Raw genomic sequence first — 63,421 nt, forward strand, 5'->3', positions numbered from 1 at the left:
TAGGGGCTTTTCACAGTAACTTCATTGAAGCCTACTCGTGACAATAAGCGATTTTCATTTCATTTCAATTTCATTTCATTTCATTTCATTTCAAGCCTGTTCCTTACAGACAAACTAGGAGTCGGCCCCTCGAGCCTGCTCCTTACATACAGATTAGGAGTCGGCCCCTCGAGCCTGCTCCTTACAGACAAACTAGAAGTCAGCCCCTCAAGCCTGCTCCTTACAGACAAACTAGGAGTCGGCCCCTCGAGCCTGCTCCTTACATACAGATTAGGAGTCGGCCCCTCGAGCCTGCTCCTTACACACAAACTAGGAGTTGGCCCATCAAGCCTGTTCCTTACAGACAAACTAGGAGTCGGCCCCTCGAGCCTGCTCCTTACATACAAACTAGGAGTCGGCCCTAACCCTAATTAGGGCACCCTGCTCAGCCCACACTCCTACCCTGTCCCATAACCCCACCTAACCTGCACATCCCTGGACACTATGGGACAATTTATCAAGGCCAATTCACCTAACATTTCCTTCTTTAGACTGTGGGAGGAAACATCAGCACCGGGTGGAAACCCACGTAGACACGGGGAGAAAGTGCAAACTCCACATAGACAGTCACCAAGGCCGGAATTGAACCCGAGTCCCTGGTGCTGTGAGGCAGCAGTGCTAACTACCGTTCCACCAGAAGCATAGTTTTGGTATCAATATTACTGTTTATGAAGCTCAAGGTCGAATTTGCTTTGCCATCTATTCTCTTTAATATAACTCGTAGATATACAAAATCTCTCTTCACATCTTTCTGTCTCCTCCCAAAGAGCCCAGGTGGGTTTTTCTGCCAATTCATCAGTTTTCATGGTCACTTTTTCCCAGTGTCGACCCCACAAATGACCAGATTCATTCAGCTCAATTTCACAACCTGCTTTTTGAGTTTTTCTGGGTTCTGTCTCACTCCCTATTTTCTGTTTTAAATCAGTTTCACAGGGGGTTCGAAGAGGAGGCTTCAAAGTCCAGAAACTCAAACCAAACATCACATCAGGATCTGACAAAAGTCCTCAATTCATCATATCCTGAATATCAGCGGATTTTGAACATGGAAGGAAAAAGCATCATTCACAGTGGGGAGAAACCGTACACATGTTGTGTTTGTGGACGAGGATTCAGTCAATCATTAGGCCTCACAAGCCACAAATGCAGTCACACTGAGGAGAAACCGTGGAAATGTGCGGACTGTGGGAAAGGATTCACTTCCCCATCAAAGCTGGAAACTCATCGACGCAGTCACACTGGGGAGAGACCATTCACCTGCTCCAAGTGTGGGAAGGGATTCACTCAGTTATCGGCCCTGCGGAATCACCAGCGAGTTCACACTGGGGAGAGACCATTTACCTGCTCCAAGTGTGGGAAGGGATTCACGCAGTCATCTGCTCTGTCTGCACACCAGCGAGTTCACACTGGGGAGAGACCATTCACCTGCTCAGAATGTGGGAAGGGATTCACTAAGTCATCCCACCTGCTGAGTCACCAGCGAATTCACACTGGGGAGAGGCCATTTGTCTGTGCCAAGTGTGGGAAGGGATTCACTCAGTCATCCAACTTACAGAAGCACCAGCGGGTTCACACTGATGAGAGACCGTTTCAATGTCCAGACTGCGGGAATTGCTATAAAAGTTCTGGGGAACTGATGTGCCATCAACGTTTTCACACTGACGAGAAACCGTTTAGGTGCTCTCACTGCGGGACTGGGTTCAGACACTCATCTCAGCTCACTGTACATCAGCGAATTCACACTGGGGAGAGACCATTCGTCTGCACCCAATGTGGGAAGGGATTCACTCAGTCATCTGTTCTGCAGAATCACCAGCGAGTTCACACTGGGGAGAGACCATTCGTCTGCGCCAATTGTGGGAAGGGATACACCACTTCATCCCACCTGCTGACACACCAACGAGGACATAAGTAACCACGGTGTTTGGATTTTGCTGTTCTTCACGTTCAGGACTGAACCATCTTCATTTGGGTCTCTTTCTGCTGATAACAAACTCCAGCCCATTTACAGGGGCTAATATTCTGGCGAAAAGTCAAATTAATTAGATTTGTGTTAAATACGTAGTGTGCTGAAACCTTTAAATATCTCTGACACAAGTTTGTTCCTTTTGAAGTACTCTCGCTCTCCCGTCTCTTCCATCCTCACCTCCAACAAGAAGTGTGAAGAGCTTGTGAAGCTTCTTTGTGACATGAGATTGAGTAAATCCGATCAGCTGCCTCTACTGCTTCCCTCCCTTCCACGAGCCCACTGGACCATACTGTCTCTAAATTTCACCCTTGCCCGAGCCCAGAACCCACATCTTTCTCTAGTTTCTATCCCATCTCCCCTCATACCCTCTCAGAGCTCATCTTGTCCATGAGACCCAGCTCCTGCTCCATCGACCCTATTCCCACTGAGCTACTGATCAGCCAACTACCCTGTGTCCATGGATATTGTCAACATTTCTCTCTCTTCAGGTACTGTCCCTCTGTCCTTCAAATCTGCCATCATCACCCCCTCCTCAATAAAACAAACCCTTGACCCTACCATCCTTACAAATTACTGCCACATCTTCAACCTCCCTCTCCTCTCCAAACTATTTGAACATATTGCCACCTCCCAAATCCTTGCCCATCTTTCCCAGAACTCCCATGTTTGAGTCCCTTGAATCAGGTCTCTGCCCTGTCACAGTTGTGAAATACAAGAGACAAACAGTGGTTAGCACAGTGAAGCAACATTGCTGATGTCAGGGAAATACCACCAGACAGACCCATCGGAGGAGACTGTGAGAGAGAAAATCCTACAGCATCATAGAATTTACAGTGCAGACGGAGGCCATTCGGCATTCGAGCCTGCACCGGCCGTTGGAAAGAGTTCCCTACTTAGGCTCATGCCTCCACCCGATCCCCGTAACCCAGTAACTCCACCTAAACATTTTTGGTAGCACAGTGGTTAGCACAATTGTTTCACAGCTCCAGGGTCCCAGATTCGATTCTCAGCTTGGGTCATTGTTTGTGTTGGATCTGCACATTCTCCGTGTCTGCGTGGGTTTCCGCCGGGTGCTCCGGTTTCCTCCCAGAAGTCCCAAATGACATGCTGTTAGGTAATTTGGAAATTCTGAATTCTCCCTCTGTGTATCCGAACAGGTGCCGGTATGTGGCAACTCGGGGCTTTTCACAGTAACTTCATTGCAGTGTTCATGTAAGCCGACTTGTGACAATAAAGATTATATTATAAAGGACCAATTTAGCATGGTCAATCCACCTAACTTGCACATCTCTGGACGGTGGGAGAAAACTGGAGCACTCGATGGGAACTCACACAGAGACGCGGAGAATGTGCAAACTCAAATAGCTGCAGTGATATCAGAGTGTGGGTGGAGCTGGGCTGTCTGTCTTCACTGCAGCTATTTGATAAACACCCAGTTCTTAAAGGTACTCTCACATGACAATTCTGAATTCTCCCTCTGTGTACCTGAACAGGCTCCGGGATGTGCTGACTGGGGGCTTTTCACAGTAAATTAATTGCAGTGTTAATGTAAGACTACTTGTGACAATAAAGATTAGTATTATTAATAAAAATGTTCTGGCAAATTTGCATTTAGCCCACAATGATTCGCACAGCCGGAAATATGACCCCAACAAATGGGATGAAGCCAAATCTTTAAAATTCAAAGTCTTTATTTCAAATCATTGCCGTGCTGTCAGGGGAAAGGGTTAATTTCTTTGCTTGTTTACAAAAGGGAAGAGGAAACATTCACAAAGATTCCCACAGCTTGTGATCTCTGAAACATAACTGCAAGGCTGAAGTTTATCTTCAGAGATTGAAACGTTTTGGTACCTTTTCCAATTGTCCCAGTAAATTGTGACTCACACTGAAAGGTTTACTTTCACTCAGTAATTAGAACATTTCACTTCCTCAGCACTGACACTTTAGATCAAATATCAATTGTTCTCTTCCCTTGTAGCTGGTGTGTGGAGAAGATCATGTTCACGTAGATCTGTCAGCACAGAAACCACACTGTGCTTATGGATAAACTTAGTCTGCAAGTAGATAAATCTTTTAAACATCACCCAAGTGAAGGTCTTACCCTGACTCTAAGGAGTGAGATGTCCCTGTAGTTGATGCTGTCTCCTCTGTCACTGCTGTTTTTATTGCATCACACATGTTCCGTGGACCAGTCTCACAGCTCAAAAGGGGAGGGCAGGAAGGTGTGACAGTCGATGGGACTTTCTGTGTGTGAGCAGTTCAGCTGGAATTCCATCCTTGCCGGGCACCTTTCTGCTTGCTCAGCAATCAATGGCCTTTCCCAGCTCAAATGATGAGAGTTTCTTGTCCAAATCAACCATGACAGGAATCTGCAGGAGAGTCAAACCGAGACTGGGAGATGCCCTTCTCACAGGGGTACACATTGTTGTGTTCAACCCAGCTCCTCCTCACTCTCTCACCATGACTGACACTGAGCATGCTCAGAGCACACACCCACACTGCACCTGCGCACTGGCCTCGTACACTCACTGAGAGGGAACTTTCTGCAGCGTGGGGGATTCTGGGTAACACAGCCGCCATAGAGAGCAATTAGTAAACAGGAAGATTTGTTTTCCCAGTCAGCAAAACAGATGATCCACAGTTAGGCAAGATGCTGGGCATGAAGCACAATGAGAGGTTTGGATACTTTATTTAATACAGAAGCACATTATTCTGATATCACTTAGCCATGGACAGCAAGCAGACTGATCTACAGTATGTACAGTATTTACAACATCTGGGACACGGTAAATCATCTCATCAAACCAGTGATAGGTTTGTTTACTGTTCATAATTGTGACTGGGTCACACTCACGATTCATGAAAAATGCAACTCTCCAGGTTCACTGACCCACTCCCTCCAGACCTGTTTTCGCTCTAAGGGTCTTGACATCTGCCTTAGTCTTTATCCAGCCATGTATGTTCAGCTCACACTGCCCAACAACCAGCCTCTCCTGCGCTGGGCCACAGGGTTTCCATCACCAAAAATCTGTCCTGGTCCACGCACATCGACGCAACCATAAGAAAGCACAACAGCGCCTATATTTCTTCAGGAAACTAAGGAAATTTGACATGCCCACACTGACTCTTACCAACTTTTACAGATGCACCACAGAAAGCATCCTATCTGGCTGCATCACAGCCTGGTATGGCAACTGCTCAGCCCAAGACCACAAGAAACTTCAGAGAGTAGTGAACACAGCCTAGTCCATCACACAAAGCTACCTCTCATCCATTGACTCTATCCACACCTCCCGCTGCTTTGGGAAAGCGGGCAGCATAATCAAAGACCCCTCCCACCCAGCTTACTCTTCCAACTGTTTCCATCAGGCAGGAGATACTACTCTGAGAACACGCACGATCTGATGCAAACAGCTTCTTCCCCGCTATTACCAGACTCCTAAACAACCCTCTTATGGACTGACTTGATTAATACCACACTCCTGTATGCTTCACCCGATGCCATTGTCTATATATTTACATTGTGTACCTTGTGTTGCACTATTATGTATTTTCTTTTTAGTTTACTTTATTTTCATGTAGGAAATGATCTGTTTGAGCTGCTCGCAGAATAATACTTTTCACTGTACCTCGGTGCACGCGACAATAAACAAATCCAATCCAAATCGAGGGAGCAATCTGCCTCTCTTGCATTGGTGCACTGCATTTCCCTCATAACACAGAGGCATAGAAAGGTGACAGCACAAACCAAAGGCACTCAACAAATTGTATCTGTGCCAACTTTCTGCAACAATCACAATCCCCTGTCATTGGCCCTGAACTCTGCAGATATTTTTCTCCTCAAAGGATACGAACAGATGAGCAAGGAGCTGGAGTTGGCTATTCAGCCCAGTCTGCTCCACCATTTAATAAGGTCATGGCTGATCTGATAGTAACAGATAGTTGTCCAATTCTCTTTTCAAGGCATCAATTAAATCTGCCTCCACCACATTTTTGAGCAGTGCATTCATGATCCCACATGCAGCACAGAATGTTTTTCTTCACATCATAAGACATAGGAGCAGAATTAGGCCACTCGGCCCATCGAATCTGCTCCGCCATTCAATCATGGCTGATCATTTTCTCATCTCCATTCTCCTGCATTCATCCCCACAACCCCTGATCCCCTTATTAATCAAGAACCTATCTATCTCTATCTTAAAGACACTCAGTGATTTGCCCTCCTCGGCATTCTGTGGCAAAGACTTCCACAGATTCATTACCCTCTGGCTCAAGAAATTCCGCCTCATCTGTTTTAATTCCTCCTCATCACCTGAGGAAGGAACTGTGCCCCTAAAGCTAGTGAGTCGAAACAAACCTGTTGGACTTTAACTTGTTGTAAGACTTCTTACTCTGTTTTGAAGGATCCCCCTTTAGTCTGAGATTGTGTTCACTGCTTCTAGTTTTTCCTACAAGTGGAAACATCTTCTCCATGACCACTCTACCCAGGCCTCGCAGTATCCTGTAAGTTTTAATAACATCCCCCCATATCCTTCTAAACTCCAACAAGTACAGACCCAGAGTCCTCGACCGTTCCTCATACGACAAGCTCTTCATTCCAGGGATCATTCTTGTAAACCTCCTCTGGACCCTTTCCAAGGCCAACACATCCTTCCTTTGATACGGGGCCCAAAACTGCTCAAAATACTCCAAATGGGGACTGATCAGGGCCTTATGTAGCCTCAGAAGTACATTCCTGGTCTTGTATTCTAGCCCTCTCGACATGAATACATTGCATTTGCCTTCCTAACTGCCGACTGAACCTGCACATTAACCTTTTGTTTTTACGGTTTAAAAAAAAATTTTGAGTACCCAATTCATTTTTTCCAAGGGGCAATTTAGCGTGGCCAATCCACCTACCCTGCACATCTATGGGTTGTGGGGGCGAAACCCACGCAAACACGGGGAGAATGTGTAAACTCCACACGGACCTGGGAGCCAGGATCGAACCTGGGACCTCAGCGCCGTGAGGCTGCAGTGCACCTGCATGTTAACTTGAAGAGAATCTTGAACAAGGACTCCCAAGTCCCTTTGTGCTTGTGATTTCGTCAGCATTTTCCCATTTAAAGAATAGTCTATGCCTCCATTTCTCCTTCCAAAGTGCATAACCTCACACTTTTCCACATTGTATTTCATCTGCCACTTCTTTGCCCACTCTCCTAGCCTTGCTCAGCATTGCTTCTTTTTCTAATCACTTTAAATGAATGCCCTCTGTTTATAATCTTGCCCTAAATATGACTTGTTAGATCAAACGTCTATTGCAGATCCTTAGTTTTAATGTGGTCAAGTGCCTTTCCATTTGAGAACTGTTCAATAAAGTCATTAGAATTATTTGTAGCTAGGGCAGCACGTGGAGCAATGGTTGAAAATGAAAATCGATGTCCGTGTGGAGTTTGCACATTCTCCACGTGTCTGTGTGGGTTTCGCCCCCACAACCCAAAAATGTGTGCAGAGTAGGTGGATTGGCCACGCTAAATTGCCCCTTAATTGAAAAAAATAATGGGGTAATCTAAATTTTAAAAAAAGAAAGAAAAAGAAAATGAAAATCGCTTATTCTCACGTGTAGTCTTCAGTGAAGTTACTGTGAAAAGCCCCTAGTCGCCACATTGAACCGTGTGTTGGCCTGCCTTGGTCTGCTTTAAAAGCCAGCATTTTAGCCCAGTGTGCTAAACCAGCCCCTGGTTAGCAGTGGGACTATGGCGCCGAGGACCCGGGTTTGAATCCCGGTCCTGGGTCACTGTCCGTGTGGAGATTGCACATTTTCCACGTGTCTGCATGGGTTTCACCCCCACAACCCAAAGATGTGCAGGTTAGGTGGATTGGCCACAATAAATGGCCCCTTAATTGGAAAAATAAATAATAATTGGGTACTCAATTTATTTTTAAAAGAAAGGATTATTTGTAGCTTCCCCACCAATCAGTTTTTTCCATTATCCTGAAATGACCTTATTTTTATCGGGAGTTAACTGAAATGTGTTCCTAACCTCTCATTATCTAAATTTCCATTCACCACTTTTATGTTCACCTGACCCAGTCCATGGCTTTCTCCCTCATTGTCTAAAACACATCAGCAACTTTTATATAATCCTGGTGCATACATTTCAGTCTAAATCACTGATATATACCGGAAACTGTGGAGCCCCACTGGAAACAGACGTCCAGGCATCATTCAGTCCTGGATGTGACTAACAGCAGCAACAACAACTGAATCCAAACCCTGCTGTTCTCTGTGAACTTGCTGATGTCTGTGCAGGTTGTTTGACTGAGTGAATCTCCTCCTACACACGGAGCAGCTAAACAGCCTCTCCCCAGTACCGCTCCGACATGTAGGCCACATGGTAGCACAGTGGTTAGCACTGTTGCTTCAAGCTCCAGGGTCCCAGAATTCCTGGCTTGGCTCACTGTCTGTGCAGAGTTTGCTTGTTCGCCCCATGTCTGCGTGGGTTTCCTCCGGGTGCTCCAGTTTCCTCCCACAAGTCCAAAAATGTGCAGATCACGTGGATTGGCCATGATAAATTGTCCTGAGTGTCCAAAAAGGTTAGGTGGGGCTATGGGTTAGGTTGGAGGCATGGGCTTAAGTCAAGCGCTCTTTCCAAGGGCCGGGGCACTCGATGGGCCGAATGCCCTCCTTCTGCACTGTAAATTCTATGATTCTGTTTCAGTGTGAACTCGCTGGTGTTTCACCAGATTCGGTTTACTTTTAAAGCTCTTCTCGCAGTCAGCACATTTAAAAGGTCTCTGATCAATGTGAACAAGTCGGTGTGTCATCAGGTGGGATGACTGAGTAAACTTCTTGTCACACACGGGGCAACAGTACGGCCTCTGCCCAGTGTGAACTCGCTGGTGTTGCAGAAGCTGGGATGAACATGTGAATCTCTTCCCAAACACGGAGCAGGCGAATGGTCTTTCCCAGTGTGAGTGCGTTGATGTGTCAGTAACTCCTTTCTGCGTTTAAAGCTCTTCTCACAGTCAGCACATTTAAAAGGTCTCTCATCATTATGAACAAGTTGGTGTTCCAGGAGGTGGTTTGACTGAGTGAATCCCTTCCCACACACGGAGCAGGTGAATGGCCTCTCCCCAGTGTGATTGCGTTGGTGTCTCAGTAAATTCATTTTACATTTAAAACTCTTCTCACAGTCAGCACATTTAAAATGTCTCTGATCCGTATGAACAAGTTGGTGTCTCAGGAGGATTGATGACTGAGTGAATCCCTTCCCACACACGGAGCAGGTGAATGGCCTCTCCCCAGTATGAGTGCGTTGATGTCTCAGTAAATCCTGTATACTTTTAAAACTCTTCTCACAGTCAGAACATTTAAAAGGTCTCTGATCAGTATGAACAAGTTGGTGGCTCAGGAGGGAGGATGAATGAGTGAATCCCTTCCCACACACGGAGCAGGTGAATGGCCTCTCCCCGGTGTGAGTTCGTTGATGTGACAGTAAATCCTTTCTGCTTTTAAAGCTCTTCTCACAGTCAGCACATTTAAAATGTCTCTGGTCAGTATGAACAAGTTGGTGTGTCAGGAGGAATGATGACCGAGTGAATCCCTTCCCACACACGGAGCAGGTGAATGGCCTCTCCCCAGTGTGAGTACGTTGATGTATCAGTAAATTCATTTTACTTTTAAAACTCTTCTCACAGTCAGCACATTTAAAAGGTCTCTGATCAGTATGAACAAGTTGGTGTTCCAGGAGGTGGGATGACTGAGTGAAACCCTTCTCACACACGGAGCAGGTGAATGGTTTCTCCCCAGTGTGAGTGCGTTGGTGTCTCAGTAAATCCTGTTTACTTTTAAAGCTCTTTTCACAGTCAGCACATTTAAACGGTCTCGGATCAGTATGAACAAGTTGGTGTGTCAGGAGGTATGATGACCGAGTGAATCCCTTCCCACACACCGAGCAGGTGAACGGTGTTACCCCAGTGTGAATACGTTGATGAGTTTCCAATTCAGATGGGTAATTGAATCCCATCCCACAGTCCCCACATTTCCATGGTTTCTCCATGGTTAACGACATGTTATCAGGTGTAGGTGGGATGTAGATTTGAGGTCACTATCAGATCAGCCGTGATGTTATTAAACGGTGGAACAGGCACACGGGGCTGAATGTCCTCTTGCTGCTTCTTGATTCCTTTGGTGCGAATGTCCTTATGTCTCTCCAACTTGGATCATCAGTTGAAGCCTGAGTACGGTGTCTCCCTGATGTAAATGCTGCAATTTAATTTCATGCTGTGTGATTGGTTAAAGCTCAGTTCCAGCTAACTGTGGAAAATTACTTAGATGTCTGTGTCTCGGTGCTTTTCCAATCAGTGATTTTTGAAATTTTTTCCAAAAGGCAAAACAAACAAACATTTCTCCTTCCACGTTGAAAGGCCGGTCCTGATGAATCAAGTGACTCTGTCAGATCTCGACATGATGTTTGCATCTGCAAATATTCTGTAAAAGGAGATTACATTGAAATATTGTGAATATATAAGACACAAACAGGCCATTCTGTCACAGATTCTGCTGCTGTCAATACTCGGAACACATGTCCTACTGTCACACCTATCAAATCTCAGCATTTCAGCTGATTTTCGATTCCATTTTCTCTCATGTGCTTGTCCCGTTTCCTTTTGAAAACATCTCAGCACTTTCCTCAACTCCTTTCCATGGTAATGAGTTGCACATTCTGAACCTGTGATAAATAATTTTGCCTGTATTGTCCCCTTGGATTTATTCGTAACTATCCTATATTTATGACTTGTTTATTGAAATGAAATGAAATGAAAATCTCTTATTGTCACAGGTAGGCTTCAAATGAAGTTACTGTGAAAAGCCCCTAGTGGCCACATTCCAGCGCCTGTTCGGGGAGGCTGGTACAGGAATTGAACCGTGCTTCTGGTCTGCCTTGATCTGCTATCAAAGCCAGCAGTTTAGCCCAGTGTGCTAAACCATGGTCACTCTCACATCGCCCCCCCCCCCCCCTCCATATAATCTTTCCTGAGAGCTGTAATCTCTCATGTTACATGTCATGTCAATGCAGGATAGAATTCGCAAAGAGACAAACCTTTCTGTTGGGTTCAGTTTGTTGTGTGCAAATTCTCCAATTCTAATCCCCTGTAAAAGGAGTTTGCAAAAGCCATCACGGTCAGTCCAGGATAGAAATTCTGATCAGGCAATTCTAGTTTCTCTGCGACATTTTTTCCTCTCTTGTTCCCCCAAAGCTGTAAATCCCCATCCCACACTCTCCCTCCTCCCTGGGCTGAAATCCAAACCCATCTCACCATCTCTTTCCTCCACTCGCAGTTTTTTCCGTCCCTCTCCTCTGCCTGGGTTCAGTTCTCCAGCTCCTGTCTGCAAACTGACAATAAAACCAATGGGTCTGATTGGGGGTTTGTGGCCTCCAGCGGGTGTTTGTCTCCCTGCCCACTTCCCAGGATTTCCTTCCTTGCCAGAGATCAGAGTCCTCATTGATTTGAGTGCAAAGTGTAAGCTCTTATTTATTATCCCCCCTCCCCCATCCTGTGATGTGAACCACCCTCCAGTGTGTGAAGCAGGATGGTGCCCGTTAACCTGGGCCTGTTCCCGGGAGGGAGGGAGAAGCTCCTCAGCTGCAAACCAGGGAGCTGACAATGATGGTGAATGATGTGGAGATGCCGGCGTTGGACTGGGGTGAGCACAGTAAGAAGTCTTACAACACCAGGTTAAAGTCCAACAGGTTTGTTTCAAACACGAGCTTTCGGAGCACGGCTCCTTATAAGGAGCCGTGCTCCGAAAGCTCGTGTTTGAAACAAACCTGTTGGACTTTAACCTGGTGTTGTAAGACTTCTTACAATGATGGTGAAGGGTTTGCTCCAGCTCACAATGCCCGGGGACTGATTGACAGCGGGTTCGGACCAATAGGAAGAGGGGGCGGGGCTGGAGGACGAACGAGAGCGGCTGGTCCTCCAGCCAATCAGAGTGAATGGTACGCGGAGCAAAGCCGGGACTCTCCCTCCGTCCGCATGCACCCGGCCACCCGGGCCTGTCTCGGGGAAAAGCCCGAGCAGCTTTCGCCAGTTCAAATGCCGTATCCGAGCTTCGTATTTGGGATACACGGAGTGTTTATGAAGCCTCCCGACCCATCCGTCGGCTCCACTCCTCCCTCAGGACTTACCCGAGCGAATGTGACCGGCTGAGAACTTCCACCCGACCGCCTGAATCCTGAGTTGTCATCGGTACTGCGCATGCTCCAGTTCACGTGGGAGATAGGGTTTAGCTCCGCCCCTCATTCACTCCGATTGATTGGAGGATACGCTGCAACCACTCGGCCCTCCAGACCCGCCCCCCTCTTAGTATTGGATCAGAGTTGCCGTCAAACATTCCCAGGGCATTGTGAACTGGAGCATGTGCAGTGCCGACTTCTGCAGCCTGCACCCGGTGACAGGCCTGAGTTAACGGCCGCCGTCTTTATTGTGGCTGCAAACCCGCAGGAGGCAAAACATCAGAGATAGAGTTTGTTGTGAAACCAATGGGATATTGTAAAACAGGAGGTCAGGGTTACAGTCAACAACTTCTATTTATATAACAACTTTAACATCATAAATCATCCCAGTCAACTTCACAGGAACATTATAAAACAAAGTGAGACACCCAGACACAAAAGGAGATATTAGGGCAGGTGGCCAAAAACTTGGTCAAAGACGTGAGTTTTAAAGAGTCTGAAAGGAAGTCAGTGAGGTGGAGACGGGGAGGTTTCGGGAGGGAATTCAGTGCTTGGGGCTGAGGGAATTTAAAACCATGGCAGAGTAATTAGAATCGGGGGTGTACAAGAGTCCAGGATCAGAGCTGGAGGAGATGACGGAGAGACGAGGCCATGGAGGGATTTGAAAACAAGGGTGAGAATTGACTGGGAGCGAATGCAAATCTCGGAGCACAGAGATTATAGGGGAAAGGAACTTATTGAGAATTGAGACATGGGTAGCAGACTTTTGGATGGCTTTAAGCTTACAGAGGTAGAATGTGGGAGAGCAGCCAGTTGTGTAATGGAATTGTCGAATCGGGAGGTGATGATGGTAAATGATGGTAACGTGGAAACAGGCGGTCTTAGTGATGGCACAGACATGAGGTTAGAAACTCATTTTGGGGCGTCGATAAGAGAGCTGCAGCAGGAGATGACTGCAAGGGAGGAGGAGGCCACGGTCCTCGTGGGAAAGGTGGAGGTGCACGAGGCACTCCACCTGAAATGGCAGAGCCGCTTTGAGGAGCTGGACACTCGAATGAGGCGGAAGAACTTGAGGATCCTGGGCCTAGCAGAAGGCCTGGAGGGGCCTGATCTCCCGAAATATGTAGCGGAGATGCTGAGCTCCCTGATGGGAGAGGGGGCCGGTCCATCGCCCCTGGAGCTGGAAGAAGCATATCGGGTCATGGCTAGGCGGCCTAGGGCGAACGAGCCCCCGAGGGCGGTGCTGGTGCGATTCCAGCGTTTCTGTGATCGGGAGAAAGTGCTGAGGTGGGCCAAGAGGGAGAAAAGCAGCAAATGGGAGAATTCGACGGTGCGGATATATCAGGACTGGAGTGCGGAGGTGGCAAAGCGGCGGGCCCGGTTTAACCGGACGAAGGCGGTGCTGCACGCAAAGAGGATCAAGTTCGGAATGCTGCAGCCAGCGCGCTTGTGGGTCACCTACAAGGACCAGCACCATTACTTTGAGACCCCAGAGGAGGCATGGACTTTTGTTCGGGAGGAAAAGCTGGACCTGAACTAGAACTTGGGAACGCCGGCGGTCGAGGCCGCCCGAGTACCCTTGACTGATCAAGTGGCCCATGTCTTTCTTAGGCCAGGTCGGAACTTGGTTAAAGTTGATGGATCGTTTGGTTTCTTTGAAACTTGTGTTATGGGGGGTTTCTTTGTTCCTTTTTGTGTGTCTCTTCCCGTTGCCAACTTCCCTTAATTATTGTTGTTGTAGGGGGGGCTTTTTTACTGTTTTTTGATCTGTTCTTTAAGGGTTATGGTTACTGTTCTGTTCGATGGAGGGTGATGGTTAAATACGTTATTATTGGGTAGTTATTTAGTTATGCAGGCATAGTTATGTATTTATGTATTTATTTGAGATTTGTTATTTATATTGTTATATTGTTAAGTTGGGGAGGCGGGACGGGGGGGTGCAAGTTGGTTATGCGTGTTTTCTTTTTCTCTTTTTTCTTCCTCTCGTTTTAAGGGGGCTTTTTTTATGGGCTTGGATGGGGACGGGGGTGGAATTGAAGATGGCGGGGTAGGGTGTGGCCGGGCGAAAGCGCGGGCTTTCCCCTGTTTCCCGCGCGCGGGACGGAGGAAGGGGGAGGAGAGAAGAGTGGGGTGTGGCCAGCAATGGCGGCTTTTCCCGCGCTGAAGCGGGGTCAGAGAGGGATGGCAAGGGGGGGGGGGGAGGCCCCTCCCCCCCCCACATCGGGAGGAGTCGGAGTGTGGCAGGGGCAGCCGGGTCAGCGAAAACCAGCTGACTCTCGGGAGTACGATGGTGGATACACCGCGGCTAGGAGGGGTCCTAGCCGGGGGGGGGGGGGGGGGGGGGAGGGGAAGGGGGGTTAGGGGGGGATACCGGGTTGCTGCTGGAAAGGCCGAGGACGGGAAGGGAAGAACGGGAGGAGAGAGGGGGGGGGGGCCATCGCCATGGGGAACGGGTCAGAAGGGGAGGGTCGACCCGGGGCGAACAGGGGACAGGACATGGCTAATAGACAGGGGAAAGGGACGGGTCGCTCCGCGACCCGGTTGATTACTTGGAACGTGAGGGGGCTGAATGGGCCGGTCAAGAGATCAAGGGTTTTTTCACACCTAAAGGGACTGCAGGCGGATGTGGCAATGTTGCAGGAGACTCACTTGAGAGTAGTAGACCAGGTACGCCTGAGAAGGGGGTGGGTGGGACAGGTGTTCCACTCAGGCTTGGACGCAAAGAACCGGGGGGTGGCGATTTTGGTGGGAAAGAGGGTGTCGTTCGTGGCGGCGCAGGTGGTAGCAGATAAGGAGGGTAGGTACGTGATGGTGAAGGGTAGGCTGCAGGGAGAGAATGTGGTGCTGGTGAATGTGTATGCCCCGAATTGGGATGACGCGGGTTTTATGAGGCGCCTGTTGGGCCTCATTCCGGGTATGGAGGCAGGGGGCCTGATCATGGGGGGGGACTTCAATACAGTGCTCGACCCTGGGCTGGACAGATCGAGTTCCAGGACGAATAGGAGGCCGGCAGCGGCGGAGGTGCTAAGGGGGTTCATGGAGCAGATGGGGGGGGTAGACCCTTGGAGATTTGGCAGGCCAAGGGCGAGGGAGTATTCTTTTTTCTCCCACGTCCACAGGGTGTACTCCAGAATAGACTTTTTTGTACTGAGCAGGGGGCTGATTTCGAGAGTGCAGGACACGGAGTACTCGGCCATTGCGATTTCGGACCATGCGCCACACTGGGTAGAGGTAGAACTGGGGGAAGCACGGGACCAGCGCCCGTTGTGGCGCCTGGATGTGGGGCTGCTGGCGGACGATGAGGTGTGCGGAAGGGTCCGGAAGGGCATTGAGAGATATCTGGGCACGAACGACACGGGCGAGGTGAAGGTGGGGGTAGTCTGGGAGGCCCTGAAGGCAGTGATCAGAGGAGAGCTGATCTCCATAAGGGCACACAGAGAAAGGAAGGAGAGGCAGGAGAGGGAGAGACTGGTGGGGGAACTTATAGAAGTGGACAGGAGATATGCGGAGACACCAGAGGAGGGGCTGTTGAGGGAGCGGCGCAGTTTACAGGCCCAGTTTGACCTACTGACCACTAGGAAGGCGGAGACGCAATGGAGAAGGGCACAGGGCGCGGTCTATGAGTACGGGGAAAAGGCGAGCAGGATGCTAGCACACCAGCTGCGCAAGCGAGATGCAGCCAGAGAGATTGGGGGAGTGAGAGAGAAGGGAGGGAACGTAGTGCAGAAGGGGCAAGAGGTGAACGGGGTCTTCAGGGATTTCTACAGGGAATTGTACCGGTCTGAGCCGCCCAGGAGGAGGGGGGGAATGGAGAACTTCCTCGATAGATTGAGGTTCCCAAAGGTCCAGGAGGAACGGGTGGAGGGGCTGGGGGCGCCGATAGAGCTGCAGGAGCTAGTTAAAGGGTTAGGCCAGATGCAGGCGGGGAAGGCGCCGGGGCCGGATGGGTTCCCGGTGGAATTTTATAAGAAGTATGTGGACTTGGTGGGTCCAGTGCTGGTGCGAGCCTTCAATGAGGCGCGAGAGGGGGGGGGTTCTGCCCCCGACAATGTCACAGGCCCTGATCTCCTTGATCCTGAAGCGGGACAAAGACCCTGTACAGTGCGGGTCCTACAGGCCTATCTCCCTCTTGAATGTAGATGCCAAACTGTTGGCAAAGGTCCTGGCAACCAGAATAGAGGATTGTGTGCCAGGGGTAATCCATGAGGACCAGACTGGGTTCGTAAAGGGACGACAACTTAACACAAATGTCCGGAGACTGTTGAATGTGATTATGATGCCAGCAGGGGAGGGGGAGGCTGAGATAGTGGTAGCACTAGATGCGGAGAAGGCATTCGATAGGGTGGAGTGGGAATACCTGTGGGAGACGCTGGAACGGTTTGGGTTTGGGGAGGGATTTATCAAGTGGGTGAAGCTGCTGTATTCGGCCCCGATGGCGAGTGTGGTTACAAACGGGAGGAGGTCAGAGTATTTTGGGCTCCATCGAGGTACCAGGCAGGGATGCCCCCTATCCCCCTTACTATTTGCATTAGCGATCGAACCGTTGGCGATGGCACTGAGGGGTTCAGGGGGGTGGAGAGGACTGACAAGGGGAGGGGAGGAACATCGGGTATCACTCTATGCGGATGATTTGTTGTTATATGTGGCGGACCCGGAAGGGGGAATGCCGGAGGTAATGGAAATACTAGCGGAGTTTGGGGATTTTTCGGGATATAAATTAAATGTGGGTAAAAGTGAGGTCTTTGTGATACACCCAGGAGATCAGGGGGAGGGAATTGGGCGGCTCCCCTTTAAGAGAGCAGTAAAGAGCTTCAGGTACTTGGGGGTGCAGGTGGCAAGGAACTGGGGGACCCTCCACAAGCTGAATTTTACAAGGCTGGTGGAGCAGATGGAGGAGGAGTTCAAGAGGTGGGACATGGTACCGCTGTCGCTAGCAGGGAGGGTGCAGTCAGTCAAAATGACGGTCCTCCCGAGGTTCTTGTTTCTGTTCCAGTGCTTGCCCATCTTTCTCCCCAGGGCCTTCTTCAAGAAGGTAACTAGCAGCATTATGGGCTATGTGTGGGCACATGGCACCCCTAGAGTGAGAAGGATTTTCTTGGAACGGAGTAGGGACAGTGGAGGATTAGCGCTACCCAATCTTTCCGGATACTACTGGGCGGCGAACGCATCGATGGTGCGCAAGTGGGTGATGGAGGGGGAGGGGGCAGCTTGGAAACGTATGGAGAGGGCGTCCTGCGGCAATACAAGCCTGGGGGCGCTAGTAACGGCACCATGGCCGCTCCCCCCCACAAGGTATACCACGAGTCCGGTGGTGGCGGCCACCCTTAAAATCTGGGGGCAGTGGAGGCGACACAGGGGGGAAGTGGGGGGTCTGATGGCGGCGCCACTGAGAGGGAACCACAGGTTTGTCCCGGGGAACACTGGCGGGGGATTCCAGAGCTGGCACAGGGCGGGCATCAGGCAACTGAGGGACATGTTCATAGAGGGGAGGTTTGCGAGCCTGGGAGAGCTGGAGGAGAAATTTGAGCTCCCCCCGGGGAACACGTTTAGATACCTGCAGGTGAAGGCATTTGCCAGACGACAGGTGGAAGGATTTCCCTTGCTTCCCGATAGAGGGGTGAGTGATAGGGTGCTGTCAGGGGTCTGGGTCGGAGAAGGGAAGGTCTCGGACATCTACAAAATAATGCAGGAGGTGGAGGAGGTATCGATAGAGGAGCTGAAAGACAAGTGGGAAGCGGAGCTGGGAGAGCAGATAGAAGATGGGACATGGGCGGATGCCTTAGAGAGGGTCAATTCGTCGTCGTCGTGCGCAAGGTTGGGCCTCATCCAATTTAAGGTGCTGCACAGAGCCCATATGACGGGGACTAGGATGAGTCGGTTCTTCGGGGGTGAGGACAGGTGTGTTAGGTGTTCGGGAAGCCCTGCGAACCATGTACATATGTTCTGGATGTGCCCGGCACTGGAAGAGTTCTGGGAGGGGGTGGCGGGGACGGTATCGAGAGTGGTGGGAACCAGGGTCAAACCAGGGTGGGGGCTAGCGATTTTTGGGGTTGGGGTGGAGCCAGGAGTACAGGAGGCAGGGGAGGCCGGAATATTGGCCTTTGCGTCCTTGGTAGCTCGGAGAAGGATCTTGATTCAGTGGAGGGACACAAGGCCACCAAGTGTTAACACCTGGTTAAACGACATGGCAAGCTTCATCCAATTGGAAAGAATCAAATTCGCCCTGAGAGGGCCGGTACAGGGGTTCTTCCGGCGGTGGCAGCCCTTCCTTGACTTTCTGGATCAGAGATAGGAACTGGAGGCCGAAACAGCAGCAACCCGGGGAGAAAGGGGGGGGGGAGGGAGGGGGGGGGGATAGCAACGAAGGGAGCACGTCAGCGGGGGGTCGCGGGCAATGACTGCCCGAGGCCATCGGCAGAAAGGGAAAAACGGTTTGGTTGCTAGACTGGTAGCGCGGGGGGGGGGGGGGGGGGGGGGGGAGAGGGTGGGGGGGTGCGCGCGGGGGAGGGCGTGGGGAGGATTTTCCAGGGGGGATTTGTTGTGTTATAATTTAAAATGTAGTAGGGGTAAAATGTTTGTATCGAAAAATTTCAATAAAAATTATTTAAAAAAAAAAAAGAAACTCATTTTGGGATCAAATATGAAACCAAGGTTACAAAGAGACTGGCTAAGTCTTAGACTGTTGCCAGGGATAGAACAAAGAAAATTACAGCACAGGAACAGGCCCTTCGGCCCTCCCAGCCTGTGCTGATCCAGATCCTTTATCTAAACCTGTCTCCTATTTTCCACGGTCTACTTCCCTCTGTTCCCGCCCGTTCTAGATGCCTGTCTAGATGCCTCTTAAATTATGCTATTGTGCCCGCCTCTACCACCTCCGCTGGTAAAGCGTTCCAGGCACCCACCACCCTCTGCGTAAAAAACTTTCCACGCACATCTCTCTTAAACTTTCCCCCTCTCACCTTGAAATTGTGACTCCTTGTAACTGACACACCCACTCTTGGAAAAAGCTTGTTGCTATCCACCCTGTCCATACCTCTCATAATTTTGTAGACCTCAATCAGGTCCCCCCCTCAACCTCCGTCTTTCCAATGAAAACAATCCTAATCTACTGAACCTCTCTTCATAGCTAGCACCCTCCATACCAGGCAACATCCTGATGAACCTCCTCTGCACCCTCTCTAAAGCATCCACATCCTTCTGGTAATGTGGCGACAAGAACTGCACGCAGTATTCCAAATGTGGCCTAACCAAAGTCCGATACAACTGTAACATGACATGTCAATTCTTGTACTCAATACCCCGTCCGATGAAGGCAAGCATACTGTATGCCTTCTTGACCACTCTAACAACCTCCGTTGCCACCTTCAGGGTACAATGGACCTGAACTCCCAGATCTCTCTGAACATCAATTTTCCCCAGGACCCTTCCATTGACCATATAGTCTGCTCTTGAATTTGATCTTCCAAAATGCATCACCTCGCATTTGCCTGGATTCAACTCCATCTGCCATTTCTCTGCCCAACTCCCCAATCTATCTATATTTTGTTGTATTCTCTGACAGTCCTCCTCTCTATCTGCAACTCCACTAATCTTAGTATCATCTGCAAACTTGCTAATCAGACCACCTATACCTTCCTCCAGGTCATTTATGTAGATCACAAACAACAGTGGTCCGAGCACGGATCCCTGTGGAACACCACTAGTCACCTTTCTCCATTTTGAGACACTCCCTTCCACTACTACTCTCTGTCTCTTGTTGCCCAGCCAGTTCTTTATCCATCTAGCTAGTACACCCTGAACCCTGTACGACTTCACTTTTTCCATCAACCTGCCATGGGAAACCTTATCAAACACCTTACTAAAGTCCATGTATATGACATCTACAGCCCTTCCCTCATCAATTAACTTTATCACTTCCTCAAAGAATTCTATTAGGTTTGTGAGACATGACCTTCCCTGCACAAAACCATGCTGCCTATCACTGATAAATCTATTTTCTTCCAGATGTGAATAGATCCTATCCCTCAGTATCTTCTCCAACACTTTGCCTACCACTGACGTCAAGCTCACAGGTCTATAATTCCCTGGATTTTCCCTGCTACCCTTCTTAAACAAAGGGACTACATTAGCAATGCTCCAGTCCTCTGGGACCTCACCCGTGCTCAACGATGCTGCAAAGATATCTGTTAAGGCCCCAGCTATTTCGACCCTCGCTTCCCTCAGTAACCTGGGATAGATCCCATCCCGTCCTGGGGACTTGTCCACCTTAATGTCTTTAAGAATACCCAAAATTTCCCCCTTCCGTGTGACAACTTGACCTAGAGTATTTAAACATCCATCCCTAGCCTCAACATCCGTCTTGTCCCTCTCCTTTGTGAATACCGATGCAAAGTACTCATTAAGAATCTCACCCATTTTCTCTGTGTCCACGCATAAATTCCCTCTTTTGTCTTTTGAGTGGGCCAATCCTTTCTCTAGTTACCCTCTTGCTCCTTACATACAAATAAAAGGCTTTGGGATTTTCCTTAACCCTTTTAGCCAAAGATATTTCATGACCCCTTTTAGCCCTCTTTATTGCACGTTTGAGATTCGTCTTACTTTCCCAATATTCCTCCAAAGCTTCATCAATTAATAAACTCAACAGATAAACTATTGCCAATATCTGCGCAAATTAAGGGGTTATTCCTGGTGTGATCGAGTAGATGATTGATGTAGCATCCACTCTGTTACAGGCAGTGGAGAAGATGTGTGCTGCCTATCTGAACACCTTCAAACAAAACCACTCAACCCGTTAGGCACTGTTCAATGGGAGATAAAGTAATGTTTAAAAAATTGCTAAAAGTGGCTGAGTAGTCGACTGATAAGGCTCAATCACTATGGTGCAATTGGTCAGCTGTTCGAAAGCTTGTTGGTTTGAGACCATCCAGAACGAAGCTCTCATTATTTTTCTCCCCGTCAGTCTTCATTGTCACAGTTCCAGGTTATCAATGGGCACTTAAACTGCCCAAAATAATGAGAACTAGTGATATCAGGTGAGTTCCTACACTAATCTTGCTGAATGTTTTTTAAAAAAATCAAATTGACAGACCATATAATTAAACCCAACCCATTAGCAAGCTATGAATAAAAATTGGACACATTGCAGTGAATTGTTTAATGACCCCCTAATCTGGTCTGACATTTTGTGACATTATTAGATCAATTTTTCTGCACGTGACTCTGTTTTTCAGATTAATTGTACTTCCACAAAGAAAGATGTGAAGCACAATGAGACTGCAAGGTTTAACACTGTGAGCCGTTCAGCTCTGTGCACCGCATTGTTTCTGTAACAGTGAATACATTTCCAAAGTACTCCATTGGCTTTAAAGTACTCCAGGAGGTCCAGTGGTTGTGAGAGGTTTTATAGAAATGCACATTTGTACTAATTGTCCTCAAACTAGGATTACACCAAAATCATTGATATAGATTGAGCGTTAATTTTGTGTAATAACCACGTCATTGACACCATTTTGAATACTCTGTGAAACTCCAGACACACCATATGCACAATTAATTGTTGTAAAACATAGCGAGTTGTTGTGATTTGCAATTCACTGTCTATAAATGGTTCTGGAATTTAGCTGGACTGTGACTTCCAAAAGGTAATTTGGTGCATTCGGGGAAAAAAAAGAATAGACCAACTATGGGATTAAATGGGTCATTGTGCAAAGCTGGCAAGAATAAATGGACCAAATAGACTCCTCTGTGCTCTCAGAGCCTTGAGTACAGGTAAAGCGAGTGGTAACGACCTAGAACCACTGCCTATGAGGGTAGGAGACGCAGAGATGAGGGAAGGATTTCAGTAGGAAATTGGACTGGCATTGAGAGAAATAAACCTACAGGGATTCGGGGATAGAACGGGGCAATGGGCAGACTGGCCTGCTCTACAGAGAACCAACATGGTGTCAAGGTTTCCTAAAGTGTGGGGCCCATATATAGGGTTCCATTGCAGAGGGATAGTATTGAAAAGCACGGGGGAAATGTTCAACTTGTTTCGAACCAGGGTTAGACTACACTGGGAGCTCTGACAACATTGGTGATCTCCATTTAGAAAAAGGAAATAGAGGCACTGGATAAGGTGCAACAGAAATTCACAATATACAGAACTGAGAGCATTTAACACCCAGGAAAGGCTGGGGCTGCTTTTTTCTGGAAACGAGGAGACTGATGGAAGTCTTTAAGAATATGAACGGGAGCAGCACGGTGGTACAGTGGTTAGCCATGCTGCTTCACGGCGCCGAGGTCCCAGGTTTGATCGTGGCTCTGGGTCACTGTCTGTGTGGAGTTGGCACATTCTCGCCGTGTTTGCGTGGGTGTCGCCCCCACAACCCAAAGATGTGCAGGGTAGGTGGATTGGCCACGCTAAATTGCCCCTTAATTGGAATAAGTCAATTGGGTACTCTAAATTTTAAAAAAAATTATGAAGGGATTCAATAATCCAAAAGGAATTTCAGCAGAAACCTCTTTATCCAGCAGATGGAACTCGCTACCACAGCGAGTGGTTGAGGTGAACAGCATGAATCCATTGAACGTAAAGCTAGATACATACACGAGGGAGAAAGGAATAGAGGGAGATGCTAATGGGGGAGATGTAGAGGGGTGAGTGGAGGATCATGTGGAACATAAATACTGACACCAACCATGGCTAACCTCAGCTGGTATGGGAATTTAACCTGTGCTGTTGGTGTCACTCAGCACAAACCAGCCATCCAGCCAACTGAGCTGAACAATTCCCATGTAAATCTGTAATAATTCCTTAAATATTTGTGATTGCCTGTCACCCACCATACTATCTAATGTAGTTTCCCAGTGCACCTCAGATAACTTGCCCATCATACCCTGATATTTCTAGTGCAAATGCACTTGTGATAATGTACCAAAATTCACTAGACTGGGGTGGTCCAAGTGGATTGGAAATTAGCAAACGTGACACCACTGTTTAAAAAAGGAGGTAGGCAGTGAGCGAGTAATTATAGACCAGTGAGCTTAACTTCGGTAGTCGGGAAGATGCTGGAATCTATCATCAAGGAAGAAATAGCGAGGCATCTGGATAGAAATTGTCCCATTGGGCAGACGCAGCATGGGTTCATAAAGGGCAGGTCGTGCCTAACTAATTTAGTGGAATTTTTTGAGGACATTACCAGTGCAGTAGATAACGGGGAGTCAATGGATGTGGTATATCTGGATTTCCCGAAAGCCTTTGACAAGGTGCCACACAAAAGATTGCTGCATAACATAAAGATGCATGGCATTAAGGGTAAAGTAGTAGCATGGATAGAGGATTGGTTAATTAATAGAAAGCAAAGAGTGGGGATTAATGGGTGTTTCTCTGGTTGGCAATCAGTAGCTAGTGGTGTCCCTCAGGGATCCGTGTTGGGCCCACAATTGTTCACAATTTACATAGATGATTTGGAGTTGGGGACCAAGGGCAATGTGTCCAAGTTTGCAGATGACACTAAGATGAGTGGTAAAGCAAAACGTGCAGAGGATACTGGAAGTCTGCAGAGCAATTTGGATAGGTTAAGTGAATGGGCTAGTGTCTGGCAGATGGAATACAATGTTGACAAATGTGAGGTTATCCATTTTGGTAGGAATAACAGCAAACGGGATTATTATTTAAATGATAAAATATTAAAGCATGCTGCTGTGCAGAGAGACCTGGGTGTGCTATTGCTTGAGTCACATAAAGTTGGTTTACAGGTGATTAAGGCAAATGGAATTTTGTCCTTCATTGCTAGAGGGATGGAGTTTAAGACTAGGGAGGTTATGCTGCAATTGTATAATGTGTTAGTGAGGCCACACCTGGAGTATTGTGTTCAGTTTTGATCTCCTTACTTGAGAAAGGACGTACTGGCACTGGAGGGTGTGCAGAGGAGATTCACTAGGTTAATCCCAGATCTGAAGGGGTTGGATTACGAGGAGAGGTTGAGTAGACTGGGACTGTCCTCGTTGGAATTTAGAAGGATGAGGGGGGGATCTTATAGAAACATTTAAAATTATGAAGGAAATAGATAGGATAGATGCGGGCAGGTTGTTTCTACTGGCAGGTGAAAGCAGAACTAGGGGGGGCATAGCCTCAAAATAAGGGGAAGTAGATTTAGGACTGAGTTTAGGAGGAACTTCTTCACCCAAAGGGTTGTGAATCTATGGAATTCCTTGCCCAGTGAAGCACTTGAGGCTCCTTCATTAAATGTTTTAAGGTAAAGATAGATAGTTTTTTGAAGAATAAAGAGGTTAAGGGTTATGGTGTTCGGGTGGGAAAGTGGAGCTGAGTCCACAAAAGATCAGCCATGATCTCATTGAATGGCGGAGCAGGCTCGAGGGGCCAGATGGCCGACTCCTGCTCCTAGTTCTTAAGTTCTTATGTAAAATCCCTTCGCATGTTGACAGTTGGTGAATGGCCTCCCAGTAGGAACTCCCAGGTGTGAGATAATCGGGATTATGGAGACATGACCAGGGATGGGAACTGAATATATTCAGCGTTTTGGCAGGACAGACAAAAAGGAAAAGGCAGTGGAGTGGCAGTGCTGGTTAATAATAATAATCTTTATTCTTATCACAAGTAGGTTTACATTAACACCAGGTTGGTGTCGTGGCAGATAGTGTTGAGGACCGTAGAAGATACAGCAGGATATAGATAGGGTGGAGACTTGGGCAGAGAAATGGCAAATGGAGTTTACTCCGGACAAATGTGAGGTAATGCATTTTGGTAGGTCTAACATAGAGGGGAAATATATCGTAAATGGTAAAACTCTTAGGAATATAGAAAATCAGAGAGATCTGGGCGTGCACGTTCACAGATCTTTGAAGGTGGCAACACTAGCATACGGAATGCTCGCTTTCCTTGGACGAGGCATCAAGTATAAAAACTGGCAAGTCATGCTACAGTTCTATAGAACATTGTTAAGGCCACACTTGGATTATTGCGCACAATTCTGGTCGCTACACTACCAGAAGGATGTGGACGTTTTGGAGAGGGTGAAGAGGAGGTTTACTAGGATGTTGCCTGGTCTGGAAGGTGTTAGCTATGTGGAGAGGCTGAATCGACTCGGACTGTTTTCATTACAAAGACAGAGGTTGAAGGATGACCTAGTAGTGGTCCACTAGACTATGAGTGGCATCGATAGAGTGAAGGGGCAGGCATTCTTTCCCATGTTGGAGGGGTCAATCTTCAGGGTGCATAGATTTAAGGTCCGTGGGGCAAAATTTAGAGGGTATGTGCGAGGCAGGGTTTTTTTTTAACAGAGGGTAGTGAGTGCCTGGAACGCGTTGCCAGGGAAGGTTGTGGAAGCAGATACATTAACGGCGTTCAATAGGAATCTTGACAAACACATGGATAGGATGGGTATAGAGGGATACGGTACAAGGAAGTGGAGGGTTTTGGCAAAGATCGGTATCATGACTGCTACAGACTTGGATGGCCGAAGGGCCTGTTCCTGTGTTGTATTGTTCTTCTTTGTTCTTTGAAATAGTTGAGGCCATGCCATTGTATGTTTTCAAGCATAATAATATTCTTTATTGTCACAAGTTGGTTTACATTGCAATGAAGTTATTGTGAAAAACCCCAAGTCGCCACATTCCGGCTCCTGTTCGGGTACACGGAGGGAGAATTTAGAATGTCCAAATGACCTAACAGCACGTCTTTTGGGACGAGTGGGAGGAAACCGGAGCACCCGGAGGAAACCCGCAGACACGGGGAGAACGTGCAGACTCCGAACAGACAGTGACCCAGCCGGGAATCGAACCGGAGACCCTGGCGCTGTGAAGCCACAGTGCTACCGTGCTGCCCACACAGCAGAAGCAGTTAGATAAAGCACTTATGGTGAAGGAGATCAAAGGGTACAGAGGGGAAAGCGGGATTAGGCTATTGAGTTGGAGACGAGCCACGATCATGATGAATGGTGGAGCAGGTTCGAAGGGCCAAATTGCCTCTTCCTGTTCCTATTTTCTATGTATTCCCTTCTCACACTGAGAGCAGGTGAATGGCCTCCCAGTGTGAACTCGCTGGTGTGTCTGCAGACTAGATAACTGTGTGAATCCCTTCCCACAGAGGGAGCATGATAATGGTTCTCCGAGTGTGAATCCGCTGATGTTTGCACAGGGTGGATGAAGCAATAAATCCCTTCCCTCACTGAGAGCAGGTGACTGGCCTCTCCTCAGTGTGAACATGCTGGTGTCTCTCCAAGATGGAAAAATCACTGAATCCCTTTCCACACTGAGAGCAGATGAATGACATCTCCCCAATGTGAACTCGCTGATGTCTCCGCAGGGTGGATGAATCACTGAATCCCTTCCCACACTGAGAGCAGGTGAATGGCTTCTCCCCAGTGTGAACTCGCTGGTGTCTCTGCAGGGTGGATAACTGAGTGAATCTTTTCTCACACTGAGAGCAGGTGAATGGTTTCTCCCCAGAGTGAATTCGCTGATGACTCCGCAGGGTGAATGAAGCACGGAATCTCTGCCCACACTGAGAGCAGATGAATGGCTTCTTCCCAGTGTGAACTCGTTGGTGTGCCTGCAGGCTGGATAGCTGTGTGAAGCCCTTCCCACACTGAGAGCAGGTGAATGGCCTCTCCCCAGTGTGAACTCGCTGATGTCTCTGCAGGGTGGATGAATCAATGAATCCCTTCCCACACTGAGAGCAGGTGAAAGGCCTCTCCCCAGTGTGAACTCGCTGGTGTGTCTGCAGGGTGGATGAATGACTGAATCCCTTCCCACACTGAGAGCAGGTGAATGGCTTCTCCCCAGTGTGGACTCGCTGATGTGTCTGCAGGCTGAATAATCGAGTGAATCCCTGCCCACACTGAGAGCAGATGAACGGCCTTTCCCCAGCCTGACTGCGTCGATGAACCTCCAGCTGAGATGGGACTCTGTATGTCTTCCCAGAGTCCACACATTTCCACGGTTTCTCCATGTTTTGGGTCTCCTCGTGTCTCTCCAGTTTGGAAATTCAATGGAAGCCTTGTCTACACGCAGAACATGTGCACTGTCTTCCCTCACGTTGAATGGTGTGATGTTTTTTTCAGGCTGTGTAACTGGTCAAAGCTCTTTCCATAGTCAGATCACTGTAACACTCTCACTCGGTTGTATGGTGTGTGGGCTTTGGTGCTTTTCCAGTCACATTCACGTTTATAATCTTTGGGAAGCCAACAGAATTTCTGCTTCGCGCCGATGATATTCAGATCAGAAGGAAGCGAGTGAGTTTGTCATATCGAGACTTGATGTTTGAGACTTCTGTCTGTAATTCCTCCTCTTTCAAGATGCTTTAAAAACAATTTACAAAAGTCATCATTGTTGGTATGGGATAGGAATTCAGAGCAGACAATTCTAGTTCTTATGGAACATTATTTCCTCTCTCGCTCTCCAAATGCTGTAAATCTCCATCCCGCACAATCTCCCTCTATTCTCACTCTGCTATATCTAATATCCACCCTCCCAATTCTCCTGAAGGTTCTGATTTATGTTGATTGACAGATCCAAGCTCAGCTCACTGCTTCCTGACCAGGACACAGAGATTAGAATAGGAGCAAGAGTAGGCCATTCGGCCCACCGAGTCTGCTCAACCATTCAATGAGATCCTTGGCCGATCTACCTCAGCACCATTTCCCACACAATCCCCATATCTCTCGATATCTAGAAACCTGTCGGTATTTGTCTTGAACATACCTGATGACCGAGGCTGCACATTGCTCTGGGGAATTCCAAAGCTTCACCACATCCTCGAGTGAAGAAATCCCTCCTCACCTCAGCATTCACTCTATTTTTCTATCTGTTCCCCATAACCCTTAACTCCATTGTCAATAAAATATCTGTGAAACTTGTGCTTCAATATATTCAATGACCCCCAGATACAACTGGTCCCTGTGGAAGAGAAATCCAAAGACTAACAACCCTCTGAGGGAAGAGATGACTGGAAATCTACAACATAGCTAGTCTTATATTATAAGACGAGAAATAATAATATATTTACTTTATTACAGAACCATGAATAACATATCTAATCTGTACCATATAAGAACATGAGACGTATCTCTGACCATTACTAATTTAATGTCCCCTGAAATGTCGGCCTTCTCCTGGGAAACCCACTCCTTTAATTGTGAACATTAGGAAAGAGACAAGCCCTTTTTAAATAAATTTAGAATAACCACTTATTTTTTGCCAATAAAGATGCAATTTAGCATGGCCAACCCAGCTACCCTGCACATCTTAGGGTTGTGGGGGTGAGACATACGCAGACACAGGGAGAATGTGCAAACCCACTGACAGTGACCCGGGGCTGGGATCAAACCCAAGTCCTCAATGCCATAGGCAAAAGTACTAACCACTGCGCCACTACTCGGGTTGTTAGTTTCCAACATGGATCTTTGAGTAACTGAACAGCACATGGGGTCAGACATCCATTGAGTTAGTGGGACCCAGGGAGCAGAATTTGCTTCTGTTTCTTTACTCCTCTGTTACTACTCTGATCCTAGATATCTGGGTCTGTGTAAACCGGGGTAATGGGAGGCCAAGTACCCAGAACAAAGGGTAATGCAGTTTGCTGGCCAGGTTGTCTCCATTCTGAGCAATGTGGAATAAGCTTCTCCCAGTCATTGAAAATGTTGCCCCCAACAAACATGGCGGCCGCACATGCGCTCTGCTGCCCATTGCCCCGAGTAAAGATGGCGGTCGTTACCCCAACCGATCACTGGACCCACGCGGCCCCGCTCCGTGAAATGGGTAAACCAGGAAGTGGTTTTTCAGAGTGTGCACTTGCGCAACATGTTTAGAAAACTTTTCCACCCACCAGCCAGATCCATCGCTCCCGCGTTCCACAATATTCCTCTTACCCTTTGTGGATCCGACATAAAAACTTCTCTCCATCGCCATTACCGGCACTGCGCATGCTTCAGTCACATCCGCCCCCTCACTCACTCCGATTGGTTGGATGACCATCCGTTCCCGTACGGTCCTCCAGGCTCGCCCCCTCTTCTTATAGGTCTAGATCTGCTGTCAATCACTCCCCGGGCATTGTGATGTGGGGCATGCGCAGAGCGGTTCATGTCCCGGGACAGACGCTTGTTTGTCTCATCTTCAGGCGGGAAGGAGGCGGATAAGCGGAGGCAGCGTTAGGGGCAGTGGGTGGGAGGGGAAGCTTCACACTCCCAGTGGGGGCCTCAACACCCCCAATAACAAACTAACCGCACCGCCTCAACACCCAACTCAACGGCAGCTGCCGCTTTCTCCCGGTGCCAGACCCCAGTGGACAAATGTGGCTTCAGGAAGGAAATGCAGCAATGGATTTGTTCAGGAGAAATGATCTTTAACTCACTTTACTGATGCTGGAGCAGGAGGAGAGAAGGGGGGGTATTTCTATCCTGCTCTCTCACTGATGGGTTTGTTCCGAAATTATCTTTAACTCACTTTACTGATCCTGGAGCAGGAGCAGAGAATGGGGGCAATTTCTATCCTGCACTGTAGGTCATTTGTTCTCTGCTTCTGACAATCAAATCTGCAGCATTTTTATTACCTGTTGTTAATTTAACACACCTTGAAATTTTAAGTTTGTGCGTCTCTGCGTGGATAAAATAATATGCCAGTTGCATATGGGGAAGATGATTTTTGCCCTTGAAACACTGAAGGTGCTTCCATAATACTGTCAGGTAAGGAATTACAGGTCATTCGCCCAGTGATGGTGAAGGAACAGTGATATTTGTCCAAATCAAGGACATTCATTGCTATTTATAACGCACTTTTGTTCCAATACAATGTTCCAGTGCATTTCATAGAAATATTACAAGGCAACATTTCACACAGACACACAAGTAGATATTAGAAAATGAAAATTACTTATTGTCACGAGTAGGCTTCAATGAAGTTACTGTGAAAAGCCCCTAGTCGCCACAATCTGGCGCCTGTTTGGGGAGGCTGTTACGGGAATCAAACCATGCTGCTGGCCTGCCTTGGTCTGCTTTCAAAGCCAGTGATTTAGCACAGTGTGCTAAACAGCCCCTTGGGCAAGGGATCTAAAGATTGGTCAAAGAGGTAGGAGGTAAGGAGCGTCGTAAAGGAAAAAGTAAGTTAGATGGAAAGGTTTAATGTGGAAATTCCAGAGCATGGGTCCCAGGCAACTGAAAGAACTGTCACCAATGCTGGAGCGATTATTATCGGAAATATTGAAGAGGCCGGAATTAGATGAACACATATTTTGGAGGATTGTGTGGGTGATGGAGATTACAGAGATAGGGATGATCACAGGATGAAGGAAATCAAGGCTGAGAATGTTGTAATTTATTTGTTTATTGACTGGAAGCCTTTGCGGGTCAGCAAGCACAGGGGTGATGAGTAAACAACACTTGGTGTGACTAAACACACGGGCAGTGGAGTTATGGATAACCTCAAGATTACGGGGAGGTTAAATTTGGGAAGGTGGCAGGGATTGTGTTCGGAGAGTTAAGTCCAAATGTAAGAAATGAATGAATGAGGTGTCAGCAGCAGATTAGCTGAGACCGGAATGGAGTTAAGCGATGTGACTGTGGTGGAAAGAAGCGCTCTTGGTGATGTTGTGGATATATGGTTGGTATCTCATCTTGGGTGAAATGTTTTTCCACGGTTGTGAACAGTTTGGTTCAGCCTCACAGATGCTGGCGAGAGGGATGGAATTTGGGCCCAGGGTATGGAATCTGTAGTGGTGACTGAAGACAATGGGTTCAGTATTCCCAGTATTTATATGAAATAAATGTCTTCTTTTAGTACTGGATGTCAGACAAGTCAGGATGGTGGGTGACTGAGGGGAACGTGAAGGTGATGGTGTTCACATCTATCTGCTACCTTGGTACTTCTAAGTGGTGGAGGTTGCAGGTTTGGGACATTCTGGTGGAGTTGTAGATATATAAAATCCCTCCTTCAACCTCTGCTACTTCTATGTCTCCACTTGCAGTGCCTGTATTGTGTCGATCCAGACTGGGTGGCAGGTTCCCTGAAGGACATTACTGAACCAGTTGTGTTCCACACTGAACTACGTGTACATTTGTATTTGAATTGTTTATTGTTATAAAATCATAAATTCCTTATTAAAATGTTTTCTAAAAAATAAATAAATGAATAAAAAGATCACAGCTGTGATTAAGATATATAACATGTTAGGGCAGCATGGTGGCGCAGTGGATAGCACCGGGACTACAGCGCTGAGGACCCGGGTTTGAATCCCGGCCCTGGGTCACTGTCCATGTGCAGTTTGCACATTCTCCCCGTGTCTGCGTGGGTTTCACCCCCACAACCCAAAAGATGTGCAGGTTAGGTGGATTGGCCAGGCTAAATTGCCCCTTAATTGGAAAAAAAAAATAATTCGGTACTCTAAATTTATTTTTAAAAATATACAACATGTTGCAAGTTCTAACATTCTAATTGGGATATTACAATGGTGATACATTTTCATTTCTTCCTGGGGAAGGTGTTGTGAATATCTATTGTTTTTAATATCAGATAAATGGAAAACCTGGGCTATAAATCTGACAAATTCCCTCAGTGGATTCACATTCACAAGACGTGGCCCAGATTGACCTAAGAAGTCAAAGGTCGAAGGGTAAGAACTATAAAATGGCAGCTGGCTCTTTTACCTGGAGACATTGGGTTTGATAATTATTGTCATGTCTTTGTTAGAGAGGTGAATTCTTCAGGCAGACCTCAGGGTTAATCATTTAGTTTTGAATCTAAGTAATAAATTTAAATATCAATTCGACATCCTAGGGCAGCATGGTGGCGCAGTGGGTTAGCCCTGTTCCCTCACGGCGCCGAGGTCCCAGGTTCGATCCCGGCTCTGGGTTACTGTCTGTGTGGAGTTTGCACATTCTCCCCATGTTTGCGTGGGTTTCGCCCCCACAACCCAAAGATGTGCAGAGTAGGTGCATTGGCCATGCTAAATTGCCCCTTAATTGGAAAAAATTAATTGGGTACTCTAAATTTAAAAAAAAAAAATCAATTCGACATCCAAACTGGTCTCTTACCATAGGGATAAGTGATTCTGGCTGGAGCCTTGGTTGGAATTCTGGGTGTTTCTCACAGAAAGCAGACAGTCTGCAGTGAAAGGGCGGCATGGTAACACAGTGGTTAACACAGTTGCTTCACAGTGCCAGGGTCCCAGGTTCGATTCCCGCTTGGGTCACTGTCTGTGCGGAGTCTGCACGTTCTCCCTGTGTCTGCATGAGTTTCCTCCGGGTGCTCCGGTTTCCTCCCACAAGTCCCGAAAGACGTGCTGTTAGATAATTTGGACATTCTGAATTCTCCCTCTGTGTATCCGAACAGGTGCCGGAATGTGGGGACTAGGGGATTTTCACAGTAACTTCATTGCAGTGTTAATGTATGCCTACTTGTGACAATAAAGATTAATTAATTATTTTTAAGTTAACAATGTAAATTTATATTTATATTGTGCCTTTGACAGACTCTACATCAGCCAGCTTGTTAAAATGTATTATTACTAGGATGTGGGGTTGCTGACAAGGCTAGCATTTGCTGCACATCTCTAATTTTTCTTGCACTGAATAATTTACTTGACCATTTCAGAGGGCAAATAAGAGTCAGCCACATTGCTCTGTGTCTGGAGTCGCATGTAGACGAGACCGAGTATCTACATCACAGGGGCTGCAGCAGTTAAAGCAGCCACCGTTTCAAGGAATATTAGGGATGGGCGGGCAGCATGGTGGCACAGTGGGTTAGCTCTGTAATCTCATGGCGCCGAGGTCCCAGGTTCGATCCTGGTTCTGGGTCACTGTCCGTGAGGAGTTTGCACATTCTCCCCGTGTTTGCGTGTGTTTCAGCCCCACAGCCCAAAGATGTGCAGATTAGGTGGCTGGGCTGCTGAATTCATTCCAATTGATGTTAATTCAGCAAACGGGGCGACAAATGATTCTGATAAAATATTGACCAAAGTTTACTAACATGGTGCTGTGATCACCATTAGTTTGGGTTTATTTTATACAGGTCTCCTCCCATCACTGTCCATGAGAAAGTTTACTCCCACCCTGATACACCATTCCATCACAGAAAATCAGTCACCAATCTAACAAATCCAGAGCTTAAACTAAAACAGTGAACATTATCCCTGGACCCGAATATAAAACAATGAACATTATCCCACAAACCCATAATAGGGCAGTGTAGTGATCTCTGTATGTGCATGTACTTAAGGGGTTAATGTGCAATGAGTAGAATCACTAGAGGGCAGTACTAACAGGGGTATAAAAGCACGCTCATTCTGCTCCTCTCTCTCTTTTGGGTGTGTTGTGACCAGGACAGGAGTGTAGATTAGCTCAGCGTGTTAGTGCAGATAAATATAGTTACTGTATTTAGATCTTGTTAACCTTATCACTAGTATTAATATTAAGTAAAGAACTCACAAAATTATTGTTTTAATTACTCAATAAATGTTTTGTTATTACTGGATGACTTTGAGTCTTTCTCATCAAGATTCAGAAAACCTCATCAACAACAGTATTGAGTGACATATATTACATTCAGTAGTGTAACATAACATGCTACCAGAAGTGTAATAAAACAGGCAGCACTTGCTGAACAATCCCGAGTGTACTTATAGCAACACTAACAATCAAATTAAGACAATAAGTAAAGCTCTTCAATCCGGCCCCAGGTCACTGTCTGAGTGGAGTTTGCACATTCTCCCCGTGTCAGCGTGGGTCTCACCCCCACAACACAAAGATGTGCAGGGTAGCTGGATTGGTCACGCTAAATTGCCCCTTAATTGGAAAAGAAAATAATTGGGTATTCTAAATTTATTTTTAAAATGTCAGTCATAGAACATAGAACAGTACAGCACAGAACAGGCCCTTCGGCCCTCAATGTTGTGCCGAGCCATGATCACCCTACTCAAACCCACGTATCCACCCTATACCCGTAACCCAACAACCCCCCCCTTAACCTTACTTTTTATTAGGACACTACGGGCAATTTAGCATGGCCAATCCACCTAACCCGCACATCTTTGGACTGTGGGAGGAAACCGGAGCACCCGGAGGAAACCCACGCACACAGGGGGAGGACGTGCAGACTCCACACAGACAGTGACCCAGCCGGGAATCGAACCTGGGACCCTGGAGCTGTGAAGCATTTATGCTAACCACCATGCTACCCTGCTGCCCCTATCAAGACCCCTCCATCCCAGCTTACTCACTTTTCCAACTTCTCCCATCGAGCAGGAGATCCAAAAGTCTGAGAACACACACAGACTCTTAAACAGCTTCTTCCCCGCTGTTACCAGACTCCTAAAGGATCCTCTTATGGACTGACCTTATTAACACTACACCCCTGTCTGCTTCACCCAATGCCGGTGTTATGTTGTTACATTGTGTACCTTGTGTTGCCCTATTTTCTTTTATTTCCTTTCTTTTCATGTACTTAATGATCTGTTGAGCTGCTCGCAGAAAAATACTTTTCATTGTACCTCGATACATGTGACAATAAACAAATCCAATCCAAAAGCTCGCAACATGACTCATTTTATTTTGCTAAGAGCGACATACATTCATATGTTTTCTCCGTAAACAAAAGGAATATGATCAAGCCTTGCACCTTTTTTGAATTACTCGGAAGCTTGGGGAACCTGTAGTTTTCTGTTGATTTCTCTACAACAGTATTTCAGCCAATGAGAGTGCACTTGCAAACCAATCAGCACTCTTGGCTCCTGCAGTATTAATTACGATCATTTGAAATTTGGCATTTTTCTGTTTGTCCTGATAAGTACAAAATGAAAAGCTTCAGCAACATTTCTCTCATTTCAACAATTTTAATTTCAGTGCTAATAAGTGACACAAGTAATTTTAAGTTCCTTGAGAACTTAATTTGATCGTGGAGGTGCCACTGTGAAGAATGTGTAAGTCGGTAAGAATTGTCAGCAAGGATTAAAAACCACTTTCTAATTGGAGATGTTAATCAGTGGAATCTTAGAGACAGTGGGGCCAGTTTAGCTCACTTGGCTAGACAACCGGTCTATAATGCAGAGCAGGCCAGCACTGCAGGTTCAGTTCCCATATGAGCTGTGGTTATTCCTGAAGGTCTGTCCGCCTTCTCAACTTTGCCCTTGGCTTGAGGTATCACGATCGTCAGGTTAAATCACCACCAGTCAGCTATGGCAACTTTACCTTTTACCTAGGCACAGTGAATTGTAGAATTTGCACAAAAGATCCATTTTGGGTTGAAGGAAAAGTTCATAAATTTATTATCAACAAGTTCCTGCGGAAAATCACAGATGGTGCTCTTTAAAAGGAACATTGCAGCCCTGAAAATCAGTGACAGATCCAGAATATTAAACTCCAGTCAGTTATAGGGATTGTTAATGTCAGCAGAAACAAACCAAATATTGTCAGCGTATCAATCCTGGATGTGATTAACAGCAGAATCCAAACCCTGCAGACAGTTGTGAACTCGCTGGTGTGTCAGCAGGTGGGATGACCGAGTGTATCCCTTCCCACACTCAGAGCAGGTGAACGGCCTTTCCCCGGTGTGAGTGCGCTTGTGTAAATGCAGGCTGCCAGACTGAGCAAATCCTTTCCCACACTCGGAGCAAGTGAATGGTCTCTCTCCAGTGTGAGTGCGTTGATGTGCAGTGAGGATTGATAACTGCCTGAAACTCCACAGTACGTGCAAATGAATGGCTTCTCCTCTGTGTGAATTCGCTGGTGTGACTGGAGGCTGGATGAATTAGTGAATTCATTCCCACACATGGAGCAGGTGAATGGCCTCTCTCCAGTGTGAACCCGCTTGTGCGCACTGAGGTTGAATGAAGATCTGAACCTCTTTCCACAGGAAGTGCAGCTGAACGGCCTCTCCTCAGTGTGAGTTCGCTGGTGTGACAACAGGTTGGATGATAGAGTGAAGCCCTTCCCACACACAGAACAGATGAACGGCTTCACCCCTCTGTGAATCTGCTGGTGTGACCAAAGACCGGATGGACCAGCGAAATCCTTCCCACACAAGGAGCAGGTGAACGTCTTCCCCCCAATGTGAACTCGCTGATGTGCATTGAGGTTGGATGAACACGAGAACCTCTTTCCACAGGTAAAGCAGCTGTACGACCTCTCCTCTGTGTGAATACGCTGGTGTAACAGCAGGTGGGATGAGGTTGTGAATCCCTTCCCACACTCGGAACAGATGAATGGCTTCTTCCCAGTGTGACTCTGTCGATGGTATTCAAGCAGGTATGGATAATTGAATCCTTTACCACAATCATTGCATTTCCATGGTTTCTCCATTTTGTTAGCCCCAACGTGACTGCGTTGATGAGTTTCAGCCGGGATGGATAATTAAATCCCTTCCCACAGTCCCCACATTTCCACGGTTTCTCCATAGTGCTGGTAGCCTTGTGTCTCTCCAGTTTGTACAATCAGTTGATGCTTCATTTACACACAGAGCACATGTACAGTTTCTCCCCACTGTGAATGGTGTGATGTTTTTTCAGGCTGTGTAACTGGTTAAAGCTCTTTCCACAGTCAGTTCACTGGAACATTCTAATTCGGGTGTGTGTTGTGTGTGTCTCGGTGCTTTTCCAGTCACACTGATGTTTGAAATTCTCATGTAAAGACAGAACAGACAAACATTTCTCCTTTCATTGTAAATGCCAACAGTATTTAGGTCCTGATGAATTAAGTGGCTGTGTCAGATCTCGATGTGAATTTCTGTAAATCCTCCTCTTCTAATACACTGGAAAAACAAAACTAATTCTGAACAGACAATTCCAGTTTCTCTGGAACATTTTTTTCTCTCTTGTTCCTCCAAAGCTGTCAATCCCCGTCCCACACACTCTCCCTCCTCCATAGGCTGAAATCCAAACCCATCTCACCATCTGCACCATTTCATGTCTCCATTCTCAGCGCGGACAATGATGGTGAAGGGTTTGCGGATCCACAAAGTGTTTCCAAATCCTCCCAACCGCCTGACGCTGACTCTGCTTCTCTGGGACAAAGGACAAGGCATCAATCACACCGCGCCTGTGCACTAATGTGCAGCCTCTGCCGTACTGCGCATGCTCCCGCTCTCAATGCCCCGGAGATGATTGTCGGCAGCTCCGGACCAATAGTGGGGCGGGGGCGGCTGGTGCTCCAGCCAATCAGAGTGAATGAGGGACGCATGCGCACTGCAAGTAATGGCGATTTAGAGGCACTTCTCTGGCGAATCCGCATACGCGAAGAGAGATTGTAGGTACGAAGGGTGAGAAGGATAGGATAGTTCGGCGGAAGATTTCTTAAACATGTTGTAGAAAGCGATAGGCAAACAAGCGGACAAACCTGGTCCATTTACCACGAACAGAGCCGCAGCGCCTCATGTTCGGCCTGTGTTAACGGTCACCATCTTTATTGGGGGCAACATGTAGCAAGACGCATGCGCGATCGCCATCTTTCTTAGGGGCAATGTTTTGAATGACTGGGCGGAGCTTGTTGCCCATTATTCAGAATAAAGACAGCCTGTCCATCAAACTGCATTAACCTTTCAGACCCAAGGTCTTATTTGTGAAGCAGATATCGAAAGAAAAATAAAGAAATCCTGCCCTCCGGATCCCAATACCTCATGGGACGCCCTGCCCCTTGTGTTTAAAGATCTGTTCAGTCACATGAATACTAGGACAGACACTCACAACCAAGAACAAAGAAAAGTGCAGCACAGGGACAGGCCTTTTGCACTCCAAGCCTGTGCCGATCATGATGCCCTAACTAAAAAATAGCTTCTGCCTTTACCTGGTTTACTCCCTTATCCTGGGTGGGATTCTTCCAGCCCTGGGCCAGGTCAGAGAATCCCTGCGATGGTGCCACGCCCCCACTCACCCCGACGCCAGCACACGATTCTCCACAGAGCAGAGAATCAATGCTATTGGCGTCGGCGTGGTTGGCCGGCGCGAGCCACTCTACGCCCGCCGATTCTCGGCCATAGACGAGCCTCACGGTAGCATGGTGGTTAGCATCAATGCTTCACAGCTCCAGGGTCCCAGGTTCGATTCCCGGCTGGGTCACTGTCTGTGTGGAGTCTGCACGTCCTCCCTGTGTGTGCGTGGGTTTCCTCCGGGTGCTCCGGTTTCCTCCCACAGTCCAAAGATGTGCAGGTTAGGTGGATTGGCCATGCTAAATTGCCCATGCTAAATTGCCCATAGTGTAAGGTTAATGGGGGGGATTGTTGGGTTATACGGGTTACGTGGGTTTAAGTAGGGTGATCATTGCTCGGCACAACATCGAGGGCCGAAGGGCCTGTTCTGTGCTGTACTGTTCTAAGTCTAAGATGGGAGCGAGAGGCCGTAGTGAAAACGCCGAGTCCCGCCGGCGGTCTACACTGCTCTCAGCCGGCAGGAACTCAGCGTGGAAGGGTCTGCTGGCAGCCTGTGGCGGGGGGGTGGGTGTAAGAAGGGGACTTTGACCCCGGGGGAGGCCTCCAATAAGCAGGCCATCCTCTCTGTTCCCCCGGCCTCTTTTCGTCCGCGTTAGCCCCTGTACTCCTGTGCCATGTTGTGTCAGGGCCGGCGCGTTGCCACTGCGCATGCGCAGATCCCGCAGCACCTAGTTTGCAATGGGATCGGCAGCTAGATCAGCGTGAACCACTCCAGCGCCGTGCTGGCCTCCTGTAGGGGCCAAAATTACCTGGCAGCGGCCCGTTCACGGCATTATAAAACGTGATGGCGTTTACGATGGTGTGGACACTCTGCCGCAGAATGGGAGAATCCCGCCCATGTGTCCATCCAGATGCCTCTTCATAAATTCATAACATACAGGAGCAGAATTAGGTGATTCGGCCCATTACCAATTAAAAATCTGTCTAACTCCTCCTTTAATTTACTCACTGTCCCTGCATCCACTGTCCACGGCACTCTGGGGTAGCAAATTCCACAGATTCACATCCCTTTGGGAGAAGTCGTTTGTCCTCAAATCTGTTTGAAATTTGCTACCTCTTATTCTAAGATTATGACCTTTCGTTTTAGAATGCCCCACAAGACGAACGATCTGCTCCACGTCTACTTTATCCATATTTTTAGCATCTTGTACACCTCAATTTGATCTCCCCTCATTATTCTAAATCTAGAGAGTATAGGCCTGAACTGTTCAATCCCTCCCCATACGACACCCCTCATCTCTGGAATAAATCCAGTGAACCTCCTCTGAACTGCCTCCAATCCCACTACATCTTTCCTCAAATAAGGCACCAAAACTGTGCACAATAATCCAGGTGCGGACTTACCAATACCTTGTATAGTTGCACAGTAAGAAGTCTGACAACATCAGGTTAAAGTCCAACAGGTTTGTTTCAAACAAGAGCTTTCGGAGCGCAGCTCCTTCCTCAGGTTCCTTCCTGGTGTTGTAAGACTTCTTACTGTGCTCACCCCAGTCCAACACCGGGATCTCCACATCTTGTATAGTTGCAACACTTTCTTACCTTTATACTCAATTCCTTTTGCTATAAATGGCAACATTCCATTTTATTTCCTTATTATCTGTTGCACCTTCATGCTTATTTTGTGTGACTCATGCACAAGGACACCCAGATCTGTTTGCATCGGAGCACCCCAAAGTCTCTAACCATTTAGATAATAAGTTGCCTTTCCATTTTTCCAACCAAAATACATGACCTCACATTTATCTATGTTAAACTCCATCCTGCCACATTTTGGCCCACTCTCCTAACCTGTCTATGTCCATTTGTAAGGTTCTTATTTCCTTATTAAAACTATTTTTGTGTCATCTGCAAATTTGGCTATAGAACCTTCTATCCCTGTATCCAAGTTGTTATTATAGATTGTAAATAGCTGGGGCCCAAGGACTGAACCCTGTGGCAGCCCACTAGTTACATCTTGCCATCCAGAAAAAGAACCATTTATCCTGATTCACTGTCTCCTGTCCGTCAGCCAGTCTTCTTTCTAACCTAGTAAATTACCCCTAATCCCATGTGATCTCACCTTGTGAATTACCCTTCTGTGCAGCATCTTATCAAATGCCTTCCAGAAGTCCAGATATACGGCATCTACAAGATCTAAATCTGCAGATGCTTGTTACATCTTTGAAGATTGGATTGTCTCAGTCTTTGTGAGAAGAAACTCTATGAGCTCCTCACAGTTGTTGGATTTGAGGATGTAGGAAAGGGGGAGAAGACAGCTCTTCAAAAGGAGCTAACTTGTTTGAGATGCTAGAAACACCAGACACACTGTACCTTTCACAAAAAGCTGGTTTATTTGACATTTTTTTTCCACAATAGCAAGACCTGAGAATGGGATGGAGCTTATTAACATCAGCAGAAGAGCAATCAAATGAACATGTGGAGTCTGGGATGTCATTATCAGCAAATTCCAATCATTGTAGTTTATTGTGGACTCGCTGGTGTCTTAGCAGAGTGGATGACTGATTGAAACTCTTCCCACACACAGAGCAGGTGAACGGCCTCTCCCCAGTGTGAACCCGCTGGTGTGTCAGCAGGTGGGGTGAAGTAATGAATCCCTTCCCACATTTGGAGCAGGTAAATGGCCTCTCCCCTGTATGGATCCGCTGGTGTGTCTGCAGGTGGGATGAAGTAATGAAGCCCTTTCCACAATCATAGCAGGTGAACGGCCTCACCCCGGTGTGGACTCGCTGGTGTATCAGCAGGTTGGATGCATTGATAAATCCCTTCCCACACTCAAAGCAGGTGAATGCCTTCACTCCAGTGTGGATTCGCTGGTGTGCAGTGAGATGACAAGCTTGCCTGAACCCAGTTCCACAGTGAGAGCACCTGAACGGTCTCTCGTCAGTGTGAATACGTTGATGGCGCACCAGTTCCCTGGAACTTTTATAGCACTTCCCGCAATCTGGACATTTAAAAGGTCTCTCGTCAGTGTGAACTCGCTGGTGTGACTGCAGATCAGACGACTGAGTAAATCCCTTCCCACACTCAGAACAAGTGAATGGCCTCTCTCCAGTGTGAGTGCACTGATGTGTGAGCAGGTGGGACGACCGAGTGAATCGCTTCCCACATTGGGAGCAGGTAAATGGCTTCTCGCTAGTGTGAACTTGCTGGTGTACAGTGAGGTGAGATGCTTGTCTGAATCCAGCCCCACAATGAATGCACGTGAATGGCCTCACGTCAGTGTGAACACTTTGATGGGTCATCAGGTTCCCAGAACTTTTAAAGCGCTTCCCACAGTCTGGGCATTTAAATGGCCTCTCCCCAGTGTGAACTCGCTGGTGCTTCAGAAGGGTGGATGACAGAATGAATCCCTTCCCACACTGGGAGCAGGTAAATGGTTTTTCTCCAGTGTGATTGCGCCGATGAGTTTCCAGCTCTGATGGGTAATTAAATCCTTTACCGCAATCCTCACATTTCCATGGCTTCTCCCCAGTGTGACTGAGTTTATGTTCCAACAGGCCAGATGTTTGGCTGGAACTTTGTCGATACTCCGAGGGAACAATACTTTTTCCTTCCATGTTCAAATTCCGATATTCAGGTTGCGATAAATTGGGTGACTGTCAGATCCTGATGTGATGTTTGGTTTGAGTTTCACAACTTTAAATCCTCCCCTTCAAACACTCTGCGAAATTGATATAAAACTAAAACGAGTGAGAACCGACAAAAACACAAAGGCAGGTTGTGAAACTGAACTGATTGAATCAACACAGTTTAAAATTTGCAGTTCTGGGAATATGACCCATATGAACTCCAAACGTTAAGCGTGTTTTTCGTTTCACAGATGCTGCCGGATCTGCTGAGTTTATCCAGAATTTTCTATTTTTATTTGAGTTCTCATTGTTCTTTTCAAATCACTCCATGACATTGTTGTTCAATATTTCATAAAACATACAGTGTAGAAGGAGATCATTCGGCCCATCGAGTCTGCACCGACCCACTTAAGCCCTCACTTCCACCTTATCCCCGTAACCCCTCCTATAACCTATAACCCCTGAATTTCCTTCAAATTCCGCTCTTCTAATGTCCCATAAAAAAGGAATCTCCCTCAGTCCAGGAATAAAACATTTCTCTTGGTTTATGTTTCCTGTGTGTTAATCCTCCCCTTCTGATCCCCTGTAAAAGGCGTTTCCGCAATCCATCACTGTCAGTCCAGGATAGAATGCCACATTCTCGCCGCGCACGCGCACTGCTGCCCTGGTTAGGGTGCGCATGCGCCATCCTTCCCCTTGGCCCATTTAAAATGGCGGCCATTAACTGGGGCCTTGCAGGGGAAATGCGGCACCGAAATTACTTCCCAAATTGATGCAAAATCAGGACTGGGAGGGTCTTCCTATGGGTTAAACGCTTTCACTGAGTAATTGCAAAGCCTTCCCACCTACTCTTCCGCCTCCATTACCTTCCCAAAACTTGCCGTTTCTCATCATTTGTGGAGAGCTCATCACTGTCTCTCCGCAGCTTCAGCACAGCTACTGCGCATGCTCAATTCACAATTTGCTACTGCGCCTGCGCACGCCGTTTCTCTGGCGAGGATAGAGCCCATTCTGCACAATGACGAATGTTGGGTTAGTTCTGATTCAATTTCGATTGAAACACCAACACCAAGATATACAATTATGTGATCAAATGATATTTGAACCGAAGACCACAGTCCTTGAACTATATTTTTTTACACATAGGTTGGTAAATACAATAATAATAATAATCGGTATTGTCACAAGTAGGCTTACATTAACACTTCAATGAGGTAACTGTTAAAAGCTCCTAGTCGCCACATTCTGGCGCCTGTTTGGGTACACAGAGGGAGAATTCAGAATGTCCAAATTACCTAACAGCACATTTTTCAGGACTTGTGGGAGGAAACCGGAGCACCTGGAGGAAACCCACGCAGACACGGGGAGAACGTACAAACTCAGTACAGACAGTGCCCAAGTCGGGAATCGAACCATGGACCCTGGAGCTATGAAGCAACAGTGAGAGAAATAAGTCTGAAGTTGAACCAGAAACTTAAGGTTGAAAGAACATGAAAAGTGTTTGAAGTGGCCACCAGGAAGCGTCATGAAAATATGTGAGTCTGGCACATATTTTGTTAAGATGTTTCATAGTGGAAAGATTAGGTTGGTACATATAAATCATGTTTTACCTTCAGAGGTTCATGAAGAGAAGGAAGTTGGGAAGAATCAAATGAGTCTGATGAGTTGGATAGTTGGAATATGAGTGCGGTACCTATAGTTATAGTTACTCCGGTACTATATGGAACACGCTGCCTGGGTAGGTGGTAGGAGCAGGAATGATAGTGGCATTTAAGGGGCATCTAGACAAATATATGAATAGGGTGGGAATGGAAGGATACAGACTTTGTAAGTGCGAAGGGTTTTAGTTTAGGCAGGTACTATGGTCGGTGCAGGCTTGGAGGGCCAAAGGGCCTGGTTTGTTCTTTGTTCTAGTTCTATCTCGGGTGAAATTAACAAAAGAAAAGTCCAGAAAGTTACAAATGAACTCCTGCCCCTGAATTGGGGCAGCAGGGTAGCATGGTGGTTAGCATAAATGCTTCACAGCTCCAGGGTCCCAGGTTCGATTCCCGGCTGGGTCACTGTCTGTGTGGAGTCTGCACGTCCTCCCCCTGTGTGCGTGGGTTTCCTCCGGGTGCTCCGGTTTCCTCCCACAGTCCAAAGATGTGCGGGTTAGGTGGATTGGCCATGCTAAATTGCCCGTAGTGTCCTTAAAAGTAAGGTTAGTGGGGGGGGTGGTTGTTGGGTTACGGGTATAGGGTGAATCCGTGGGGTTGAGTAGGGTGATCATGGCTCGGCACAACATTGAGGGCCGAAGGGCCTGTTCTGTGCTGTACTGTTCTATGTTCTATAGGCAAGCTTTTCGAAAATGTTCTATGCCGCCGAGGACCCGAGTTCGATCGCAGCCCCGGTCCACTGTCCGTGTGGAGTTTGCACATTTTCCCCATGCCTGCATAGATCTTACCCCCACAACCCGAAGCTGTGCAGGGTAGGTGGATTGGACATGCTAAATTGCCCCTTAATTGGAAAAACATAATTGGGTACTCTAAATTTAGTAAGAAAAAAGAAAATGGTGCTTCCCATTCTATCTGTTTCAGGACAGTGCGGAAACTTTACTGTCCAATTAAACACTCACATCATCCGGTATTTTTAGATCAGAGACTGAGATACAGATCGGTTTGGGGGTAACTCTCATCTCCCGTTTTCAGGCACTTTGTCTTGAACGATAACAAATGGGATGAAGACAAATCTTTAAAAAACCTTTAAACTTTAGTTTAAATTCTCACAGCGATGCTTGACTGTAAAAGGGTGAAGCAAACATTCACAAATGGACACAATAGTGTCAACCTTACATAACTTTATTTCCAGATTAAAGATGAACAAGACACCATTTTGATCTTTCTTTTTCCAAATATTTTGATATTTTTTCTCAGTCTTGCCAAGATGTTTTGTTTTCTTTCTTCAGGTGTCTTTCCCGATCGCTGTATTGTGACTGAGGAAAAATCAAACTAAAAAAGTTAGCTTACGTGGGTAAACAAATGCTTCAACCTTCTTAGACCAAAAAGTGTTAAAGAGAGTGGAGCTTCCCACAGCTTGTGAGCTCCGAAACATAACTTCAAGGCTGACGTTTATCTTCAGAGATTGAGACGTTTTGGTGCCTTTTCCAATTGCACCAGTAAATTGTGATTCACACTGAAAGGTTTATTTTCATTCAGTTATTAAAACATTTCACTTTCTCAGCATTGATACTATAGATCAAATCCCAATTGTTCACTTCTCTTGTAGCTAGTGTGTGGAGAAGATCATGTTCACTGTAGATCGGTCAGCACAGGAACCACACTGTGCTTCTGGATAAACTCAGTCTGCAAGCAGATGAATCTTCAAACATGACCTTAGTGAAGGTCTTCCCAGTGATGCTAAAGAGTGAGATGTCCCTGTAGTTGCTGCAATTTCCTCTGTCACTGCTGTTTTTGTAGATTGTGATATTTGTATCAACGTTTCCTGTGAAATGGATCCTACCTGCCAAGAGGAGGAAATTATGCAGGCGTGGCAGTCGATGGAACTCTCCGTGTTTGAGCAGTTCAGCTCGAATTCAATCCTTTCTGGGTGCCTTTCTGCTTGCTCAGCAACGAATGGCTTTTTCCAGCACAAGTGATGGCATTTTGTGCAACTCAACCATGACAGGAAGCTGCAGGAGAGTCAAACAGAGACTGGGAATTGTCCATCTCACAGGGGTACAGCTCACAGCCGTGTTCAACGCAGCGGGACATCTGTTTAGATCTGTCAGTGAGAACTTCAGCATCTGCTGATTTCAGTTGGGCAACATTGGTGAAGGAAGAACCAAGTGTCCTCTTAATCACATCAAATCCAGTAGTTTTCAGAGGCAATTCACATTCTGTGATGTCGGCTGATCCAGTGATTATTTCACACGTTCTCCCCGTCTTTTCCACAACTGTCTTGGTTACTTTCACATGATGCAGTGTTCTCGTGTTGGGTTTATGTTGTTCATCAGGTCGGCTTTGCTTTTTGCTTCAATGACAGATGACATCTCTGCTGAGTGGCTCTCAAAACAGTCTTTGTTGTGGGTTCCACCTTTACCAAATGTTGCTGCTGCTGTGTCAGAAATGATTCAACTCAGCAACTTCCAAACTTCATCAATGTTGATTGTTGAATCTTGTGTCTGTGAAATAATTCACTGTTTTGTTTCAGATTCCTTGATAATTTATGTGGACGTCAGCAAGAATTGTCAGCAAGGATTAATCAGCACTTTCTAATCGGAGATGTGGAAAATTGGAACAAGGTGTAATTTCAATGGAGGAGTTGGGCAAATTCTGCCCATCAAAATCCCCCAATATGCCAATTAAAATTCACCACTGGGGTGACCATTGAAAATTAACTCTCTCCTGAATGTGGGAGAGACAGAATGTGTGAGAAACAGCTCCTCCAATCAGATTCAGTCTCTCCCAATCTGGCTGCTCCTCCTGTTCAGGCCTGGATGTGATTTACAGGAAAGTCCACTCATTGCAGTTACTTGTGAACTCGCTGGTGTCTCAGCAGAGTGGATGACCGACCAAACCTCTTCCCACACATAGAACAGGTGAATGGCTTCTCCCCAGTGTGAACTTGCTGATGTCTCTGGAGGGTACATGTCTGATTGAATCTCTTCCCACACACAGCGCATGAGAACGGCTTCTCCCCAGTGTGAGTGCGCTGGTGTACAGTGAGGTCAGATGATTGCTTGAACCCACTCCCACAGCGAGAGCATCTGAACGGTTTCTCGTCAGTGTGAACACGTTGATGGGACATTAGCTCCCCAGAACTTTTATGGCCTTTCCCACAGTCTGAGCATCTAAAAGGTCTCTCTTCAGAGTGAACTCGCTGGTGTCTCAGCAGGTGGGCTGAAATGGTGAATCCCTTCCCACACTCGGAGCAGATGAATGGTCTCTCCCCAGCATGCATTCGCTGGTGTGTCAACAGGTTGGATGACTGAGTGAATCCCTTCCCACATTCTGAGCAGGTGAACGGCCTCTCCCCGGTGTGAACCCACTGGTGTATCAGCAAGTGGGACGAGGTAGTGAATCCCTTCCCGCACTTGGGGCAGATGAACGGTCGCTCCCCAGTGTGAATTCGCCGATGAATTTTCAGCCTAACTGGATAGTCAAAACCCTTCCCGCAATCCACACATTTCAACAGTTTCTCCTCAGTGTGACGTTGTTTGTTGTTCGACCGGTCGGATCGGCTGAAGTGTCGTCCAAACATATAACATGTGGACAGTTTCCCCTCACTGTGATCGGTGCTTTTTCCTTCCATGTTCAAAATCCGATCATATTCAGGTTATGGTAAATTAGGCGACTCTGTCAGATCCTGATGTGATGTTTGGTTTCAGTTTCCCGACAGAAAGTCTTCCCCTTCCAATACCCTGTGAAATTGAGTTAAAACAGAAAAAAGGGAGTGAGAACTCACAAAGACAGCTGATGAAATTGTGTTGAAACAGGTCATTGGTGGGGTCGAGGTAGTGGCCAGGGAGACAGATTTTACATATCTACAATTGACCAGAACCTCCCAAACTGTCCCCCTCCACCACCTCGATGGACTGGGATGGCAGGTATATGTGAACACCTTCACCTCCAAATTCCTCTCTAAGTCACACACCATCCTGACCTTTAGAATTAGAACAGTACAGCACAGAACAGGCCCTTCGGCCCTCGATGTTGTGCCGAGCAATGATCACCCTACTCAAGCCCACGTAAACCTATCCCAGTAACCCAACAACCCCCATTAACCTTATTTTTAGGACACTAAGGGCAATTTAGCCTGGCCAATCCACCTAACCCGCACATCTTTGGACTGTGGGAGGAAACCGGAGCACCCGGAGGAAACCCACGCACACACGGGGAGGATGTGCAGACTCCGCACAGACAGTGACCCAAGCCGGAATTGAACCTGGGACCCTGGAGCTGTGAAGCATTTATGCTAACCGCCATGCTACCGTGCTGCCCCTGTCTGACATTCAGGCTGAAAGAGCAGAAACTTCATCCAGTTAAACATGTAGAGTGAAGCCATTGTCTTCAACCCTCACTGCAAACTCCATTCCCTACTCACTGACTCCATCCCTCTTCAATCTCCACGACAATCTCCATTCCCTACACATGGACTCCATCCCGCTCCCTGGGAACTGTCTCAGGCTGAACCCTGGCTCACACCCAACACAAAATATTTCACCCCAAGATGAGTTTTCAACTATACATCCACAAGACTATTTTCACCTCAGTAACATTGGCCGACACCACTTAATGCGAAAGGACAGAACCTAACCGTCTACGTTTTTGTGAAAAAAGAGTCTTGTTGCATTTCTTATGTTCAAACTGGATTTTTTGGGTGAACAGCAACCAATAAGACGGCCAACCCTCTGCCTATGAGTCAGCAGAATAAAAATATTAACTTCTCCGATTTGGAAATGTCTGACTCATAAGGTGCATCTGAAGAGCTTCTACCAGACCATCGCTGAACTGCACTGTCCCAACATCAGAGGGAGCTACCGGAGGCCATTTGACAAACTGCTGCTAACAGAGTCTGTGAGTGTCTTCCCAAACACCAAACCCTGAACAGACAGCACCTCTTTCTACCTATAATGTCAGAGAGGATATCAGCCTGGAACACAAAGGCAACTGCCAGGCACTTGTGATGAATGAAGCAGATGTTTATACACATAGAGCTGGAATCTCCACCACTCACAGCGGGGTCCCTGATGCAGTGGAGAATTGGAGAATCGGTATTGGCGTTGGGCGCCGATCCAAGCGTGATGCTCTGACAGCCACCCTGCTGATGGCGGGATTGGGCTTCATGCCTGCGCGCTAACAAGAGGACGTAAATAATACAAATGGGTCTTAATGACCGATTAGAGTCAATGGCTGACAGTCAGCAAGAAGTTGGAGTCTTTTAAACATGACCCTATGAAGATCTTCCCAGTGATGTTAAGGACTGAAATGTCTTCATAGTTGTTGTAATCTCATCCGTCACTGCTGGTTGTATATAGATAGATAGAATAGATAGAACAGTACAGCACAGAACAGGCCCTTCGGCCCTCGATGTTGTGCCGAGCAATTATCACCCTCCTCAAACCTACGTATCCACCCTATACCCGTAACCCAATGGTTCCTGTCACCTACCAGAGATGAAGGAGGTCATGAAGGTGTGGCAGTCGATGGGACTTTCCGTGGTTGAGTAGTTCAGTTGGAATTCCATCCTTGCCGGGCACCTTTCTGCTTGCTCAGCAATCAATGGCCCTATTCGTCTCAAATGATGAGGGTTCCTTGTCCAACTCACTGTGACAGGAAGCTGCAGGAGAGTCAAACAGAGACTGGGAGATGTCCGTCTCACAGGGGTACAGCTCAGTCATGTTCAACCCAGCGGGACATCTGGTTACTTCTGTCGGTGAGATCTTCACCACCTGCCAATTTCAGCCGGGCAACTTTGGTGATGGTCAGATGAAGCGTCCTCTTGATCTCATCACACAGAGATTTCCATTGTCACAGGCAGTCTGGAATCACTGACACCAGCTGATCCAATGTGTATTTACAGAGTGTGTCCCTGATTTTTACACATCTGTCTTGGCTACTTTCACATGATGCAATTTAATTTCCCAATGGACAGAAGTCAGCAGGAATTGTCAGCAAGGATTAATCTGCACTTTCTAATTGAAGTTGACAACCAGTGGAGCATTTGCTGACACTGATTTGCATCAGAGATCAATTTAGGATTGAAGAACAAATTGATAATTTTACTGTAAAGGTGTTCCGATTGAGAGTTTTTGAATTGAGGAAGATCACAGGTGGGGCTTTTAAAAAGGGGCATTGCAGCCCCGAAAGTCAGTGACATCTCCAGAATATTGAACTGCAGCCAGTTATAGGAACTGTCAACATCAGCAGGATCAAACCAGATATTGTCAGACGATCAATCCTGGATGTGATTAGCAGCAGCCAAACAGCAGATTCCAGTCCCTGCACTCACTTGTGAACTCGCTGGTGTCTCAGCAGGTGTTGTGACTGAGTGAATCCCACTCCACACAAGGAGCAGGTGAACCATCTCCCCCCCGCCCGGTGTGATCCCACTGATGTGTCAGCAGTTGGGATGACCAAGGGAATCCCTTCCCACACACGGAGCAGGTGAACAGCTTCTCCCCAGTGTGAGTGCGTTGGTGCTCACTGAGATCAGCTGACTGACTGAAACCCTCTCCACAGGTGATGCACCTGAATGGATCCTCATTTGTGTGCATTTGGTGATGTGTCTGGAGGGTGAATATCTGAGTGAATCCCTCCCCACACACAAAGCAAATGAATGGTTTCTGACCCGTGTGAATTCGCTGGTGTTCAGTGAGGATGGATAAGGACTTGAATTTCTCTTCACAGGTTGTGCAGCTGAATGGCTTTTCCTCAGTGTGAACTCGCTGGTGTAACCGAAGGGCAGATAACTGAGTGAATCTCCTCTCACACACAGAACAGATGAAAGGCCTTTCCCCAGTGTGAACACGTCGATGGATTTCCAGCTGGGATGAAGAATTGAATCCTTTATCGCATTCCTCACATTGCCACCATTTCTCCATGGTGCCAGTTTCCTTGTATCTCTCCAGTTTCAACAAAGAAATTGAAATGAAAATGAAATGAAAATCGCTTATTGTCACGAGTAGGCTTCAATGAAGTTACTGTGAAAACCCCTAGTCGCCACATTCCGGCGCCTGTCCGGGGCAGCTGGTACAGGAATCGAACATTGCTGCTGGCCTGCTTTAAAAGCCAGCGATTGAGCTTAGTGAGCTAAACCAGCCCCTTTGAAGCCCAATTGAAGCTATGTCCACACACACAGAACACAATTACGCTTTTTTCCCTCTGAGAATCGTGTGATGTTTTTTACAGGCTGTTTAAAGCTCTTTGTACAGTCCGTGTACTGGAACCTCTCACTCCAGTGTGTGTCTTGATGCTTTTCCAGTCACAGATGTTTCAACTGGTGTCGTACAGACAGAACACACAAACATTTCTCCTTCCAAATCAATTATTGATGATATTCAGGCCGTGGTGAGTCAGTGACTCTGTCAGATAATGCTGTGATGTTCAGTTTGAGCTTCCTGTTCGTAAATCCACCATTCTCATGCCCTGGAAAAGGAGTTTACAAAATTTTAAATAGAGAAGTTCTGAATGTACAATTCTTTAGCACACTGGGCTAAATCGCTGGCTTTTAAAGCAGACTAAGGCAGTCCAGCAGCACGGTTCAATTCCCGTACCAGCCTCCTCGAACAGGCGCCGGAATGTGGTGACTAGGGGCTTTTCACAGTAACTTCATTGAAGCCTACTTGTGACAATACGCAATTAATATTATTATTATTGACGCCACTGTCGAGGTGACAGAGAATTGCGATTTTTAAAAAAAATTTAGGGTACCCAATTTATTTTTTTCCAATTAAGGGCCAATTTAGCGTGGCCAATCCACCTACCCTACACATCTTTGGGTTATGGGGGCGAAACTCACGTAAACACGGGGAGAATTGGCGAACTCCACACGAACAGTGACCCAGAGCTGGGATCGAACCTGGGACCTCGGCGCTGTGAGGCAGCAGGGCTAACCACTGCACCACCACGCTGCCCTGAGAATTGCAATTTGCTGTGAAATTGGTGCCTGCCACAATTTCAGAATCGGAACCGATTTGCCACCCAATCTCGTTTCGCGATTCCAGTGTCGGCTGACAGAGAATCCCGCCCTGTTCAAAATTGTACAAAAATAACTGGTTGTCTTCACAAAGGAGGTAGATACTACCCAGGCCAGACTAGAAAGCCCTGGCCCTAATAGGTTTAAAATTGATAACGAGGAAGTGGTGAAGTGAAAATGTATATTTCAGGGGTCCTGAAATGATTCCCCAGTCTTTCGTGGAGGTACCAGACTGGTGAATTACAAATCTTATGCCTTTATTCAAAAAGGGTTGTAAGGATAGCTCCAGCATACATGCTAACTAGTTTAACACCAGTTGTTAGGTCTGTTTCACAAATCAATTATTCCAGATAGAATTAATAGCCATGTGGAAAAATTAGGGCTAATTTGGAAGAAGCAGCATGGATTTCTAAACAGGAAATTATGTTTAATTAATTTGCTGGAGTTTTTTTGTGGAGGTAACCAAAAGGATTGACGAGGGTATTCTGTTGATGTCATGTACATGACTTTCAGTCGGCATTTGATATAATGCAACACAACAGACTTGTGAGAAAAATTGCAGTGCATGGAACAAAAGGGACAGTAGCAAAGTGGATACAAAAGTGGTTGAATACTAGGAAGCTGAGAGTAACAGTCAATGGATATTTTTCAGGCTGGAGGAATGTTTGTAATGGTGTTCCCCTGTGGTCGGTATTTGGATCCTTGCTTTTCCTGGCATATATTCATGATCTAGATTGATGTTCTGCAGGGGACAATTTCAATACTTGCAGATGACACAAAACTTGGAAGTATTACAAACTTTGAAGAGTACAGTGTAGAGTTTCAAATTGGACAATGGCAGGTTGGTGGAGTGAGCAGATGGGCGACAGGTTGAATTCAATGTGGAAAAGTGTGAGGTGATACATTTTGGGAGGAAGAACATGGAGAGACAATATAAAATAATGGGTAAAATTCTGAAGGGGGTGCAGAAGCAGTGGGACCTGGGTGTATATGTACAGAAGTCATCAAAGGTGACAGGATAGATGAAGAGGGCAGTTGAAGCATATACTATTCTGAGCTTGATTGATAAGGGCATAGACTACAGGAAAAAGCTGGTTGTGCTGAATTTGCACAAGACGCTAGTTAGACCTTAGCTGGAATATTGTGTACAGTTCTGGGCGAATGACTTCTTCCAACTAACCAGGGGAGACCCAGGAATAGGTAATTACAGTTTAATCATAATTCAAGCATTGAGAGAACTATCATAGAGAAGGTTCTGGAGTAGCACCTTCCCTGATACTCTTTGGCTTTCCCATTTCAATGTTAATATCACCTGGCTGGAGTGGGTGGGGCAGGGGGTGGGGATCATATGTCAAGAACCAATTTTCAGCCTGGACACAGTCCATAAGCACGGCGCCCATCCACATAGAGTTCCAGTTGGGAAAAAAATCAAGCACAGTATTTATTCATTTATTTTCATTTTGTACCTGACACATTTATCTCCATGGTAACACAGATACTGTGCTTCCTTCCCTCATTTGTGAATAAAAGACTTGTTCCTCCAAATTTATCCAGATCATCATGTGGAACTTCCCAATTAGTCTTCCTGTCGCATGGTGGGATGAGTTTGGACACAGGTTCAGGTGTTGACGAACATCCTGGGGGTTCCTCAGCCACCAGTAGTAATTATGAACATATGGAGGACATGAAGGAGCAACACTCCCCAATCTGATCCCGAAACAAAATTAATTCTTTTGCAAGACATCAAGATGTAATGCATGTCAAATTAGAGCTATGTTGTGATAGAAAACCTCATCATGTAGGATGGGTGAGACCTTACTTGCTGTGAGGACTGAGGGAACATCTTTGCGATGGTGTACCACCTCTGCACCATCACATCAGGGTCCGGGTCCCGACAAGTTTTAAAATCAGGTTCAACTGAAGTCTGTCATACCGGTGCCAATGATTGTGTTTTGACTTTTGGGTGGATCCCATGAATCCCCTCTGGAGCAGATTTCCTGATGTGTCAGCCTGCCTGTTTATTAGCATCACCCTCTTCACTAACTCCTGCTGCTGATGTACCTTCACCTTACAAATAACAATTTGTCCTGGGCACTTACCAGCAACATCCCAAATCATTCAGAGTTTGAATTGCAGCGTGAGTGATTTCCTTTTGGCTGTGCAGACGCTGTGTGGTTTTTTGCTAGAAAAGTATGTTTTCAGCAAGGGAGTTACAGCTAATGGAGCTTTCAGAATAGTTGGTAATTTTTATCAGGAACGATTTCAATGACAGTGATTATGATGATGCCAGGGGCAGCAGGGTAGCATGGTGGTTAGCATAAATGCTTCACAGCTCCAGGGTCCCAGGTTCGATTCCCGGCTGGGTCACTGTCTGTGTGGAGTCTGCACATCCTCCCCCTGTGTGCGTGGGTTTCCTCCGGGTGCTCCGGTTTCCTCCCACAGTCCAAAGATGTGCAGGTTAGGTGGATTGGCCATGCTAAATTGCCCGTAGTGTCCTAATAAAAAAGTAAGGTTAAGGGGGGGGGGGGGTTGTTGGGTTACGGGTATAGGGTGGATACGTGGGTTTGAGTGGGGTGATCATGGCTCGGCACAACATTGAGGCCCGAAGGGCCTGTTCTGTGCTGTACTGTTCTATGTTCTATGTCCTGAGATTTCTGGGCTAAATACTGTCATGGGTATTTAATGAGGATACTACATCTGTTATTGGGAATCAAATACACAACAACCATACTGATCATCATAATACCCAGATTTATTCACAAACCTCAGGCAGTCTAACAGTGGTGTGGCTTTGGTAGGTCTATTGGACTCGGCCTCTTCCCTCTGATAGGAGTATGAAAGGGCCTTTCATACTGCAACATTTCAGCCAAGTGAGAATTGTGAAATTGCAGGATATTAATTCCTTTATTTTGTAACCCCATATTTCATCTACTCTATCACACCAGGATTCTCCCTTAACTTGACCTATTGTTAATAATGTCACTGTGGTTTGTGTGGTCTGTCAATTGTTGAATTAATTCAATCAGGTGCTCTGTGTGCATAACTAATGGTGAACACTTAATTGGATAATAAATTGGACAATCAATTTTTCCACAGGGGTGAATGTGACTGTGAACTATCCAACTGGAAAACTATTTCCATTAATCACTCGGATTACTACAGCAGGTATACATTGCTCTGACTCTGCCAGCAGGGCTGTGGGATTAATTGGATAGATCTTCCAAAGAGCCAGTCGAGGTATAATGGGCCGAATGACTTTTACTTGTGCAGTATGATTTTGTAAAACAGTGAGTATTCAGAATCAGAGATGGAGAAGGAAAAAGAGGAACCAATGACTGCGATTGAACCCAGTCAGAGTCAGCAACGTCGGAGGAGGGATGAGAGAGGAAATAGTAAAAAAGCTTTAAAAACTGCATGGTCGCACAGGAGAACTTTGACAAATGGAGCATAGCAGATCACCAATTCAAAATGTATGACATTTTTAGATTAATTTATCTCAAATGGTAACAAAGTTATATTGTATTAACTGTGATGTTGCAATGGTGCGGATATTACCCAGCAATCCCCTTGATGTGAATGTGCTCTATTCACTCCGCATGAGCGCAGTACGCAGGCGTAGAGCTCTATTTGGTGCATGCGCAGTGCCATTTTGCCCGGAGCTCTGCGAGTGTGGAAGCGGTTGTTTGGGCGGGTGAGTCGGCGAGGCGGCGGGAGGAATGGAGCCAGGAGTCGGGGGTGGGGAGGGAGAGGAAGCTTCATAAACGCCCGGTGAAGGCCCACGGCCGAAATAAAACCCTTCAGGTCCCGAGTTTGCAGCTGCGGGGCTTTTATCCGGATCAGGCCCAGTTCCATTGCCGCCATCTTCGTTCAGCGGGGAGCAGAGCGCATGCGCGGCCATCCTGACAGCCTTGATCACAGAATCCCTGGAGCGTAGAATGAGGACATTCGGGCCATCAAGTCTGCACCGACCCTTCGAAAGAGCAGCCTACCTCGGCCCACTCTTCACCCTATTCCCACCTGACCTGTGCAAGGAAACCAGAGCAGCTGGAGGAAGCCCACGCAAAAACGAGGAGAATGTGCAAACACCACACAGTCACCAAGGCCAGAATTGAACCCGGGTCGCTGGTGCTGTGAGACAGCAGTGCAAAACACTCTGCCACTGTGCCGGGGTTCCAGGGGCCAGGAGAGAAAATGTATGACTCATTGATTGAAAGGTCTGGTTTACAGCCACCCTCTTTAGATGCGGAAAGGTGCTGCAGGGCATACAATAATAATTTTTAAAAATTTATTGTCACAAGTAGGCGTACATTCACACCACAATGAAGTTACTGTGCAAATCTCCTTGTAGCCACATTCTAGCGCCTGTTCGGGGACATGAGGGAGAATTCAGAATATCCAATTCATTTAACAAGCACGTTTTTCAGGAAACCGGAGCACCCGTAGGAAACCCACGCAGACATGGGGAGAACGTGCAGACTCCGCACAGACAGTGGCCCAAGCCGGGAATTAAACATGGGACCCTGGCGCTGTGAAGCAATAGTGCTCGCCACCTTGCCCAACATTTCCTCTTGAAACCAACTCCCTTCTAGCCAGGAATCAGCTTGGTGAACTTTGTCTGAACTACTTCCAATTAAGTATATCTCATTTTAAGTAATTCTATACCAGGAAACAGAAGGAGGGAATGTTATAAATTGGCATCCTGAACTGACTGATGGATTTTGCAAACTTATTTTACAGGAGGTCAGAAGGAGAGTATTTACACAGCAATCTCAAATCAAGAAAAATGTTTATCTCTTGATTTAAACCACTATTGACACATGACTCTTGTAATCACCTTTCACAGTGAGCTAGAACATTTGAAGACTGCAATTTTTCTCTGATTTGAGTGCTGCTGAATTATTTCAAGCTGCAATTCCAGCAGAAGGTTTCAAATTTGAAAACTGAAATAGTTCCAGAGGTGAGTATTATTGAGCATCCATCTATAATTTAGAGTTTTTAGTGTTGTGCTTTGTTATCTGTGCTCTGGTTCCCGGGCTCTGGGGCAGGTTTGGCTCCTTCACTGTGGATCTGAATCCATGTTCACCCATTGCTCTGTTTCAACTCTGCCCTCCCTCATTACCTCTCTGCCATCCGTCATCACCTCTCTGCCATTGTCTCATGTCTTCTGCCTCTAATAGTGGATTTATTTTAACCAGTTTTGGTATTTTACTGTTATTTCTTCCAATGTGTCTGAATGAAGTTCACTGCTGCCCATCCCTTGGCTTTGTGCTGCTGATTTGCCATCTTTATCTTCCCGAGGTCAGGAATTGTTTTTCTTGCATCAAAGATCATTTTTCTTCTGCTCATCAGCTGATATTAACCATCAAATTCTGCTCCATATTTATTCTCTGTAATTGAAGATTTGAGATTACTATCGGACCAGCCATGACCTTATTAAATTGTGGAGCAGGCTTGAGGGGCTGAATGGCAACTCCATTCTGAAAAGTGATGGAATCTTGAATATTCAGGTACCAGCCTGCCCTTCTCAAAAGTGATGGAATCCTGCAGCCGTGTCTCTGTAATGGCTCTCAGATCATAGCATCGGGAGTACGGTGCACACTTTCAATCTCCTTAACTGAGGAGGATGATTCTTGCATTGGGAGCAGTTCAGAGAAGGATCACCGGGCTAATTCCTGGGATGAATGTGTTGAGTTGTGAGGAAAGCGTCTGGACTCATTGGAGTTTAGAGGTGATCATATTGAAACATAAGATTCTGAGGTAACATGATATGGGAGCTGAAGAGAGGATGTTTCCCCTCATGGGGGATTCAGGAGCTAATGGGCAGATTGTCAAAATAAAGGGTCACATTTCTGATGGAGATGATGATTAATGTCTTCCCTCAGAGGGGGGTTAGTCTTTGCAATTCTCTTCCCCAGAGAGCAGTGGAGGCTGCATCGTTAAATATATACAAGGCCCAGTTAGAGTTTTGATAGAAAAGGGAGTCGAGGGTTATGGTGACAGGAAGAAAATGAAATTTAGGGTCACAATCCGATCAGCCATGATCTTGTTAAATAGAAGAAGAGCTTTGATGGGCTGAATGGCCTACTCCTGCTCCTATTTCTTCGGATGTTATCACTTGGTTGAGAACAGGAAACTGAGTATTAATCTGTCGATCAGCGTGACTTAGCACCTTCAGAAGGATAGGGAGGGTGTATATTAGATAGAGCAGAGTGAGAATGGAGGGAGGGAGCAGAGTGAGAATGGAGGGAGGGAGCAGAGTGAGAATGGAGGGAGGGAGCAGAGTGAGAATGGAGGGAGGGAGCAGAGTGAGAATGGAGGGAGGGAGCAGAGTGAGAATGGAGGGAGGGAGCAGAGTGAGAATGGAGGGAGGGAGCAGAGTGAGAATGGAGGGAGGGAGCAGAGTGAGAATGGAGGGAGGGAGCAGAGTGAGAATGGAGGGAGGGAGCAGAGTGAGAATGGAGGGAGGGAGCAGAGTGAGAATGGAGGGAGGGAGCAGAGTGAGAATGGAGGGAGGGAGCAGAGTGAGAATGGAGGGAGGGAGGTAGAGTGTGTGCACCGGGGAGATGGACCATCCAAACCGCCGACCAAAACTCAAGGGGGGGGAAATAGGACCCCCCCTCCACCCGTGTCCCCCACCACCAGCTAAATGAAAGTAATGGTAAATAACGCAAACAATCCTGGCAATAACGGTAAATACCAATGTCAAGTTGTGTATAATTCTTATGATCAACCATTAAAAGTCCCAATAAGAACATCTTTTTTTTTTAAAAACTGTTTAATACACAATGTAACAAAGGGAGGGATTGATAACACGGGGATGACTGTCACAGACACGGCGGCAGCATGTGATACTTGTATTGTCATTGTTATTGGTTTGGTTACTATTATTGTTTTTATATTGTTCTGCAATGTTTTGATATTAAATGCAAAATTCCAATAATATTTTTAAAAAAAAGGAAATTTACAGTTTTTGGGGAACGAGGGAAGAAAGCATGTTCCACAGCAACTAGAATTGCCTGTTCTGAATTTCTGAGCTGTACTGACCATGATGACATTTGTAAACTCCTTTCACAGGATATTCAAAGTGGAGGATTTTCAGCAAGAAATCTCAAACCAAACTTCACATTGAGATCTGACAGTCACTCGATTCATTAGGACGGGGAAAACCATCGGCTATTTTACCATCAGTGTGACTGGAAAAGCATCGAGTCACGGACACCCGCACCATGGGGAAACCGTGGAAATGTGGGGATTGTGGGAAGGAATTCACTTTCCCATCTGCGCTGGAAACACATCGACGCAGTCACACCGGCGAGAGACCGTTCACCTGCTCAGTGTGTGGGAAGAGATTTAGATCTTCATCCAACCTGCGGACACACCAGCAAGTTCACACCGGGGAGAGACCATTCACCTGCTCCAAGTGTGGGAAAGGATTCCGAGATTCATCCTGCCTGCTGGCACACCAGCGCGTTCACACCGGAGAGAAGCCGTTTACCTGCTCAGTGTGTGGGAAGAGATTTACTAATTCATCTGACTTGTTGAGACACCAGCGAGTTCACTCTGGGGAGAGACCATTCACCTGCTCCAATTGTGGGAAAGGATTCAGAGATTCATTCTGCCTGCTGAGGCACCAGCTAGTTCACACCGGGGAGAAGCCGTTTATCTGCTCCGTGTGTAGGGAGGGATTTACTACTTCATCTGACTTGTTGAGACACCAGCGAGTTCACACTGGAGAGAAGCCATTCACCTGCTCCATGTGTGGGAAAGGATTCAGAGATTCATACAGCCTGTTGACTCACCAGCGAGTTCACACTGGGAACAAGCCGTTTACCTGTTCAGTGTGTAGGAAAGCATTCGGAGATGCATCAGACCTGCGAACACACCAGCAAGTTCACATCGGGGAGAAGCCATTTACTGCTCCATGTCTGGGAAAGGAATCACAGCTTCATCCAACCTGCTGACTCACAGGGGAGTTCACTCTGGGGAGAGACCATTTACTGTGACCTGTGTATGGTAAAGGATTCTGAGATTCATCAAGCCTACTCACACACCAGTGAGTTCACAACGGGGAGAGATCATTTACCTGTTCTAACTGTGGGAAGGGATTCACTCAGTCATCCCACCTGCTGAGACACCAGCAGGTTCACAAGTTACAGGGGTTGGATTCTGCTGTTTTTGCTGCTGTGAATCACATCCAGGACTGAACCATGTTCACTCTGACAGTTGGTGATGTGGGAGGTCGGAGTGTTTCCGTCTGGACTGGCCGGTCTGCCAAGTTTCATTCCAGGGAACTGATTCTCTTCGCGCGAGGGCACGTTTCCACTGCAATGATCTGCAAAGGCAGATATGGTACATTAATTTTATCCTGTTTAGTAAATAGTCTTTTTTCCACCACTACAGATGTCCTGTCTTGTCTTTCATCCGTCCTCATTCCGAGTGTTGGCTGCTCTTTAGACAATCTTTCTCACTGATTTCTCCGCTGCTCTCACTGCCTGTCCCATCGAGAGGCCAGTCCACATTCCGATATTATCCACCCAGGCCACCTTGGGCCTTCCTTGTACACAGTTTCCAGGTGCCTGGCATTACCTCTTTGTTCAAACGCTCCCTTCCTGTTCACAACACATGTCCAAAATACGTGAGCTTCCTCGATATCACTGCCTCAAACAGGTTCCTCTGAACACCAGCTTTCTCCAGAACCCGCTCATTTGTCCACTTTGCCGTCCGTGACACACGGAATATCCGTCTGAGTCCTTTCAATTCAAACACTTTTATTGGAGCCTCGTCCGGCTTCTTGATGCTGCAGCTTTCACAGCCGCACATTGTAACCGGCCACACAAGGGCTTCCAGAAGCTGAATGTTCATTGTAACCCAGATGCTGCGACTGCTCCACACTCTTTAAGTGAGATCACAACACCATGACCCTTCAGTCTGGCCTGAATTTTAAAAGAAATTACAATTTAGTGTACCCCAATTCTTTTTTTTTTCTAATTAAGGGGCAATTTAGCGTGGCCAATCCACCTACCCAGCACATCTTTGGGCTGTGGGGGTGAAACACATGCACAGATAGGGAGAATGTGCAAACTCCACACGGACAGTGACCAGGATCGAACTCGGCGTCGCGAGGCAGCAGTGCTAACCACTGGGCCACCGTGCAGCCCTTTGGCTTTAATTTATTTGATGGACTCTGCATCTACTACTACTGGTAGATCTAAAATAAATACATTTGTCTCTGTTCCATTGAGTCTACAGCACAGGGCCAGGCCAGTCGGAGCAATTGGTCTGTGTCAGTATTTATGCTCCACATGAGCCTCCACCGCCCATCTACATCTCCCCCATCAGCATCTCCTTCTATTCCTTTCTCCCTCGTGTATGTATCTAGCTTTACATTCAATGGATTCATGCTGTTCACCTCAACCACTCGCTGTGGTAGTGAGCTCCACATTCTCACCACTCGCTGGGTAAAGAGGTTTCTGCTGAAATCCCTATTGGATTATTGAACATTTTAACCATTTTAAAGACTTCCATCAGGTCACCCTTCAGCCTTCTCTTCCACCCTGGGCAAAAGCTTCTGACGATCCACTCTGTCCATGCCCCTCATAATTTGGTAGACATCTTAGGGTAGACATCTTGTAGGATCTTGGGTGTTTGCCCATAGACCCCTGAACATTACAGCAGGACAAGTGAAGGCGGCAGGACAATTGAATAGGGTAGTTAAGAAGGCAGACGGGACACCTGCCTTTATCAGTCGTGGAATAGACTATAAGAGCAGGGAGGTAATGTTGGAGCTGCAGAGGATTTTGGTTCAGCCGCAGCTGGAGTACTGTATTCAGTTCTGTTCACCGCACTATAGGAAGGAGGTTATTGCACGAGAGAGGGTGAAGAAGATTCACCAGGATGCTACTTGGAATGGAGCATTTTAACTGTGAAGAGACGCTGGATAAGATCGGGTTGTTTTCTTTGGAGCAGAGAGGCGGGGAGGGGACCTGAATAAAGTGCAAAGAAAAGTTCAGCACAGGAACAGGCTCTTTGACTCTCCAAGACTGTGCCGATCAATATGCTCTAACTACAAAAAAAAATCTTCTGTCCTGACTCGGTGCGTATCCCTCTGTTTCCTCCCTATTCATGTACCCATTCAGTTGCCTTTTAAAGACAACTGTCTAATGGGAAGTGAGGTGAATGTAATGCTGAGGCCGGCAACAATCTGTGTGGGTGTTCTTGATGCTGTCAGAGTGAGTTCACCCTCACAGGCAGGAAGACTGTTCACGGTGATAACATGAAACTGACGCCTGCTGTTTCATTCTCAGGTAACACAACTTCCTGTTTCTCTGCTGCCGGTTCCAACCCGCACATCTCACTTCTGAGCAGAAAATAAATCCAGGGACCACAATCTGGTGAGAACATCTGTCAGTGCGGCTTATATCTGTCCACAGAGTCAGGGCAGAGTCCCACAGATCACATTGTGGTGACATTTACAAATGAGCCGGTTATTTCTGTTCAGAGTCTCCATTCCCGGACAGAACCGGCTGTGTCTGCGGATCAGTCACTGAGTTCTCTCTGTAGCTGGGAACTGATAACCTGCTCCCTTATATTTTATATCATTCTTTCTGTGTTACTTGTTTCCTCTATTTCTCAGCTTTTATCTCCCGCCACCTCGTCTTTCTGTTTTTTAAAATCTCTCCGTCTGTCTCTCTCCTTTCCTCCATATCTCTCTCAATCTCTGTGTGTCCCTATTTAATAGAGGTGTTCAAAGCATGATGGGTTTTTGATCAATTAAAGAAGGAAAAAGTGGGAGAAAAACAGTAAATGTTGGAAAAACTCAGCAGTTCTGGCAGCATCGGTACTGAGAGAAACAGAGTTAACGTTTTGAGTCCTTGTGACTCAGAGCAGGAGAAACATGAATTGTCCCTCTGAGATCAGGGAAGGTGAAGAGGAGATTTAATAGAGGTGTTTAAAATGAGGAAGGATTTCTGATAGTGTCGATGGGGAGAAACTGTTTCCCAAGAGCAGGAGGGTTTGTAACCAGATGACACAGAGATTTAAGATATTTGACACCAGAACCCAAGGGGGTGATGATGAGAATCTGGAATTCACATTGACAGGCTGTTGGAAGCAGATTTAACAGTAACTTTCAAAGGGAATTGGATAAACACTTGTAGAGGGTAAATTGGCAGTGTTATGGTGAATGGGATGAATTGAACAGTTCACTCATAGAATCCCTACAGTGCAAAGGATGCCATTCGGCCCATTTAATTTGCACTCTATCTAGGCCCAATCCTCCATCCTATCCCCATAACCCCATCTAACCTACGCATTCCTATACCAGCCTCCCCGGACAGGTGCCGGAATGTGGCGACTAGGGGCTTTTCACAGTAACTTCATTGAAGCCTACTCGTGACAATAAGCGATTTTCATTTCATTTTTCATTCTTGGACACGAGGAGGAAATTGATCATGGCCAATCCACCTAACCTGCACATCTTTGGACTGTGGGAGGAAACCAGAGCACCCGGAGAAAACCCATGCAGACTCCACACAGTCACCCACGGCTGGAATTGAACCAGGGTCTGTGGAACTGTGGGACACCAATGATGTCCATTGTGACATTCTTAATTTTCCACTCCTGCGGTTTTCACATTTGATGTTTTCAATCACAATGTTTCTCAAAGAGAAGATTAAAACATTTTTTATGAGTTGTCCGATATACACCTGTGTGACTGTGTAACTCGAGCACCATGAGAAGGAACTGAATATTTTCAGTTCCTCTACAGATGTACCGCAGATACCAGAAATCTCTGGAGTTCCCCATGTCCTCATTGCTCTCCCCTTGGATAGAACAGCTCTGTCAGGTGGAGTCAGTCATTTGTGTCTCAGTCATGATGTTCCCATTCCTATTTTATCACACACCTCTCAGTGACACTGACTATAACACAGAAACATCAAATTATCATTGCTACCTTGCATCTTGCCCCCCTATTATTGTCGAATGATAACAGTGACAGAGTAACACACACCAGAATTGGAATATCAGATCGGTTGTTGTCT

The 63,421-nt window shown here is 46.8% G+C and overlaps 2 protein-coding genes across 2 annotated transcripts; one reads left to right on the top strand and one right to left on the bottom strand.

Moving 5' to 3' along the window:
• Positions 1-1,222: 1,222 nt before the first annotated feature.
• On the top strand, positions 1,223-60,296 carry LOC119961335 (gastrula zinc finger protein XlCGF26.1-like; the record flags this gene model as incomplete). Its single annotated transcript, XM_038788727.1, has 2 exons — positions 1,223-1,947; positions 58,684-60,296. Coding segments are annotated over 2 exons (1,383 nt in total), but the record flags the coding sequence as incomplete, so codon positions are not given.
• On the bottom strand, positions 40,487-42,646 carry LOC119961334 (zinc finger protein 239-like). The gene is made up of 2 exons (XM_038788726.1): positions 42,572-42,646; positions 40,487-41,797 (listed from the first exon to the last, which is right to left on the bottom strand). The coding sequence occupies exon 2, from the start codon at positions 41,691-41,693 to the stop codon at positions 40,587-40,589; it is 1,107 nt and encodes a 368-aa protein (XP_038644654.1). The 5' UTR covers positions 41,694-41,797; positions 42,572-42,646; the 3' UTR covers positions 40,487-40,586.
• Positions 60,297-63,421: the final 3,125 nt, after the last annotated feature.

This window comes from Scyliorhinus canicula, unplaced genomic scaffold, assembly GCF_902713615.1.
Source record: "Scyliorhinus canicula unplaced genomic scaffold, sScyCan1.1, whole genome shotgun sequence".
In the NCBI taxonomy this organism is placed as follows: Eukaryota; Metazoa; Chordata; class Chondrichthyes; order Carcharhiniformes; family Scyliorhinidae; genus Scyliorhinus; species Scyliorhinus canicula.

Excerpts from the sequence above, each read along its gene's own strand:
- LOC119961334 (XM_038788726.1), bottom strand. The coding sequence starts at position 41,693 with ATGGAAGGAAAAAGTATTGTTCCCTCGGAGTATCGACAAAGTTCCAGC.